Below are 67,308 nucleotides of genomic sequence, written 5' to 3'. Positions count from 1 at the left end.
TAGCTGCTGGACACGCCGCTGACCGCCTCTTTGTTCCTCCAACCACTATCACGCTGAAACGCTTTGTATGGATGGTAGCTGATTTAGCCTGGCTTTTGTTTCAACGCATTCTTTTGTTTTTCTTTCGTCAGTTCTCTCTAAAAAGCCTAAAAAAGGTCTGCATTGTTCCTTAATAGACTAAATTGTGTCTGTTATCTTTAATGCTGCTAATGCTAGAGGCAGTCACTCTGCTACAATGTTTAAAACAATGTGTTTTTTTTTCTATTCATGTTACTATCAGCAATAGCTGACAGCTAGCGCTCATAAACTAATGATATTAACATTTACAATCCTGGATTGCTAAGCTAGCACCACAAGCGCTAGTTTCTTTACATGTGTTTTGAACTGCCATTTTATGAGTCTTGAAACATTTTAAACCACAACTTTTGAAGTTTCCCACGACATTCCATCCTACCTGCAATGGTAGGTCAGGTGTTATTACGTTAACAAGTAGGTATTCAATCAAAACATTATTCATTTCTAATTCAGCATTTTTAAAACGTTCTTGCTAACAGGGATATAAAACGAGAAATGTGCCATCCTCTGGGTCAGGTCAAAGTTGTTCTGTTGACAATTTTTTGTCATCTCCCAAAAAACCAAATCAGAGCTTGGTTTCTGCAAAGATCCTATGGTCATGATTTATTCATAAAAATAATAAAAAGACTAAAACATCCAACGGAGTGAATAATTTTTTTTAGACATGTATTAATTCAACTAGATTTATGTTGAAATTCACAACACCTTGCCTTCAACACAGTCTTTCTGACATCTTTTTCATCTGCATGTCTTGAATAAATAAGAAAATCTAAAAAGAAACTGCTACTTTCATTCATGTAGAAACATACAGCACAGCATTACCGCTGCCCAGTTTTCATTAAAAGCAACCACTACAAATGGGCTTCCAACAGCAGATGAACTGCATTGTGGGAGGTTTTTTTTTTTTTTTTTGTGAATCCAGTAATGAAGTGGGGCGCTCTGATTCATTATGCTGTGTTGGTGCAATAAAGAGCGAGTGTTTCATCTTAAAGTTAGATGGTTAGAATTGAGTTTTTCTGTCTAGATGGCTCCTCCAGCTCAGATTTAATGAGATGTTTGGCTTGGCTTTCCAGGAACAATTGAGAGCCGTATGGGCAGCTGGGAACCGGCTGTCCAATCCCCGTTCCCATACTGTACCATCCTTGCTTTTTTATTTATTCTGATTCAAAGGCATCAAAGTGGAGTAGCCCATCAATGAATTATTGGAAGCGGAGGAGAGAGATGGTGAAGTGGAAAAGAAAGAGCTCTGTTAGATTCCTCAGTGAGGTTGCCAGCTTAGCCGTTATCCTCTCTCTGCCTTAGGAAAATAATCAATTTGGGCTTTTTTCGGCTGGAAAGCAGCTGTACTCGTTCTCTCCTGCAGATTTATTGGCGCTCCTACCCAAACGTGAAGGAACTCTGCCCGGCCTAAATATAATTCCTCCGGTATGGTTCTATTTCCAACCTGCATAAGTCAGTGGAAGGAACTGGAAGCTAACTACAATACACCAAAAAGGCAGAGAAGATAAAACAATTAAAGTTTCCTGTTGACTGCCAGCCATTTCCTGAAGGAACCTGAAGATACTTTGGTTTCCACAGCAGCATCAGCAGGAATCAAACACACCAAGATTTGTCACAGTAAATATAAACTTTTTTTTTAAGCATAAAAAGTAAGCACATTAGTTTTTTGATTTTCCCTTTTTTTTTTTTTTTTTTTTTTGCAACTATGCTTCTTGGCAGTAGGTATGATAATGTTGGAAAGTCTGTTGATTTCCTTTTCAATGGTGCCACATTTGTAAAATTGAGATTGTGGGTTGAGTCTGTGAAAAGCTGCCAATACCAAACAGCTTTTGGTGGAGGAAGTGTGATGGTGTGGGCAGCATCTCACTCAGTTTAAAAACAAAGCCTTTCAAGGCAAAGCTAATAGCTAACAACAATCTCAGGGTGAATTTACAGCAGCTACATTTAGACAGTTTTAATCAAACTCCAGGTTGTTTGCCTAGAAAGTCTGGTTCAATTGTGGAGGTGTGAATACTAATCGAACTCTGATATGAACCAAAATAGTTCACATCAGGTTTGATCTAAGTTTATATTTGGATCCAAATACAAACCTAGATCTCAATTTGGTTGAAGTGAATTCTGGTGCAGTTTGAATGTGTATGGGAACGTCTTGCGGACTGGAGACTGCTCCAAAAGCAGGAAGCAGACACAGGGCATTATGGGTAAATACAACAAGCGTGTGTCGGGAGAAATGGCTTGTTGCCTTTTGCCAAAGACACAAGAGAAATCATATAAACTCTAAAATCTGATGCCGCTCTATTTTTTGTTCACATTTTTTGAAGAAGGAAGTTGTGTTCAGTGTCTTCTTCAGAGGTTTTCATGTTGTTTTCTTCAGTGGTTCTTGGTGTAGCGCCACCACAGGCGAGGAGGGGAACAGGTTGTTCAAAAGGTTTGAATTGTCTGACACAGTGCAGGTCAAATGAGAACCACGGCAGATGATAAAAGGCTAACAACCTGTTAGCCACGATGCTAATTTTGGGCCCCAATTGATGCAAAAGAAAAAAATTCCCTCATGTCCCTCAGTGGTTTCCACCATTATTATTTGAGTGCATTATTAATGAGTAGACACTGATAAGCATAAATGTGATATTTTTCTCAACAGGAATTATATTACATTATATAATATAGAAAAACTAATTATTTATCTTTCTAATTAATACAAAAATTAGGACATTTTCTTTATTTGCAAATGCAGTTAAAACCTGAACAGGAAGTATTTATCTTATATCAAAATATAAAATATTATGCAAAGATTGATCTAATTTATCAAGAGATTTGGTTACAGAAATTTAAATGAATGGTTTTTTATGACTACACTGGTATTAAAATCAAAATAAACAAGTAAATAAATAGATGTGTGCAATCAATTTGTAAAGCAGATTTTGTTTTAAGCCGAGATGGTCACAATACAAGAATGAAAGAGATTAATATAGAAGCAGCATTCACCTTCTATGTAACACAAATCTGGACCAAACTTCAAGAAACCTGTAAATACGCCGAAATACTGAGTTCAGGTTTCGAATGATTGGAAGTGGCACAACATTTTCCCCTTTTACTGTTTTAACTTTTAGCTTCTTTCACCCAATAGCCTCTTGGTTGGGTTTGGGATGTTAATTAATTAATACAGTAATAAAAACTATATAATGAGGCTTGAGGAGAAATGCATGAAACTGATTTCCATCTAATTTACTTGGATACTCTTAACTTTCTTTGCAACTTATTCATGTACAAACAGTGAGATACAAAGTCTTTGTGTCCAGCAACATGAAACATCGCGGTCTCCTGGCAACTGGGCCAATGGAACACAACAATAAACACAAGGAAAGATAAACTACTGTTTTTAAAGCACAAACTACAGAAAATGGCTTTGGAAAATCTCCTGCTTCCTCCCTTCTTGTCTTTTTTTCATTCTCCTTCACCTTTTACTTTACCTCAATCTGCCGGCACTACACACCACGATGACACATTGTCCAAAAAAAAAGAGAAATTTTCTCCATTCTTACTTATATTTTCTCTACTTTTTTCTTCCCATCAACTGTTCTGGTTTCTTCTATGACATTTTAGACAAAAACAGTCAGAATTTATTTTGGGTTCTTTGAAAAGCTCTGAGACAGAAACATTCAGCTGAGTGGATGTGAATATATTGTAGCTTTGCCTGAATTTGAATGAAGAATGAAGGTCAAAACACTTAATTGCTTATTGATTTGACATTTTCAATGCTTTTAAATACTGGTAAACCAATAAATTGTATATCTGATGGTTGTTGGTCATTTTCTGTTGATCTCTTGATTGAGAATGGGGTCAAGGATGGAAACCATCAGGTTAAATGATGAGGTCATCACCCTGTTTGCAGGGTTGAGGCTTTGGGCTTATCTCCAGTTTGAAATGACTAATTGACCTAACAGTCACGTTTCAGGACTGTGGGAGGATATTTTAATAGTGTTAGATTGGTTACTTTGAGAATGAAACTGGTTATAATTAGAAGTCACTCCACCTTTCTTTCTTTCTGTAGAGGCAGACTTCTGGAGTGTTGTCTTGTATTCTCTGCATTCCTTCTTTCCTCTTTTCTCCCTCCTAAACCTTTTTCCCCTCCTGTCCACCTCCATACGTCCTCTACGTTTGAAATACACACAAAACATCATGACAACAATCGTGAAAAGAATTCTAAAATTCCTTTTCAATGACAGAACACATTTTAAAAAGTCCTTAAATCATTGGACTGATTGCTTGTTTGTAAAAGAATATTAAAAATGTGGCTGATCGTTAAAAAGGCATTGAATGATGTTGGGCCTTCATTTGGGATGTGAAGGTCAGCTATTATTTTTATCACTCTTTTCTTTATACAAAACTTAAATATGCTTATTACATTGTGTGTCTCACATGTAGCTTTCATACATTAGTTCCTTTATTTTTCTGGGAAGTACTTTTAATTACTTTCACCCCCAACAAATAACTGTGAGGATCTCAGGTTGTTTGAGTTTGTTTTTTCTATTTTTGTGCCACTTTCAGTCAGTGATCTCATCAAACCAGGACTTTTGTTCACCATTCAACCTCCCCAGTATTTAAGCACCTTGTTCTCAGTCACTCCTCGCCGGTTCCTTTCGTCTCGTTCTGCCCTGTGTTCTCCTCATGTTCTCCTCGTGTTCTCCTCGTGTTCTCCCCGTGTTCTCCTCGTGTTCTCCCCGAGTTCTCCTCGTGTTCTCCCCGTGTTCTCCTCATGTTCTCCCCGTGTTCTCCTCGTGTTCTCCTCGTGTTCTCCTCGTGTTCTCCTCATGTTCTCCCCGTGTTCTCCTCGTGTTCTCCTCGTGTTCTCCCCGTGTTCTCCTCGTGTTCTCCTCGTGTTCTCCCCGTGTTCTCCTCGTGTTCTCCCCGTGTTCTCCTCATGTTTTCCTCGTGTTCCCTTGCTGGTTTCCTTCCTATGGATATTTTTGGTTTTGTGTTTGTGCCACTGCTTACTTTGATTTTTGTCACTTGTTTTTCATTATCTTTCATTAAACCTCCAAATTCATTCGCCACCTCCAAGTCTCCATTTATGTCAGACATCACAACATGGCAGCAGGCCTAGCCTTTATCTTGCAGTTCCAGCTGAATTGTTGATTTCTCTATGAAGGAAGAGTTTGACTTTTAAGTGGAAAATAGAGTACACTATTAGTTTCAAGCTGACACATGGGAGATGATCAAACCTGATATAACATGATTATGATGCGCTTCATTCACCTTCAAGTCAGGGACAATTACTGAGGCTTTACCCTGATGCCTGTCTGCTGAATCCATTTCTCTCAGGAATTCACCCACTCTGTCAACGGGGGGGGGACAACCAAGCTCCTCTGAATCTCATGAAACAAGCCTACCCTTATAAGCAGGAAAAAAGCCTGACTTATTTTCTGTATGGCTATGAAAACCCCTAATATTACTGGCTAAATAAAGTATTCTCACCCTCCGTCTCTCTGGATAATGTTCTTCTGCCTTTTCTCCAGAGCAGCTCTGTCTTTTTCACCTCTAATTCCGATCCGTCCTCCTCCTATAGGCCCGTCTTGTTGCCACGCGCTCTTTCCTGTCTGAGTCTCACACTTATTTTCACCTGTCCTTTTCAAAGTCATTTGAACAAGAGAGTTCAAGCAGGCAGTCCCATAACACGGCACCATGCATTCTGTTGTTTCTGGCACTTTTAGGCCACAACACCAAGTCTACACAGCAGACTTCACGACCGCATTCCACTCGCTAACAAGCAATGATATAGCAGTCCACCTGCCATCTTACCTCGTACTGATGCAGAAATCCAATATGTCTATTGACCCTGGAAAACCCCATTATAGGACTGAGGACAGTCTTGTCCTTCTTTTCTGTGGTTTTATTGTAGCTATTAAATGTTTACTGATTGAAAACGCCAGGCTTCAGTCCAGAGGCAGAGACTCTGTAGCTTAAAGAAACAACTGTGCACTGAAGGAGCAGGCGAGGTTAACTGAAGGTTGAAAGAGAGAAAGAGCAGAAAGCAGAGTAAAATTAAAGAAATGTGTTCATTTAGTTCAGCATGTCAGAAAATGTGCTCTTGGCATTACATTTCAAAGCTTGTTTGTTTTCTATCATATGGTTCCTCATTTGTGGGGAGAATGATTTGGTGGTTGAGCAGAGTTTAGCAGACTCTGTCCCCACGAAAATCTGTCTAAATTTTCTCTTTTGGTGCAAAACAGCTTTTGGTGGAGGAAATGTAACGACATCGCCCTCACTGGAAAAATGAGGCTCGACTTTAGGGATACAACAATATGACCATTTGGGCCGATATCGAGATCCGATATTAATATCGATGTCATGACCAATAACCAATTCTTACATATATATTTTTCTCTACCTTTATGACATATTTGGAGATTAAAGAGACCAGAAAAGGAAGACAACAATGTGGAAATGAATATTAGTTTCACATTTTGGGCCAGTTTTATTTATCGGCCGATTCCGATGTTTGTGCTGATATATCGCACATCCCTACTCAGCATCATTAGTGGTAATATCAATGTAGACATAGGTTCTGCACCCAGTGGACAGTCTTTCACATTCACACAGCAGGCCAATGAGACCCAAATCCATTTGTTTTGTCACTGCGTCATTGGTGCTGATGGCTTTGGAAATTTTCCCTTTGTGAGGCAATTTGCCTCCATGGACCGATGATATCAAAATGCCTATTAATTTATTGATATATTCACAATATGATTTTTAGAACAGCAAACATTTTAGCATATGATCCTGTGTTGAATTGCTTTTATTTAGATGATCATTTAAAAAAGATTTATTAAAATACAACAAATCTTTATTAGCGTACTTTTCTGCTGTCTTAAATTTATCATACAACTACCGTATTATTAATTCTGATGAATTCAGCTTAGAGAATGTGCATCAATGTAAGTATGTATTAGTTTATTATGACAATTATTAATATAGGTTGAGTAATTAGCAATCTTTGGATTAATTTTTTCACGTACAAAAACCAATTTCTTGAAATATTTGTCTAAGTTCTAAACATTTGGCGTCAGCCCTGGACACAGATGGTCTAGTCTGGTCTTAACTTCATCCATCTTCTATCCTCTGGAAGTTTTAGCTCTGTTCTGCCACTGATACACAGCAGACAGATTGTGCAGCAGAGCATTCACTATATATTTTATTAATATGAAATTAAAAAGCTGTGACCTTGACCATTTCTTCAACAAATACCTGAAATGTTCCTATCACTGTTTCCAGGATAATACTGTCCAGATTAAGCAGCCTATGAATTCCTGAGTTCCTTCCAAAATACCGAAATGCAAAATTACTAATTTTTCACAATTACTGTGATTGTGAAAGAAGTTGTAAAGAACTCCCATTACAAAACAAATGTAGGAGAACAATGTATTAAATTATAGTTACTACTTTACAAGTGATTCATGGTTAGAGCAACATGTGTCATAACCATTTTTAGTTACATTTTCTTCTCTTTGCGTTTCTTCAAGTACCAACGTATCAACGTTTAATTTATGTTTTAAGTGTTTCTCATGTAGCTAATAATTTTTCTTTTAAAGCAATGTTCCTCAACCCTGCCCAGCATGTTTTAGCTTTATGTCTGCATTAACCCTGATTACACTTGATGGATCATTAACAGGCTTCTGTAGATTTTGGTGACATGCTGAGAAAGTGATTTATTTATCTGAATAAAATGTGTTCTAGCAGAAGAAAAATATAAAAACCTAAAACATGAAAAACTGTAACTAATGAAATTAGTGGCTGTTGTTTTTTTTTTTATTATTATTTTGTAAGCCTGTGACAAATTGAATTTTGTTAATAATCAGGACACAGAAGTAATCTTGAACTTTTGAAGGTGTCCTTGGACGACGATTGGCTGGAGCGGAGTGGAGCTCCGTTCCGGATTGGCTGCAGCCGGGCGTGGTGATGACATGATGTGGAGGAGCTGGTCAAGTCTCCCAGTTTGAATTTTTGCCAAGGCTCCATCTCCCAGTAAATTATGCAAATATCAATGTGTTTGTTCTCTACTGCTGTGATGACACTGGATATGATACATATGATTCATATCAGTTCCATTTTTTGCTGAAACTACAAATCAGTAGTTATGATTAAAACCCCAAAACAAAGGAATTTATAGATGATTCATGAAACCGTTTATATCTTAACCATAAGAGGGACTTATGGACTTATGTTAAACCATAAACATAACTCTACACAACGTATGTATGTGTTACTGTTAAGCTGTTTATATCATTTACAATTTCATAACTTCAGAGGCTCCAAAGCCCTGACAGCCAAGAAAGTCAGAAATAATCAGATTAAAATGAAATATTATAAAAAAAGAAAAAGTGCAATATGCTGAGTTGTGAGCAAATAGAAAAACAGACAGAACCCATGAAAATGTTCAAAAGCTTTTTTTTCTTATTTGAACATGATAGAGAAATAATGACTATCTGTCGTTCTGTAGACCACATTAGTTTTTGCAATGCTGTTTGATAATTATTTATTTCCACCTTGGAGAATGAAATAAATGAACAGAGGAAATAGACTTTCTGGCCAGAATAAGAAGAAAAGGCATTTACCACACATTGTTAAAGGAAAGGCGAAAGCAGAAAATAAGAGAGAAAACTGTGTAACCAAGAGACAGATGGAGAACGCTGGAACGAGATCAAGAGTTAAATAACAGGAGCAGGAAAAACAGAGGAAAATGGATGGAAGCAAACAGATGGAAAGAGACAATAACCAGAGAGGGAACTAAAGAGAGATCAGAGACCAGAAAGAATCTGGAGTAAATATACATGGAGAGAGAAATAAAAGGTAAATCCTGCCTCTTTATTCCCTTACTGTATTCTGACAGTTAAATGAAATTACAGGCTTGTGTACGCTCAGATCCACTTCAGAGAGTTGACAAACCTCTGGCGGCAACTTCAAATCCTTCTCAGCTACTGAACCCAAAGATCCAATGGCTGGCCACTGAACAGAACCGGGAATAAGTTTAGGACAGCTGCTCTCAGAAAAATAAACTTGCTCCAAAATTAAGTTTTAAACGTCAACTCTTCAATATCATCCAACTGTTCACCAGGAAGGCATCCTGCTGTGTATTTCATTATTTCAGAGGGCAAAGCTTGTAAAATGACCAACCTGACTTTTGACACTTGGGTTCAGCAGTTTGCCTTCAGTTTTATATTTTTACTTTACAGAGTGAAATCAGGAAAACCTAAAATAGAAAAGTAAACCTGATGTAGCGCATTCTATATCATACATCTAACTTCAGTTGATGCAAATAATTCATGATTTTTGAGTTTTTAAAACATAACACTATGTAGAATTGTGGTATTCTTTTTTTTTGAGTGTATAATTACTGTATAAGTGTCCTGTTGGTTAAAATCTGTGATTTTAAACATTTTCCTAGAGCTTCTGACCCAGAGTGGGGATTTAAACATAACGACTATCATCTGCTGAATATGGAATACAACTGGTGGTCTATTGATGTTGTCTGAGCAGCCAAACCCATGACAGGTTGCATCAGTCAGTTTAGTTCAATTGAGTTCATTTGCAGTGACAAAATGTCCAACAGGTCAAATTCAAACCACCTGCTTACAATTGGATCCATTCTAACTGATAACAGTCAGTTTATTCTCAGCTTTGTAAATGATCTAAATGTGGGCTAGATGTAATGTTATAACCTTATTGTGGAATATTTCTATCTGTATTTAACCAAGTGAGTTTTAGACAGTGGAATAAAACTAGTGTGAATACAAAACAAACAAAAAAAAAAACACACAAGCCAGCTCTACAATGGAAGGTTTGTACCTAAAAACTTCTTGCTGTCAGAATCATCGCTAAGCAACCTGCTTCCATTGGGAGAGGTACCGAACAACACTGGCATATGTCAAGGTCTGTACATCCTGTCAACATTGTTTTTGGAGTAGAAATCTCCTAAAAACCTGAGACTGGCACCAAGTCATGAGCAAGAAACAAAGCAGAAGCATTTTGGAAATGGCAGAGCTGGTTTGGATGTTTCTGTCAAAAAAAGAATAGGATTTAAAAAGCAGCCTGGTAACAGGCCAAGCTGTAATGACCACTAACTAGATCTTGAATTGGGCTTGTCACTTTATTGTCATATTATAGTTAAAGTCATGTCAGTGCAATGGACTGGCAAATGTATTTTCCAGATAAAGTGATCCGCTCAATGTAACTGAAAAGAAGTGTGATGACCTTCAACCTCGACACCTTCCAACTGTTTGGTTCTCAGATTTTAGCTCAAAAGTCCAAATTAGATTTTTGATTCCATCAAAGGTCTGAAATAGCTAGTTATTAGCAATTCATGGTCTATACCTCCATTTATCTTTCACGCTAAAGGAACAGTACTACAAAATGGGGCAAAAGGGACTGCTAGAGGTCAGGGGAAAAAGAAGGGAGAGGGGGGAAGAAAGAAAGAGAGGAACATTTGAAGTTTCTACATAAGTACATGTTTCAGCATCATTCATGTCATTGTTGTAATAATACCTGTTTTATGCTCCACAAAGCATTTTTTACACTAATTTCAAGTTCAATATAGCATAACATCCAAATTACTGTTAATTCTGAACTACTGAATCACTATACTATTGATATTATCAGTTTTTAGAGGGCCAACAAAATTATAGAACACACATAAATGATCAGTGACATTTATTCACTCTTACACAACGACATTCACAGAGAACTAACAATATACCTCGACATGTATAAAGCAGCGCCTAAAAGCTCACTAAAACATACAAATAGTAACAGAGAAGAAAAGATATTTTAAATATAGAATATAAAACTATTAGTGAGCCAAGCCAGAGCATCCTTCAGTATTCTTCCATTGCATGCAACCTCACATGCACTGATAAAAATAGCTCCACATTTAGCAAAAATAAAACCAAATGCTTAAATTTCAATCCTCTGAAAACTGGAAACTCGCAAAAAACCACAATTTTTTACAGAAAAAAATATTATAAAAATAGGTAGAAAGACCAAAACATATTTTAGTGTATATATCAACAAAACTTAATGTCATTTTCTGTAACTAAACACAGAATAACACAGATTTAGTTTGACAGCAAATTTCAGAAATATAAATAGAGTTCTTTCACTGAAAGTGAACAAAGAGGAATAAAGACCAATCCAGTTATTGATAAGCCCTCATAACATGGCAGTCGGCCTTTTGAAGTTTACAAACAATTATGGGCTTTAAAACACAAATGATGAGATTATATTTACAGATGAAAACTAAAAAGAAAATCTTTCAATCACTGCTTCCCAAGAGACTCTTTCCATTCCAAAACAGTCTGTCCAGAGGCTGGACAGTAGCATTTTCCCTTAATCTGTGTGTGGCCAGTGCTTTTGTTTTTCGCCTGACCACAAACTGAACACTGATAGTGGTAGTCCTGCTTCCATTGGCGCTTTTTGAGAGGCTCCCCTCTTGCCAGGCGTTCCTGGTCTACTGATTCTGTCTCCACTTCCTGGAGCGATTCATGTTGGCTGGAGCCTGATCTGATGGTGATGATGATGCTGAACCAGCAGCAGCTGCTGGGATGGATGAGTGAAGTGGTGGTGTATAGTACCGATACATTTGAACCAGAGAAGATGGCAGGGGTGGGAACTGTCCTTGTCCAAATGAGGTCAAAACTGGAGCTGGTGGACCGAAGCAGAAACCCAAAGAAGCGGATGGCGCTTGTGGCATCTGGTTCTGCTCACAGTAGGACCAAGCAGATGATGGTGGCTGGTCAGTCTGTGGATACAGGAAGCTGGGAGGAACTGCGGCCTGTGAAAAGAGTCCTGGCTGGTATGAGGGAGGATATCGCTGTGCGGAGCCAGCTTTACCACCAACCCGTTGACGGATCAGTGCCTCGCCTTCTCTATTTTCAGGTTCTTTAAACTCCATGCTTGTATGTCCATGTTCCACAGGAAGGGAGGGGAACTGTCTCGCTTCTGGGAAGGAGGCGTCAGCCACGGACACCTTCGGAGGAAGATTCACACCTTGGAGAAGAGTGTCCCTGTCTGTTCTCTTCTGCCGCTCATGTAGCCTGAAAGATAATAGAACATCAATTGTTTCCTTTCAAAGTCAAGCCATCTTTGAAGTTGAATATCTATTGAAAATAAAGGACATCTTACCAAGCACATGTATGGGCCTGGAGTCCTCAAGTAATTGTTTGATGTGACAGTACGTCTGAACAATAGACTGCAGGACGGGTAGAACCTTCCCCTTGCTGTCTTTTGGCCGGTTTCTTGCTTGCTGGTATTCTTTGAACAACTTGAGGCAAATGCACTCAGACACTCTGTTTGAGTCAGGTCTCTGGGCAGCCTGGCCATGGGTCATGAAGAATCTGTGTGACAAACAGGTCAGTCAATTAGCAGAAAAACACATGCTCATTAACACTGATTTGATTGGAGCAGCAATGAAATGCAGTAGAAAAGTTCTTCTCATTTTGATTAGCTCAGCAAACCCGTATTGATCTCCTAAGCTTAATACTAAGAGAAAAAAATATTGTATTTGCAACACATGACTTGGCTTCCATCAGTGAATATGCAATCAAGTTATTCATTGTGTCAAATATTAGACAGGTTACCTTTCAGCTGCTTGCTGACCAGGTGCAGAGCCACTTCATTTCCGGGAAGTCCTCCAAGGTCCTGGTAATGTGCTCTTCTTGCTTTTTAAGGTGTATTTAGCAGGCTGCTTGTCCATAGCATGCAGGTTAGAATACAGCTGCAAGACATTTTCTACCTCTGTTGTTGACAACGCAGTTATTGTTCTGTTGAGGCTCAAGCGGTACTCTGCCAAGCTGTCAACTGCCTCCCATCCAGGAAAACCTCTGTAGTCACACCGGGTCTCCTTAAAAGAAAAAATAATTGGTACATAGATACAAATATACACACAGTCATTTCTTTATGTTATGTGAAACAATTTCCTGGAACTGATGGTTGATCGGACTGGATAATACGTATTTCTACCAAAGAAAAAGGCCAACATGCCACAGAAGAAAAAGAGAGAAATAACTCAGTCTAAACCAGTGGTTCCAAACAAGTGCTGCAGAAGCCTTTTAATCATTTAAATAAACTGTTTACAAGCAAGACACCAAAAACATGCAAGGGAGGGGTACATGAGGACCAGGTAAGGGAACCACTGGTTTAAATAAAGTAGATTAAAGCATAAAATCAAGTACTGTTTCAGATTTATTAAGAAAAAATGTTTAGATGCTGAGAAAGATGGAAAAGGGCCAGTAAATCAAGCCAAAGCCTAATCTGGAAATATGATTTTATAACAACAATTACATCCCAAAATTGCCTATTGAACATAATCCAGCAACCAAACAAAGTGTTGCATGCTGTAATGAAACAAAATGAACCCACATAGGTCTCACTCTACCTGGGATACTTGGTCCACCTGGGAAGAGCTACTTGGTCCACTAAAGGAGAGGTCACCAGTAAGCTGACCTCTGGGTGAAGCAGCACTCTGGGAGAGGCAGGACTTGAATCGATACTGGTTTCCTGTAAACACACAGAAGCAACAGTAAATGTTCCTTATATCCTTGGATTGCCAAACAAAAACCAACAACCTTTTTCTCTGCATTCATGATGGCAAGATATTTATTTATTTGTTTCAGTGTAAAGCCATTATATATTAACGTGACACAGCACTTTTCACATATATTTTCAATTATGTCCATTACATTGCGCTTTTGTACAAAAAACATACTAAAATGGAATGTAATTGTTAAGAAAATGTCTAAATACGCAAATGGCCTACACATTAATAAACAATGTTACAAACTGACATTTTTGGCTCTTACAGTATTTATAACATAAAAGTTTGAAATGTTTTTTTTTTTTTTTTTGTTCTTGTTCATCTCATTGACATGATCATCACCCAACTATTCAATAACAATCATCTTCAGTGACAGATGATAATCTCATAAATTATAACAATAGATTGGAAATGCCAATGTAGAAGCATGGAACACATGAGGGTAATTTACTCTGTTAATAAGACAAATTACTCACTAAATAAAAGTGTAATGTAATAAAAGCATTACCTCAGATGACATGGGAGAAGACTCTACCTGGAGAAAATCAATGTTAGAGGATGGCATTTCCAACTGGCTTTCACACTGTAGCATGTCGTGGGGGCTCTCTGAGAGCATGTCAGTGACATCACTGATGGTGACATCAGGACTGTCCTCCTCCTGAGTGTTAGTTGGCACCTCTGACAAAATAACTCCCAGTTCGTTGTCCTGCTGTGGACCTAAGAGGTCTCCTCTGTCTGACTGAGCAAGAAGATACTCCACAGCAATCTGCTCACCTTCAATGATCATAAAGGACATTTGACAATTGTATTGAAAGTGACAAATTTGCTGTACAAAAATTAGCATTTTTGTGGAATTTGTTAGGTAAATGTCCAATACCTGTGGGACAGCCTGGGGGAACAAACTCTGGCAGGAGGGCATGACCCAGCACTTTGTTGCTCAGAGTGTTGAGGTTGGACATCAGACGAACATCATACAGTTTACTGTGGGATCTGCGACTCATATCTAAAGCTTCTTGGGTTCTTTTCATGTTCCATCTGGATCCACCCTCAATCATATACATTTGAGTGTGCGTGGCATTGCTTCTCCATCCTTAAAAAAACAGAGTTGCAAAAATTGGCAGCATTTATAAAATTAAAACTTCTTTGCATTTTTTTCAGAAATTATGCTGATAAACATATTTAGATGTACGGTTAAAATTCTGGCAGGTGTTACAAAAATGAATGACATCAAATATACAAATTCACAGTTTACCTGGTATGAAGGAACACTGGTGTCGATGAAAGCTTTCAACTGAAGACGAGCCCCTGCCACATCTGAAGGTTTGAACTTCTTTGTCTCCCTTTTGTGTTGAGCGAAGCTTGGTGTACAGTTCAACACCAGGTGGATCTTGGATGCATGGCAGGTGCTTCTGCTGCATTTGCCACACACGAGTCATGCTCTCAGGGTTGATCAGGCGGAGACCTGAGGTGTCAGTCAGTTCCCACATGGAGTTTAATAATTCCTGAATGAGGTTCCGGGTTTCTTCTACCCCTCTTGTCCTTCTTCTGCAATGTTTAGCAAGCTCACTGGAATTAATGTTGGCCAAAAGTTGGGCGTCAGTGGGAGGATGACCAGCATATTTTTTCTTCAGCTCTGACCTCTTTGCTTCTTTAAGGCAGCTGACATCATCTCAATCCCATTCAAAAATGCAGCAGGACAACTTGGACAACTAGAATCCTTCTCTAAGAGACTCTATTTCATTTCTATGAAGACCAAGTCTCCTTCCACAATCTGATACAGACTGGGTAAAGGGTTTTTAACGAGCTCTATTGATGTTTAATTGAACGAAGCCTACTGATAATCCTGAGATTTTCTGATCCTTTTTCGTATAAGCTTATGGGGAATTAGCTCAAGTGGTAGAGCGCTCGCTTAGCATGTGAGAGGTAACGGGATCGATGCCCGCATTCTCCAGTATGTTCTTCTGTGTCAGACTTCGTCTTTTCAATTAAGACGGAGTTCCTTGTCAAGTGCCACAATCTGATATAGCCAAGGCAAGTGTTTTTAACTAGCTCTATTGATGTTTAATTGAACGAAGCCTACTGATAATCCTGAGATTTTCTGATCCTTTTTTGTTTTCACTTAAGTATGTGGGGAATTAGCTCAAGTGGTAGAGCGCTCGCTTCGCATGTGAGAGGTAGCGGGATCGATGCCCGCATTCTCCAGTGCGTACTTCTCTAAGAGACCTTGTTTTTTTTCTATGAAGACCAAGTCTCGTTCCACAATCTGATACAGACTGGGTCAAGGGTTTATAACGAGCTCTATTGATGTTCAATTGAACGAAGCCTACTGATAATCCTGAGATTTCTGATCCTTTTTCAAGTAAGCATGTGGGGAATTAGCTCAAGTGGTAGAGCGCTTGCTTAGCATGTGAGAGGTAGCGGGATCGATGCCCGCATTCTCCAGTGCGTCCTTCTCTAAGAGACCTTGTTTTTTTTCTATGAAGACCAAGTCTCGTTCCACAATCTGATACAGACTGGGTCAAGGGTTTATAACGAGCTCTATTGATGTTCAATTGAACGAAGCCTACTGATAATCCTTAGATTTTCGGTCTTTTCAATTAAGACCGAGTTCCTTGTCAACTGCCACAATCTGATATAGCCAAGGCAAGTGTTTATAACAAGCTCTATTGATGATTAATTGAACAAAGCCTACTGATAATCCTGAGATTTCTGATCCTTTTTCAAGTAAGCATGTGGGGAATTAGCTCAAGTGGTAGAGCGCTCGCTTAGCATGTGAGAGGTAGTGGGATTGATGCCCGCATTCTCCAGTGTGTCCTTCTGTAAGAGACTTTGTCTTTTTTATGAACACCAAGTCTAGTTCCACAATCTGATACAGACAGGGTCAAGGGTTTTTAACGAGCTCTATTGATGATTAATTGAACGAAGCCTACTGATAATCCTGAGATTTTCTGATCCTTTTTCGTATAAGCTTATGGGGAATTAGCTCAAGTGGTAGAGCGCTCGCTTAGCATGTGAGAGGAAGCGGGATCGATGCCCGCATTCTCCAGTGCGTCCTTCTCTAAGAGACTCTATTTCGTTTCTATGAAGACCAAGTCTCGTTCCACAACCTGATACAGACTGGGTCAAGGGATTTAACGAGCTCTATTGATGTTTAATTGAACGAAGCCTACTGATAATCCTGAGATTTTCTGATCCTTTTTCATATAAGTACGTGGGGAATTAGCTCAAGTGGTAGAGCGCTCGCTTCGCATGTGAGAGGTAGCGGGATCGATGCCCGCATTCTCCAGTGCGTGCTTCTCTAAGAGACCTTGTTTTTTTTCTATGAAGACCATGTCTAGATCCACCATCTGATACAGACTGGGTCAAGGGATTTTAACGAGCTCTATTGATGATTAATTGAACGAAGCCTACTGATAATCCTGAGATTTTCTGATCCTTTTTCGTATAAGCTTATGGGGAATTAGCTCAAGTGGTAGAGCGCTCGCTTAGCATGTGAGAGGTAGCGGGATTGATGCCCGCATTCTCCAGTATCTCCTTCTCTGAGAGACTTTGTTTTTTTCTATGAAGACCAAGTCTCGTTCCACAATCTGATACAGACTGGGTCAAGTGTTTTTAACGACCTCTATTGATGCTGTTGAATGAAGCCTACTGAAAATCCTGAGATTTTCTGATCCTTTTTCATGTAAGCATGTGGGGAATTAGCTCAAGTGGTAGAGCGCTTACTTTGCATGTGAGAGGTAGCGGGATTGATGCCCGCATTCTCCAAGTCGGTCTCTGTACTGCTAAGTCTTTTACATGTCCCATCATAGGAGATTGAGTATCTCGGGATTTACTGGGGTATGACTCAAGAGCCTATACTCATGACTCAGTTGCCAAAATGGATGTAATGGAATTTGGGTGCTTTGCTCTTTTCTCAACATTATAACAGCTCATGGGAGAACGAAAAGAACAGGTGATACAGCCTTGACTAAAATTGTACATCCTGGATAATCTGCCTCAGACTATCCAAAGTACAGGCCCACAGCAGACTTGACAAGTGTTGGATGAGACATTATGTCCCCACTTTAAGTATCCGACGAGGATGGGATTTGAACCCATGCGTGCTTAGCACAATGGATTAGCTGCCACCTTCTCTAAGAGACTCTATTTCTATGAAGTGTAAGATAGTGTGGTCTAGGGTCCTAAAAGTGAGCCACTTTGTCACAGGGCAATGAGTAATTTTTGCACAGAATTCTTTCAAATTTCGTTGGCATTGATCCTTGGATAATATCATGAGATTTTCTGACCCTTTTTAATGTAAACATGTGGGGAATAAGCTCAAGTGGTAGAGCGCTCGCTTAGCATGTGTGAGGAAGCGGGATCGATGCCCGCATTCTCCAGTGCGTCCTTCTCTAAGAGACTCTGTTTCTTTTCTATGAAGACCAAGTCTCGTTCCACAATCTGATACAGACTGGGTCAAGGGTTTTTAACGGGCTCTATTGATGTTTAATTGAACGAAGCCTACTGATGATCCTGAGATTTTCTGATCCTTTTTCAAGTAAGCATGTGGGGAATTAGCTCAAGTGGTAGAGCGCTTGCTTAGCATGTGAGAGGTAGCGGGATCGATGCCCGCATTCTCCAGTATCTTCTTCTCTGAGAGACTTTGTTTTTTTCTATGAAGACCAAGTCTCATTCCACAATCTGATACAGACTGGGTCAAGTGTTTTTAACGAGCTCTATTGATGCTCAGTTGAATGAAGCCTACTGATAATCCTGAGATTTTCTGATCCTTTTCATGTAAGCATGTGGGAATTAGCTCAAGTGGTAGAGCACTCGCTTAGCATGTGAGAGGTAGCGGATCGATGCCCGCATTCTCCAAGAAATCCTTACTCTGCTAAGTCTTTTACATGTCACATCATAGGAGATTGAGTATCTCGGGATTTACTGGGGTATGACTCAAGAGCCTATACTAATGACTCAGTTGCCAAAATGGATGTAATGGTATTTGGGTGCTTTGCTCTTTTCTCAACATTATAACAGCCATGAGAAATTAAAAGAACAGGTGATACAGCCTTGACTAAAATGTACATCCTGGGTGATCTGCCTCAGACTATCCAAAGTACAGGCCCACAGCAGACTTGACAAGTGTTGGATGAGACATTATTTCCCTCTTAAGTATCCGACGAGGATGGGATTTGAACCCATGCGTGCTTAGCACAATGGATTATCCTTGTTTTCAAGATAGTGTGGTCTAGGGTCCTAAAAGTGAGCCACTTTGTCACAGGTGATGAGTAATTTTGCACAGAATTCTTCAAATTTCGTTGGCATTGATCCTTGGATAATATCATGAGATTTTCTGATCCTTTTTATGTAAGCATGTGGGGAATTAGCTCAAGTGGTAGAGCGCCGCTGCATGTGAGAGGTAGCGGGATCGATGCCTGCATTCTCCAGTGCGTGCTTCTCTAAGAGAACTTGTTTTTTTTCTATGAAGACCATGTCTAGATCCACAATCTGATACAAACTGGGTCAAGGGATTTTAACGAGCTCTATTGATGATTAATTGAACGAAGCCTACTGATAATCCTGAGATTTTCTGATCCTTTTTCGTATAAGCTTATGGGGAATTATATCAAGTGGTAGAGCGCTCGCTTAGCATGTGAGAGGTAGCGGGATCGATGCCTGCATTCTCCAGTGCGTCCTTCTCTAAGAGACTCTATTTCGTTTCTATGAAGACCAAGTCTCGTTTCACAACCTGATGCAGACTGGGTCAAGGGTTTTTAACGAGCTCTATTGATGTTTAATTGAACGAATCCTACTGATAATCCTGAGATTTTCTGATCCTTTTTCATATAAGTACGTGGGGAATTAGCTCAAGTGGTAGAGCGCTCGCTTCGCATGTGAGAGGTAGCGGGATCGATGCCTGCATTCTCCAGTGCGTGCTTCTCTAAGAGACCTTGTTTTTTTTCTATGAAGACCATGTCTAGATCCACAATCTGATACAGACTGGGTCAAGGGATTTTAACGAGCTCTATTGATGATTAATTGAAGCCTACTGATAATCCTGAGTTTTTCTGATCCTTTTCAATAAGCTTATGAATTAGCTCAAGTGGTAGAGCGCGCATGTGAGAGGAAGCGGGATCGATGCCCGCATTCTCCAGTGCGTCCTTCTCTAAGAGACTATTTCATTTCTATGAAGACCAAGTCTCGTTCCACAATCTGATACAGACTGGGTCAAGGGTTTTTAACGAGCTCTATTGATGTTTAATTGAACGAAGCCTACTGATAATCCTGAGATATTCTGATCCTTTTTCGTATAAGCATATGGGGAATTAGCTCAAGTGGTAGAGCTTCCAGCTTAGCATGTGAGAGGTAACGGATCGATGCCCGCATTCTCCAGTATGTCCTTCTGTGTCAGACTTCGTCCTTTTCAATTAAGACGGAGTTCCTTGTCAAGTGCCACAATCTCATATAGCCAAGGCAAGTGTTTTAACTAGCTCTATTGATGTTTAATTGAACGAAGCTTACTGAGACACCTGAGATTTTCTGAACCTTTTTTGTTGTCACGTACGTACGTGGGGAATTAGCTCGTGGTAGAACGCTCCCTTCGCATGTGAGAGGTAGCGGGATCGATGCCCGCATTCTCCAGCCCCTCTCTAAGAGACCTTGTTTTTTTTTCTATGAAGACCAAGTCTCGTTCCACAATCTGATACAAACTGGGTCAAGGGTTTATAACGAGCTCTATTGATGATTAATTGAACAAAGCCTACTGATAATCCTGAGATTTCTGATCCTTTTTCAAGTAAGCATGTGGGGAATTAGCTCAAGTGGTAGAGCGCTTGCTTAGCATGTGAGAGGTAGTGGGATTGATGCCTGCATTCTCCAGTGTGTCCTTCTGTAAGAGACTTTGTCTTTTTTATGAACACCAAGTCTAGTTCCACAATCTGATACAGACTGGGTCAAGGGTTTTTAACGAGCTCTATTGATGTTTAATTGAACGCGAAGCCTACTGATAATCCTGAGATTTTCTGATCCTTTTTCTTTTAAGCTTTTGGGGAATTAGCTCAAGTGGTAGAGCGCTCGCTTAGCATGTGAGAGGAAGCGGTATCGATGCCCGCATTCTCCAGTGCGTCCTTCTCTAAGATACTCTATTTCGTTTCTATGAAGACCAAGTCTCGTTCCACAACCTGATACAGACTGGGTCAAGGGTTTTTAACGAGCTCTATTGATGTTTAATTGAACGAAGCCTACTGATAATCCTGAGATTTTCTGATCCTTTTTCATATAAGTACGTGGGGAATTAGCTCAAGTGGTAGAGCGCCGCTGCATGTGAGAGGTAAGCGGATCGATGCCCGCATTCTCCAGTGCGTGCTTCTAAGAGACTATTTTTTTCTATGAAGACCATGTCTAGATCCACCATCTGATACAGACTGGGTCAAGGGATTTTAACGAGCTCTATTGATGATTAATTGAACGAAGCCTACTGATAATCCTGAGATTTTCTGATCCTTTTTCAAGTAAGCATGTGGGGAATTAGCTCAAGTGGTAGAGCGCTCGCTTAGCATGTGAGAGGTAGCGGGATCGATGCCCGCATTCTCCAGTAACTTCTTCTCTGAGAGACTTTGTTTTTTTCTATGAAGACCAAGTCTCATTCCACAATCTGATACAGACTGGGTCAAGTGTTTTTAACGAGCTCTATTGATGCTCAGTTGAATGAAGCCTACTGATAATCCTGAGATTTTCTGATCCTTTTTCATGTAAGCATTTTTGCACAGAATTCTTTCAAATTTCGTTGGCATTGATCCTTGGATAATATCATGAGATTTTCTGATCCTTTTTTATGTAAGCATGTGGGGAATTAGCTCAAGTGGTAGAGCGCTCGCTTTGCATGTGAGAGGTAGCGGGATCGATGCCCGCATTCTCCAGTGCGTGCTTCTCTAAGAGAACTTGTTTTTTTTCTATGAAGACCATGTCTAGATCCACAATCTGATACAAACTGGGTCAAGGGATTTTAACGAGCTCTATTGATGATTAATTGAACGAAGCCTACTGATAATCCTGAGATTTTCTGATCCTTTTTTATGTAAGCATGTGGGGAATTAGCTCAAGTGGTAGAGCGCTCGCTTTGCATGTGAGAGGTAGCGGGATCGATGCCCGCATTCTCCAGTGCGTGCTTCTCTAAGAGACCTTGTTTTTTTTCTATGAAGACCATGTCTAGATCCACAATCTGATACAGACTGGGTCAAGGGATTTTAACGAGCTCTATTGATGATTAATTGAACGAAGCCTACTGATAATCCTGAGTTTTTCTGATCCTTTTTCGTATAAGCTTATGGGGAATTAGCTCAAGTGGTAGAGCGCTCGCTTAGCATGTGAGAGGAAGCGGGATCGATGCCCGCATTCTCCAGTGCGTCCTTCTCTAAGAGACTATTTCATTTCTATGAAGACCAAGTCTCGTTCCACAATCTGATACAGACTGTGTCAAGGGTTTTTAACGAGCTCTATTTATGTTTAATTGAACAAAGCCTACTGATAATCCTGAGATATTCTGATCCTTTTTCGTATAAGCATATGGGGAATTAGCTCAAGTGGTAGAGCGCTCGCTTAGCATGTGAGAGGTAATGGGATCGATGCCCGCATTCTCCAGTATGTCCTTCTGTGTCAGACTTCGTCTTTTCAATTAAGACGGAGTTCCTTGTCAAGTGCCACAATCTCATATAGCCAAGGCAAGTGTTTTTAACTAGCTCTATTGATGTTTAATTGAACGAAGCCTACTGATAATCCTGAGATTTTCTGATCCTTTTTTGTATAAGCTTATGGGGAATTAGCTCAAGTGGTAGAGCGCTCGCTTCACATGCTTGCTTAGCATGTGAGAGGTAGTGGGATTGATGCCTGCATTCTCCAGTGTGTCCTTCTGTAAGAGACTTTGTCTTTTTTATGAACACCAAGTCTAGTTCCACAATCTGATACAGACTGGGTCAAGGGTTTTTAACGAGCTCTATTGATGTTTAATTGAACGAAGCCTACTGATAATCCTGAGATTTTCTGATCCTTTTTCGTATAAGCTTATGGGGAATTAGCTCAAGTGGTAGAGCGCTCGCTTAGCATGTGAGAGGAAGCGGTATCGATGCCCGCATTCTCCAGTGCGTCCTTCTCTAAGATACTCTATTTCGTTTCTATGAAGACCAAGTCTCGTTCCACAACCTGATACAGACTGGGTTAAGGGTTTTTAACGAGCTCTATTGATGTTTAATTGAACGAAGCCTACTGATAATCCTGAGATTTTCTGATCCTTTTTTATGTAAGCATGTGGGGAATTAGCTCAAGTGGTAGAGCGCTCGCTTTGCATGTGAGAGGTAGCGGGATCGATGCCCGCATTCTCCAGTGCGTGCTTCTCTAAGAGACCTTGTTTTTTTTCTATGAAGACCATGTCTAGATCCACAATCTGATACAGACTGGGTCAAGGGATTTTAACGAGCTCTATTGATGATTAATTGAACGAAGCCTACTGATAATCCTGAGTTTTTCTGATCCTTTTCGTATAAGCTTATGGGGAATTAGCTCAAGTGGTAGAGCGCTCGCTTAGCATGTGAGAGGAAGCGGGATCGATGCCCGCATTCTCCAGTGCGTCCTTCTCTAAGAGACTATTTCATTTCTATGAAGACCAAGTCTCGTTCCACAATCTGATACAGACTGTGTCAAGGGTTTTTAACGAGCTCTATTTATGTTTAATTGAACAAAGCCTACTGATAATCCTGAGATATTCTGATCCTTTTTCGTATAAGCATATGGGGAATTAGCTCAAGTGGTAGAGCGCTCGCTTAGCATGTGAGAGGTAATGGGATCGATGCCCGCATTCTCCAGTATGTCCTTCTGTGTCAGACTTCGTCTTTTCAATTAAGACGGAGTTCCTTGTCAAGTGCCACAATCTCATATAGCCAAGGCAAGTGTTTTTAACTAGCTCTATTGATGTTTAATTGAACGAAGCCTACTGATAATCCTGAGATTTTCTGATCCTTTTTTGTATAAGCTTATGGGGAATTAGCTCAAGTGGTAGAGCGCTCGCTTCACATGCTTGCTTAGCATGTGAGAGGTAGTGGGATTGATGCCTGCATTCTCCAGTGTGTCCTTCTGTAAGAGACTTTGTCTTTTTTATGAACACCAAGTCTAGTTCCACAATCTGATACAGACTGGGTCAAGGGTTTTTAACGAGCTCTATTGATGTTTAATTGAACGAAGCCTACTGATAATCCTGAGATTTTCTGATCCTTTTTCGTATAAGCTTATGGGGAATTAGCTCAAGTGGTAGAGCGCTCGCTTAGCATGTGAGAGGAAGCGGTATCGATGCCCGCATTCTCCAGTGCGTCCTTCTCTAAGATACTCTATTTCGTTTCTATGAAGACCAAGTCTCGTTCCACAACCTGATACAGACTGGGTCAAGGGTTTTTAACGAGCTCTATTGATGTTTAATTGAACGAAGCCTACTGATAATCCTGAGATTTTCTGATCCTTTTTCATATAAGTACGTGGGGAATTAGCTCAAGTGGTAGAGCGCTCGCTTCGCATGTGAGAGGTAGCGGGATCGATGCCCGCATTCTCCAGTGCGTGCTTCTCTAAGAGACCTTGTTTTTTTTCTATGAAGACCATGTCTAGATCCACCATCTGATACAGACTGGGTCAAGGGATTTTAACGAGCTCTATTGATGATTAATTGAACGAAGCCTACTGATAATCCTGAGATTTTCTGATCCTTTTTCAAGTAAGCATGTGGGGAATTAGCTCAAGTGGTAGAGCGCTCGCTTAGCATGTGAGAGGTAGCGGGATCGATGCCCGCATTCTCCAGTAACTTCTTCTCTGAGAGACTTTGTTTTTTTCTATGAAGACCAAGTCTCATTCCACAATCTGATACAGACTGGGTCAAGTGTTTTTAACGAGCTCTATTGATGCTCAGTTGAATGAAGCCTACTGATAATCCTGAGATTTTCTGATCCTTTTTCATGTAAGCATGTGGGGAATTAGCTCAAGTGGTAGAGCGCTCGCTTTGCATGTGAGAGGTAGCAGGATCGATGCCCGCATTCTCCAAGTCCTTCACCAATCTTCTAAGTCTTTTATATGTCCCATCATGAAGATTGAGTATCTTGAAGTACTGGGGTATGACTCAAGAGCCTATACTCATGACTCAGTTGCCAAAATGGATGTAATGGAATTTGGGTGCTTTGCTCTTTTCTCAACATTATAACAGCTCATGGGAGAACGAAAAGAACAGGTGATACAGCCTTGACTAAAAATGTACATCCTGGGTGATCTGCCTCAGACTATCCAAAGTACAGGCCCACAGCAGACTTGACAAGTGTTGGATGAGACATTATTTCCCCTCTTCAAGTATCCGACGAGGATGGGATTTGAACCCATGCGTGCTTAGCACAATGGATTAGCAGTCCATCGCCTTAACCACTCGGCCACCTCGTCCTTGTTTTCATCAGTGAGTAAAGGGGCGTGTAAGATAGTGTGGTCTAGGGTCCTAAAAGTGAGCCACTTTGTCACAGGGTGATGAGTAATTTTTGCACAGAATTCTTTCAAATTTCGTTGGCATTGATCCTTGGATAATATCATGAGATTTTCTGATCCATTTTTATGTAAGCATGTGGGGAATTAGCTCAAGTGGTAGAGCGCTCGCTTTGCATGTGAGAGGTAGCGGGATCGATGCCCGCATTCTCCAGTGCGTGCTTCTCTAAGAGAACTTGTTTTTTTTCTATGAAGACCATGTCTAGATCCACAATCTGATACAAACTGGGTCAAGGGATTTTAACGAGCTCTATTGATGATTAATTGAACGAAGCCTACTGATAATCCTGAGTTTTTCTGATCCTTTTTCGTATAAGCTTATGGGGAATTAGCTCAAGTGGTAGAGCGCTCGCTTAGCATGTGAGAGGAAGCGGGATCGATGCCCGCATTCTCCAGTGCGTCCTTCTCTAAGAGACTATTTCATTTCTATGAAGACCAAGTCTCGTTTCACAACCTGATACAGACTGGGTCAAGGGTTTTTAACGAGCTCTATTGATGTTTAATTGAACGAAGCCTACTGATAATCCTGAGATATTCTGATCCTTTTTCGTATAAGCATATGGGGAATTAGCTCAAGTGGTAGAGCGCTCGCTTAGCATGTGAGAGGTAACGGGATCGATGCCCGCATTCTCCAGTATGTCCTTCTGTGTCAGACTTCGTCTTTTCAATTAAGACGGAGTTCCTTGTCAAGTGCCACAATCTCATATAGCCAAGGCAAGTGTTTTTAACTAGCTCTATTGATGTTTAATTGAACGAAGCTTACTGATAATCCTGAGATTTTCTGATCCTTTTTTGTTTTCACGTAAGTACGTGGGGAATAAGCTCGTGGTAGAGCGCTCACTTCGCATGTGAGAGGTAGCGGGATCGATGCCCGCATTCTCCAGTGCGTCCCTCTCTAAGAGACCTTGTTTTTTTTTCTATGAAGACCAAGTCTCGTTCCACAATCTGATACAAACTGGGTCAAGGGTTTATAACGAGCTCTATTGATGATTAATTGAACAAAGCCTACTGATAATCCTGAGATTTCTGATCCTTTTTCAAGTAAGCATGTGGGGAATTAGCTCAAGTGGTAGAGCGCTTGCTTAGCATGTGAGAGGTAGTGGGATTGATGCCTGCATTCTCCAGTGTGTCCTTCTGTAAGAGACTTTGTCTTTTTTATGAACACCAAGTCTAGTTCCACAATCTGATACAGACTGGGTCAAGGGTTTTTAACGAGCTCTATTGATGTTTAATTGAACGAAGCCTACTGATAATCCTGAGATTTTCTGATCCTTTTTCGTATAAGCTTATGGGGAATTAGCTCAAGTGGTAGAGCGCTCGCTTAGCATGTGAGAGGAAGCGGTATCGATGCCCGCATTCTCCAGTGCGTCCTTCTCTAAGATACTCTATTTCGTTTCTATGAAGACCAAGTCTCGTTCCACAACCTGATACAGACTGGGTCAAGGGTTTTTAACGAGCTCTATTGATGTTTAATTGAACGAAGCCTACTGATAATCCTGAGATTTTCTGATCCTTTTTCATATAAGTACGTGGGGAATTAGCTCAAGTGGTAGAGCGCTCGCTTCGCATGTGAGAGGTAGCGGGATCGATGCCCGCATTCTCCAGTGCGTGCTTCTCTAAGAGACCTTGTTTTTTTTCTATGAAGACCATGTCTAGATCCACCATCTGATACAGACTGGGTCAAGGGATTTTAACGAGCTCTATTGATGATTAATTGAGCAAGCCTACTGATAATCCTGAGATTTTCTGATCCTTTTCAAGTAAGCATGTGGGGAATTAGCTCAAGTGGTAGGCTCGCTTTAGCATGTGAGAGGTAGCGGATCGATGCCCGCATTCTCCAGTAACTTCTTCTCTGAGAGACTTTGTTTTTTTCTATGAAGACCAAGTCTCATTCCACAATCTGATACAGACTGGGTCAAGTGTTTTTAACGAGCTCTATTGATGCTCAGTTGAATGAAGCCTACTGATAATCCTGAGATTTTCTGATCCTTTTTCATGTAAGCATGTGGGGAATTAGCTCAAGTGGTAGAGCGCTCGCTTTGCATGTGAGAGGTAGCGGGATCGATGCCCGCATTCTCCAAGTCGTTCTTTGTACTGCTAAGTCTTTTACATGTCCCATCATAGGAGATTGAGTATCTTGGGATTTACTGGGGTATGACTCAAGAGCCTATACTCATGACTCAGTTGCCAAAATGGATGTAATGGAATTTGGGTGCTTTGCTCTTTTCTCAACATTAACTTGAAAGTGTTGGATGAGACATTCTTCAAGTATCCGAGGATGGGATTTATTAGCACAATGGATTAGCAGTCCAACGCCTTCCACCTCATCCTTGTTTTCATCAGTGAGTGTGAGCCACTTTGTCACAGGGTGATGAGTAACACAGAATTCTTTCAAATTTTGGCATTGATCCTTGGATAATATCATGAGATTTTCTGATCCTTTTATGTAAGCATGTGAATTAGCTCATGTGGTAGAGCTGCCAAGCATGTGAGGTATGGGATCGATGCCCGCATTCTCCAGTGCGTGCTTCTCTAAGAGAACTTGTTTTTTTCTATGAAGACCATGTCTAGATCCACAATCTGATACAAACTGGGTCAAGGGATTTTAACGAGCTCATTGATGATTAATTGAACGAAGCCTACTGATAATCCTGAGATTTTCTGATCCTTTTAATATAAGCTTATGGGGAATTAGCTCATGGTAGAGCGCACATTAGCATGTGAGAGGAAGGATCGATCTCTTCGAAGTATGCAACTTAGTCTTTTCACTTAATATAGAGCTTGTCACATACCACAAGACACTCTATGGATTCATTTAATCTCTTCGTGAAGTACTGGTAGGATGAGTACGATTCATTCAACTATTAATTGAATGAAGCCTACTGATAATCCTGAGATTTTCTGATCCTTTTTTAGAAAAGCATATGGGGAATTAGCTCAAGTGGTAGAGCACTCTTAGCATGTGAGAGGTAGCAGGATCGATGCCTGCATTCTCCAGAAATGTCCTTCTGTGTCCAATCTTTCTCAATTATATGTCCCATCAATGAAGATTGAGTATCTCATAGTACTGGGGTATGTTTTAAGAGTCTATTGATGACCCAGTAGCCAAAATGGATGTTATGGAATCCTGAGATTTTCTTGACCTTGTAACAATTCCTGAGATAATTAAAAGAACCATGCAATGTATGCCTTGATTCTAGCGCATTCTCTAGAGACCTTGTTTTTTTTCTATGAAGACCAATGTACATTCCACAATCTGACAGACTGGGTCAAGTTTATACCCATTTCAGGACACTGATCATCTCCCAACAAAGTATCTGATAATCCTGGGATTTGATCCTTTTTCAAGTAAGCACAATGGATTAGCAGTCCATGGTAGGCGCCTTGCTTCCAGTCAGAGGTAGTTGAGATTGATGAAGCATTTGCACAGTGTGTCCTTCTGTAAGAGGGATGGTCTTTTATGAAAATCCAAGTCTAGTTCCACAATCTGGATCATTTCTGTTGTCAAGGGTTGTGGGGAATTAGCTCAAATGGTAGAGCTGTTTAATTGCGAAGCCTACTGATAATCCTGAGATTTTCTGATCCTTTTCCAGAATGTCTGACTATGGGGAATTAGCTCACTTAAGATAGTGTCTTGTCACATACCACAGAGGCACTCTATGGATTTCATTCTCCATCTCTTCGTGAAGTATGCAACTTAGTCTTTTCACTTAATATAGACCTCTTCACATACCACAAGACCTGATTTACAGATCTCAAGTACTGGGTAGGATGAGCTCTATTGATGTTTAATTGAATGAATCCTACTGATAATCCTGAGATTTTCTGATCCTTTCATTAGAAAACTTGTGAGAATTAGCTCAAGTGGTAGAGCACTCGCTTAGCATGAGAGAGGTAGCGCGATCGATGCCAGCATTCTCCAGAAATCCCTTCACCAGACCTTGTTTTTTATATGTCCCATCAATGAAGATTGAGTATCTCGTGAAGTACTGGGGTATGTTTCAAGAGTCTATACTCATGACCCAGTAGCCAAAATGGATGTTATGGAATTTGATAATCCTTGTTTTCTGACCTTGTAACAAGCGAGATAATTAAAAGAACCAGCAATGTAGCCTTGACTAAAAGCATTCATCCAGGACAATATTGCGGACTATCCAATGTACATTTTCTCTGAGAGACTTTGTTTTGATCTATTTCAGGACAAGTCTCATCCACAATCTGATATCCGACTGAGGATGGGATTTGAACTCTATTGATGCATAGCACAATGGATTAGCAGTCCATCGCCTTAACCACTGAGATTTTCTGATCCTTGCTTCCAGCTCAGAGTGAGGTTGAGATGATGAAGATTTGCACGTTTTCGATGTTGTGGGATGGATCCGCATCCTGAGATTTTCGGATCCTTTTGTACTGTAAGTCTTGTGGGGAATGTCCCATCATAATGGTAGAGCGCCTCGATTTACTGGAGATGAAGGGATCGATATACTCATGACTCAGTTGCCAAAATGGATGACTCCATGCAACTTAGTCTTTCTCAACATTAAGATAGTGTCTTGTCACATACCACAAGAACTCTATGGATTTACTCATCCTTCGTGAAGTATGCAACTTAGTCTTTTCAGACTTAATATAGTTGAGTCACATACCACAAGACACTCTATGGATTTGATCTCTTCGTGAAGTACTGGGATTGATTCATTCAACATTGAATGAATTACTGATAATCCTGAAATTTTCTGACCTTTCTTTAGAAAAGGCATGTAAGAGGAATTAGCTCAAAAGTGGTAGAGCACTTTGTCACAGCATGTGAGAGGTAGCACAGATCGATTTTCTCCAGAAATCCTTCACCAATCTCTCACTTTTTATATGTCCCATCAATGAAGATTGAATTAGCTCTTGGTGAAGTACTGGGGTATGTCTCAAGAGTCTATACTCATGACCCAGTAGCCAAAATGGATGTTATGGAATTTTGCTTTTGTTTTTCTTGACCTTGTAACAGTCTGAGATAATTAAAGAACCAGCAATGTAGCCTTTGACTAAAAGCATTCATCCAGGACAATATTGCTTTGACTATCCAATGTACATTTTGACAGACCTTTTGATACCCATGGGGACATGTCATATCCCAACTTAAAGTATCCGAGAGGATGGGATCGATGCCCACATTCTGCATAGCACAATGGATTAAGAGTCCATTTCCCACTGAAGACCAAGTCTCGTTTGCTTCCAGCTACAGAGTGAGGTTGAGATGATGAAGATTTGCACAAAAGTCTATTGATGTTTAATTGGGATGGTCCCAAGTACTGATAATCCTGAGATTTTCTGATCCTTTCTGTTGTAAGTTGTGTGGGGAATTAGCTCAAGTGGTAGAGCGCCGCTTAGCATGCGAGAGGTAGCGGGATCGATGCCCGCATTCTCCAGTGTCTGACTCCATGCAACCTTGTCTTTTTCTTAAGATAGTGTCTTGTCACATATCCACAATCATACTCAATGGATTTTTTAATCTCTATTGATGAAGTATGCAACTTAGTCTTTTCCTAATATAGCCTTTCACATACCACAAGACACTCTATGGATTTAGACGCATCTCTTTCGTGAAGTACTGGGTAGGATGAAGTTATTCATTCTTCAACTATTGAATGATTTCATTTCTATGAAGACCAAGTCTGACCCTTTCTATTAGAAAACTTGTGAGGAATTAGCTCATGGTAGAGCACTCGCTAGCATGTGAGAGGTAGATTAATTCGATACAAAGCCTACTCCAGAAATCCTGAGATTTCTGATCCTTTTATATGTCCCATCAATGAAGATTGAGTATCTTGTGAAGTACTGGGGTATGTCTCAAGAGTCTATACTCATGACCCAGTAGCCAAAATGGATGTTATGGAATTTGGCTTCTTTGTTTTCTTTTGACCTTGTAACACCAGATAATTAAAAAGAACCAGCAATGTAGCTGACTAAAAGCATTCATCGAGGACAATATTGCTTTTGACTATCCAATGTACATTTTTGACAGACCACAGATTTTCTGATCCTTTCATAACATGGGGAATTAGCTCAACTTAAAGTATCCGACGAGGATGGGATTTGAACCCACGCGTGCATAGCACAATGGATTAGCAGTCCATCGAGACTCGGCCACTCATCCTTGCTTCCAGCTCAGAGTGAGGTTGAGATGATGAAGATTTGCACAAAAGTTTTCGATGTTCTATTGATGGTCCCAAGTTAAAATCCTGAGATTTTCTGATCCTTTCTGTTGTAAGTGTGGGAATTAGCTCAATGGTAGAGCGCCGCTCATGTGAGAGGTAGCAGGATCGATGCCCGCATTCTCCAGAATGTCTGACTCCATGCAGACTTAGTCTTTTCACTTAAGACCATGTCTAGACATACCACAACAGACTCTATGGATTTTACTCTATTGTGATTAATTGAATATGATAACTTAGATTTTCTGATCCTTTCACTTAATTAGCTCAAGCTTAGCATGTGAGAGGTCATCATGCCCCATTCAAGACACTTCTATGAGACTTTGTTTTTTCTATGAAGACCAAGTCTTCCACAATCTGATACAGACTGGGTCAAGTGTTTTGACGATTCTATTGATGCTATTGAATGAAGCCTACTGATAATCCTGAGATTTTCTGATCCTTTTCTTTAGAAAAGCATGTGAGAATTAGCTCAAGTGGTAGAGCACTCGCTAGCATGTGAGAGTAAGGATCGATGCCCGCATTCTCCAAAATCCCTTCACCAATCTTTCTACATATGTCCCATCAATGAAGATTGAGTATCTCGATTTACTGGGGTATGACTCAAGAGCCTATACTCATGACCCAGTAGCCAAAATGGATGTAATGGAATTTGGGTGCTTTGCTCTTTTCTTGACAACATTGTAACAGCCTGAGATAATTAAAAGAACCAGCAATGTACAGCCTTGACTAAAAGCATTCATCCAGGACAATATTGCTTGGACTATCCAATGTACATTTTGACAGACCACAGTTTTGATACCCATTTCAGGACATGTCATTCCAACTTAAAGTATCCGACGAGGATGGGATTTGAACCCATGCATTAGCACAATGGATTAGCAGTCCATCGCCTTAACCACTCGGCCACCTCGTCCTTGTTTTCATCAGTGAGTAAAGGGGCGTGTAAGATAGTGTGGTCTAGGGTCCTAAAAGTGAGCCACTTTGTCACAGGGTGATGAGTAATTTTTGCACAGAATTCTTTCAAATTTCGTTGGCATTGATCCTTGGATAATATCATGAGATTTTCTGATCCTTTTTTATGTAAGCATGTGGGGAATTAGCTCAAGTGGTAGAGCGCTCGCTTTGCATGTGAGAGGTAGCGGGATCGATGCCCGCATTCTCCAGTGCGTGCTTCTCTAAGAGAACTTGTTTTTTTTCTATGAAGACCATGTCTAGATCCACAATCTGATACAAACTGGGTCAAGGGATTTTAACGAGCTCTATTGATGATTAATTGAACGAAGCCTACTGATAATCCTGAGATTTTCTGATCCTTTTTCGTATAAGCTTATGGGGAATTAGCTCAAGTGGTAGAGCGCTCGCTTAGCATGTGAGAGGAAGCGGGATCGATGCCCACATTCTCCAGTGCGTCCTTCTCTAAGAGACTCTATTTCGTTTCTATGAAGACCAAGTCTCGTTTCACAACCTGATACAGACTGGGTCAAGGGTTTTTAACGAGCTCTATTGATGTTTAATTGAACGAATCCTACTGATAATCCTGAGATTTTTTGATCCTTTTTCATATAAGTACGTGGGGAATTAGCTCAAGTGGTAGAGCGCTCGCTTCGCAGGTGAGAGGTAGCGGGATCGATGCCTGCATTCTCCAGTGCGTGCTTCTCTAAGAGACCTTGTTTTTTTTCTATGAAGACCATGTCTAGATCCACAATCTGATACAGACTGGGTCAAGGGATTTTAACGAGCTCTATTGATGATTAATTGAACGAAGCCTACTGATAATCCTGAGTTTTTCTGATCCTTTTTCGTATAAGCTTATGGGGAATTAGCTCAAGTGGTAGAGCGCTTGCTTAGCATGTGAGAGGAAGTGGGATTGATGCCCGCATTCTCCAGTATGTCCTTCTGTGTCAGACTTCGTCTTTTCAATTAAGACGGAGTTCCTTGTCAAGTGCCACAATCTCATATAGCCAAGGCAAGTGTTTTTAACTAGCTCTATTGATGTTTAATTGAACGAAGCTTACTGATAATCCTGAGATTTTCTGATCCTTTTTTGTTTTCACGTAAGTACGTGGGGAATTAGCTCGTGGTAGAGCGCTCGCTTCGCATGTGAGAGGTAGCGGGATCGATGCCCGCATTCTCCAGTGCGTCCCTCTCTAAGAGACCTTGTTTTTTTTTCTATGAAGACCAAGTCTCGTTCCACAATCTGATACAAACTGGGTCAAGGGTTTATAACGAGCTCTATTGATGATTAATTGAACAAAGCCTACTGATAATCCTGAGATTTCTGATCCTTTTTCAAGTAAGCATGTGGGGAATTAGCTCAAGTGGTAGAGCGCTTGCTTAGCATGTGAGAGGTAGTGGGATTGATGCCTGCATTCTCCAGTGTGTCCTTCTGTAAGAGACTTTGTCTTTTTTATGAACACCAAGTCTAGTTCCACAATCTGATACAGACTGGGTCAAGGGTTTTTAACGAGCTCTATTGATGTTTAATTGAACGAAGCCTGCTGATAATCCTGAGATTTTCTGATCCTTTTTTGTATAAGCTTATGGGGAATTAGCTCAAGTGGTAGAGCGCTCGCTTCACATGCTTGCTTAGCATGTGAGAGGTAGTGGGATTGATGCCTGCATTCTCCAGTGTGTCCTTCTGTAAGAGACTTTGTCTTTTTTATGAACACCAAGTCTAGTTCCACAATCTGATACAGACTGGGTCAAGGGTTTTTAACGAGCTCTATTGATGTTTAATTGAACGAAGCCTACTGATAATCCTGAGATTTTCTGATCCTTTTTCGTATAAACTTATGGGGAATTAGCTCAAGTGGTAGAGCGCTCGCTTCACATGCTTGCTTAGCATGTGAGAGGTAGTGGGATTGATGCCTGCATTCTCCAGTGTGTCCTTCTGTAAGAGACTTTGTCTTTTTTATGAACACCAAGTCTAGTTCCACAATCTGATACAGACTGGGTCAAGGGTTTTTAACGAGCTCTATTGATGTTTAATTGAACGAAGCCTACTGATAATCCTGAGATTTTCTGATCCTTTTTCAAGTAAGCATGTGGGGAATTAGCTCAAGTGGTAGAGCGCTCGCTTAGCATGTGAGAGGTAGCGGGATCGATGCCCGCATTCTCCAGTATCTTCTTCTCTGAGAGACTTTGTTTTTTTCTATGAAGACCAAGTCTCATTCCACAATCTGATACAGACTGGGTCAAGTGTTTTTAACGAGCTCTATTGATGCTCAGTTGAATGAAGCCTACTGATAATCCTGAGATTTTCTGATCCTTTTTCATGTAAGCATGTGGGGAATTAGCTCAAGTGGTAGAGCGCTCGCTTAGCATGTGAGAGGTAGCGGGATCGATGCCCGCATTCTCCAGTATCTTCTTCTCTGAGAGACTTTGTTTTTTTCTATGAAGACCAAGTCTCATTCCACAATCTGATACAGACTGGGTCAAGTGTTTTTAACGAGCTCTATTGATGCTCAGTTGAATGAAGCCTACTGATAATCCTGAGATTTTCTGATCCTTTTTCATGTAAGCATGTGGGGAATTAGCTCAAGTGGTAGAGCGCTCGCTTTGCATGTGAGAGGTAGCGGGATCGATGCCCGCATTCTCCAAGTCGTTCTTTGTACTGCTAAGTCTTTTACATGTCCCATCATAGGAGATTGAGTATCTCGGGATTTACTGGGGTATGACTCAAGAGCCTATACTCATGACTCAGTTGCCAAAATGGATGTAATGGAATTTGGGTGCTTTGCTCTTTTCTCAACATTATAACAGCTCATGGGAGAACGAAAAGAACAGGTGATACAGCCTTGACTAAAAATGTACATCCTGGGTGATCTGCCTCAGACTATCCAAAGTACAGGCCCACAGCAGACTTGACAAGTGTTGGATGAGACATTATTTCACCTCTTTAAGTATCCGACGAGGATGGGATTTGAACCCATGCGTGCTTAGCACAATGCATTAGCAGTCCATCACCTTAACCACTCGGCCACCTCGTCCTTGTTTTCATCAGTGAGTAAAGGGGCGTGTAAGATAGTGTGGTCTAGGGTCCTAAAAGTGAGCCACTTTGTCACAGGGTGATGAGTAATTTTTGCACAGAATTCTTTCACATTTCGTTGGCATTGATCCTTGGATAATATCATGAGATTTTCTGATCCTTTTTCATGTAAGCATGTGGGGAATTAGCTCAAGTGGTAGAGCGCTCGCTTTGCATGTGAGAGGTAGCGGGATCGATGCCCGCATTCTCCAAGTCGTTCTCTGTACTGCTAAGTCTTTTACATGTCCCATGATAGGAGATTGAGTATCTCAGGATTTACTGGGGTATGACTCAAGAGCCTATACTCATGACTCAGTTGCCAAAATGGATGTAATGGAATCTGGGTGCTTAGCTCTTTTCTCAACATTATAACAGCTCATGGGAGAACGAAAAGAACAGGTGATACAGCCTTGACTAAAATTGTACATCCTGGGTAATCTGCCACAGACTATCCAAAGTACAGGGCCACAGCAGACTTGACAAGTGTTGGATGAGACATTATGTCCCCACTTTAAGTATCCGACGAGGATGGGATTTGAACCCATGCGTGCTTAGCACAATGGATTAGCAGTCCATCGCCTTAACCACTTGGCCACCTCGTCCTTGTTTTCATCAGTGAGTAAAGGGGCGTGTAAGATAGTGTGGTCTAGGGTCCTAAAAGTGAGCCACTTTGTCACAGGGTAATGAGTAATTTTTGCACAGAATTCTTTCAAATTTCGTTGGCATTGATCCTTGGATAATATAATGAGATTTTCTGATCCTTTTTCATGTAAGCATGTGGGGAATTAGCTCAAGTGGTAGAGCGCTCGCTTTGCATGTGAGAGGTAGCGGGATCGATGCCCGCATTCTCCAGTAAGTCCTTCTGTATCAGACTTCGTCTTTTCAATAAAGACCGAGTTCCTTTTCAAGTGCCACAATCTGATATAGCCAAGTCAAGTGTTTATAACTAGCTCTATTGATGTTTAATTGAACGAAGCTTGCTGATAATCCTGAGATTTTCTGATCCTTTTTCATATAAGCATATGGGGAATTAGCTCAAGTGGTAGAGCGCTCGTTTAGCATGTGAGAGGTAGCGGGATTGATGCCCGCATTCTCCAGTGCGTCCTTCTGTAAGAGACTTTGTCTTTTCTATGAAGACCATGTCTAGTTCCACAATCTGATACAGACTGGGTCAAGGGTTTATAACGAGCTCTGTTGATGTTTAATTGAACGAAGCCTACTGATAATCCTGAGATTTTCTGATCCTTTTTCATGTAAGCATGTGGGAAATTAGCTCAAGTGGTAGAGCGCTCGCGTTGCATGTGAGAGGTAGCGGGATCGATGCCTGCATTCTCCAAGTCGTTCTTTGTACTGCTAAGTCTTTTACATGTCCCATCATAGGAGATTGAGTATCTCGGGATTTACTGGGGTATGACTCAAGAGCCTATACTCATGACTCAGTTGCCAAAATGGATGTAATGGAATTTGGGTGCTTTGCTCTTTTCTCAACATTATAACAGCTCATGGGAGAACGAAAAGAACAGGTGATACAGCCTTGACTAAAATTGTACATCCTGGGTAATCTGCCACAGACTATCCAAAGTACAGGGCCACAGCAGACTTGACAAGTGTTGGATGAGACATTATGTCCCCACTTTAAGTATCCAACGAGGATGGGATTTGAACCCATGCGTGCTTAGCACAATGGATTAGCAGTCCATCGCCTTAACCACTCGGCCATCTCGTCCTTGTTTTCATCAGTGAGTAAAGGGGCGTGTAAGATAGTGTGGTCTAGGGTCCTAAAAGTGAGCCACTTTGTCACAGGGTGATGAGTAATTTTTGCACAGAATTCTTTCAAATTTCGTTGGCATTGATCCTTGGATAATATCATGAGATTTTCTGATCCTTTTTCAAGCAAGCATGTGGGGAATTAGCTCAAGTGGTAGAGCGCTCGCTTTGCATGTGAGAGGTAGCGGGATCGATGCCCGCATTCTCCAGTGCGTCCTTCTCTAAGAGACCTTGTTTTTTTTTTTCTATGAAGACCAAGTCTCGTTCCACAATCTGATACAGACTGGGTCAAGGGTTTATAACGAGCTCTGTTGATGTTTAATTGAACGAAGCCTGCTGATAATCCTGAGATTTTCTGATCCTTTTTCATGTAAGCATGTGGGGAATTAGCTCAAGTGGTAGAGAACTCGCGTTGCATGTGAGATGTAGCGGGATCGATGCCTGCATTCTCCAAGTCGTTCTTTGTACTGCTAAGTCTTTTACATGTCCCATCATAGGAGATTGAGTATCTCGGGATTTACTGGGGTATGACTCAAGAGCCTATACTCATGACTCAGTTGCCAAAATGGATGTAATGGAATTTGGGTGCTTTGCTCTTTTCTCAACATTATAACAGCTCATGGGAGAACGAAAAGAACAGGTGATACAGCCTTGACTAAAATTGTACATCCTGGGTAATCTGCCACAGACTATCCAAAGTACAGGGCCACAGCAGACTTGACAAGTGTTGGATGAGACATTATGTCCCCACTTTAAGTATCCGACGAGGATGGGATTTGAACCCATGCGTGCTTAGCACAATGGATTAGCAGTCCATCGCCTTAACCACTCGGCCACCTCGTCCTTGTTTTCATCAGTGAGTAAAGGGGCGTGTAAGATAGTGTGGTCTAGGGTCCTAAAAGTGAGCCACTTTGTCACAGGGTGATGAGTAATTTTTGCACAGAATTCTTTCAAATTTCGTTGGCATTGATCCTTGGATAATATAATGAGATTTTCTGATCCTTTTTCATGTAAGCATGTGGGGAATTAGCTCAAGTGGTAGAGCGCTCGCTTTGCATGTGAGAGGTAGCGGGATCGATGCCAACATTCTCCAGTGCGTGCTTCTCTAAGAGACAATCTTTATTTTCTATGAAGACCAAGTCTCGTTCCACAATCTGATACAGACTGGGTCAAGGGTTTATAACGAGCTCTATTGATGATTAATTGAACGAAGCCTACTGATAATCCTGAGATTTTCTGATCCTTTTTCGTATAAGCTTATGGGGAATTATATCAAGTGGTAGAGCGCTCGCTTAGCATGTGAGAGGAAGCGGGATCGATGCCCACATTCTCCAGTGCGTCCTTCTCTAAGAGACTCTATTTCGTTTCTATGAAGACCAAGTCTCGTTTCACAACCTGATACAGACTGGGTCAAGGGTTTTTAACGAGCTCTATTGATGTTTAATTGAACGAATCCTACTGATAATCCTGAGATTTTCTGATCCTTTTTCATATAAGTACGTGGGGAATTAGCTCAAGTGGTAGAGCGCCGCTTGCATGTGAGAGGTAGCGGGATCGATGCCTGCATTCTCCAGTGCGTGCTTCTCTAAGAGACCTTGTTTTTTTTCTATGAAGACCATGTCTAGATCCACAATCTGATACAGACTGGGTCAAGGGATTTTAACGAGCTCTATTGATGATTAATTGAACGAAGCCTACTGATAATCCTGAGTTTTTCTGATCCTTTTTCGTATAAGCTTATGGGGAATTAGCTCAAGTGGTAGAGCGCTCGCTTAGCATGTGAGAGGAAGCGGGATCGATGCCCGCATTCTCCAGTGCGTCCTTCTCTAAGAGACTATTTCATTTCTATGAAGACCAAGTCTCGTTCCACAATCTGATACAGACTGTGTCAAGGGTTTATAACATTGATGATTAATTGAACAAAGCCTACTGATAATCCTGAGATTTCTGATCCTTTTTCAAGTAAGCATGTGGGGAATTAGCTCAAGTGGTAGAGCGCTCGCTTAGCATGTGAGAGGTAGTGGGATTGATGCCTGCATTCTCCAGTGTGTCCTTCTGTAAGAGACTTTGTCTTTTTATGAAAACCAAGTCTAGTTCCACAATCTGATCCAGACTGGGTCAAGGGTTTTTTACGAGCCTCTATGATGATTAAATTGAACGAAGCTTACTGATAATCCTGAGATTTTCTGATCCTTTTCGTATAAGCTTATGGGGAATTAGCTCAAGTGGTAGAGCCGCTTAGCATGTGAGAGGTAGTGGGATTGATGCCTGCATTCTCCAGTGAGTCCTTCTCTAAGAGACTCTATTTCGTTTCTATGAAGACCAAGTCTCGTTCCACAACCTGATACAGACTGGGTCAAGGGATTTTAACGAGCTCTATTGATGTTTAATTGAACGAAGCCTACTGATCATCGTGAGATGTTCTGATCGTGTTTCAAATAAGGACGTGGGGAATTAGCTCAACTGGTAGGCGCCGCGCATGTGAGAGGTAGCAGGATCGATGCCCGCATTCTCCAGTGCGTGCTTCTCTAAGAGACCTTGTTTTTTTTCTATGAAGACCATGTCTAGATCCACCATCTGATACAGACTGGGTCAAGGGATTTTAACGAGCTCTATTGATGATTAATTGAACGAAGCCTACTGATAATCCTGAGATTTTCTGATCCTTTTTCAAGTAAGCATGTGGGGAATTAGTTCAAGTGGTAGAGCGCTCGCTTAGCATGTGAGAGGTAGCGGGATCGATGCCCGCATTCTCCAGTATCTTCTTCTCTGAGAGACTTTGTTTTTTTCTATGAAGACCAAGGCTCGTTCCACAATCTGATACAGACTGGGTCAAGTGTTTTTAACGAGCTCTATTGATGCTCAGTTGAATGAAGCCTACTGATAATCCTGAGATTTTCTGATCCTTTTTCATGTAAGCATGTGGGGAATTAGCTCAAGTGGTAGAGCGCTCGCTTTGCATGTGAGAGGTAGCGGGATCGATGCCCGCATTCTCCAAGTCGTTCTTTGTACTGCTAAGTCTTTTACATGTCCCATCATAGGAGATTGAGTATCTCGGGATTTACTGGGGTATGACTCAAGAGCCTATACTCATGACTCAGTTGCCAAAATGGATGTAATGGAATTTGGGTGCTTTGCTCTTTTCTCAACATTATAACAGCTCATGGGAGAACGAAAAGAACAGGTGATACAGCCTTGACTAAAATTGTACATCCTGGGTAATCTGCCACAGACTATCCAAAGTACAGGGCCACAGCAGACTTGACAAGTGTTGGATGAGACATTATGTCCCCACTTTAAGTATCCGACGAGGATGGGATTTGAACCCATGCGTGCTTAGCACAATGGATTAGCAGTCCATCGCCTTAACCACTCGGCCACCTCGTCCTTGTTTTCATCAGTGAGTAAAGGGGCGTGTAAGATAGTGTGGTCTAGGGTCCTAAAAGTGAGCCACTTTGTCACAGGGTGATGAGTAATTTTTGCACAGAATTCTTTCAAATTTCGTTGGCATTGATCCTTGGATAATATAATGAGATTTTCTGATCCTTTTTCATGTAAGCATGTGGGGAATTAGCTCAAGTGGTAGAGCGCTCGCTTTGCATGTGAGAGGTAGCGGGATCGATGCCCGCATTCTCCAGTGCGTCCTTCTCTAAGAGACCTTGTTTTTTTTTTTTCTATGAAGACCAAGTCTCGTTCCACAATCTGATACAGACTGGGTCAAGGGTTTATAACGAGCTCTGTTGATGTTTAATTGAACGAAGCCTACTGATAATCCTGAGATTTTCTGATCCTTTTTCGTATAAGCTTATGGGGAATTATATCAAGTGGTAGAGCGCTCGCTTAGCATGTGAGAGGAAGCGGGATCGATGCCCACATTCTCCAGTGCGTCCTTCTCTAAGAGACTCTATTTCGTTTCTATGAAGACCAAGTCTCGTTTCACAACCTGATACAGACTGGGTCAAGGGTTTTTAACGAGCTCTATTGATGTTTAATTGAACGAATCCTACTGATAATCCTGAGATTTTCTGATCCTTTTTCATATAAGTACGTGGGGAATTAGCTCAAGTGGTAGAGCGCTCGCTTCGCATGTGAGAGGTAGCGGGATCGATGCCTGCATTCTCCAGTGCGTGCTTCTCTAAGAGACCTTGTTTTTTTTCTATGAAGACCATGTCTAGATCCACAATCTGATACAGACTGGGTCAAGGGATTTTAACGAGCTCTATTGATGATTAATTGAACGAAGCCTACTGATAATCCTGAGTTTTTCTGATCCTTTTTCGTATAAGCTTATGGGGAATTAGCTCAAGTGGTAGAGCGCTCGCTTAGCATGTGAGAGGAAGCGGGATCGATGCCCGCATTCTCCAGTGCGTCCTTCTCTAAGAGACTATTTCATTTCTATGAAGACCAAGTCTCGTTCCACAATCTGATACAAACTGGGTCAAGGGTTTATAACGAGCTCTATTGATGATTAATTGAACAAAGCCTACTGATAATCCTGAGATTTCTGATCCTTTTTCAAGTAAGCATGTGGGGAATTAGCTCAAGTGGTAGAGCGCTCGCTTAGCATGTGAGAGGTAGTGGGATTGATGCCTGCATTCTCCAGTGTGTCCTTCTGTAAGAGACTTTGTCTTTTTTATGAAAACCAAGTCTAGTTCCACAATCTGATACAGACTGGGTCAAGGGTTTTTAACGAGCTCTATTGATGTTTAATTGAACGAAGCCTACTGATAATCCTGAGATTTTCTGATCCTTTTTCGTATAAGCTTATGGGGAATTAGCTCAAGTGGTAGAGCGCTCGCTTAGCATGTGAGAGGAAGCGGGATCGATGCCCGCATTCTCCAGTGAGTCCTTCTCTAAGAGACTCTATTTCGTTTCTATGAAGACCAAGTCTCGTTCCACAACCTGATACAGACTGGGTCAAGGGTTTTTAACGAGCTCTATTGATGTTTAATTGAACGAAGCCTACTGATAATCCTGAGATTTTCTGATCCTTTTTCATATAAGTACGTGGGGAATTAGCTCAAGTGGTAGAGCGCTCGCTTCGCATGTGAGAGGTAGCAGGATCGATGCCCGCATTCTCCAGTGCGTGCTTCTCTAAGAGACCTTGTTTTTTTTCTATGAAGACCATGTCTAGATCCACCATCTGATACAGACTGGGTCAAGGGATTTTAACGAGCTCTATTGATGATTAATTGAACGAAGCCTACTGATAATCCTGAGATTTTCTGATCCTTTTTCAAGTAAGCATGTGGGGAATTAGTTCAAGTGGTAGAGCGCTCGCTTAGCATGTGAGAGGTAGCGGGATCGATGCCCGCATTCTCCAGTATCTTCTTCTCTGAGAGACTTTGTTTTTTTCTATGAAGACCAAGGCTCGTTCCACAATCTGATACAGACTGGGTCAAGTGTTTTTAACGAGCTCTATTGATGCTCAGTTGAATGAAGCCTACTGATAATCCTGAGATTTTCTGATCCTTTTTCATGTAAGCATGTGGGGAATTAGCTCAAGTGGTAGAGCGCTCGCTTTGCATGTGAGAGGTAGCGGGATCGATGCCCGCATTCTCCAAGTCGTTCTTTGTACTGCTAAGTCTTTTACATGTCCCATCATAGGAGATTGAGTATCTCGGGATTTACTGGGGTATGACTCAAGAGCCTATACTCATGACTCAGTTGCCAAAATGGATGTAATGGAATTTGGGTGCTTTGCTCTTTTCTCAACATTATAACAGCTCATGGGAGAACGAAAAGAACAGGTGATACAGCCCTGACTTAAAATGTACATCCTGGGTGATCTGCCTCAGACTATCCAAAGTACAGGCCCACAGCAGACTTGACAAGTGTTGGATGAGACATTATTTCCCCTCTTCAAGTATCCGACGAGGATGGGATTTGAACCCATGCGTGCTTAGCACAATGGATTAGCAGTCCATCGCCTTAACCACTCGGCCACCTCGTCCTTGTTTTCATCAGTGAGTAAAGGGGCGTGTAAGATAGTGTGGTCTAGGGTCCTAAAAGTGAGCCACTTTGTCACAGGGTGATGAGTAATTTTTGCACAGAATTCTTTCAAATTTCGTTGGCATTGATCCTTGGATAATATCATGAGATTTTCTGATCCTTTTTTATGTAAGCATGTGGGGAATTAGCTCAAGTGGTAGAGCGCTCGCTTTGCATGTGAGAGGTAGCGGGATCGATGCCCGCATTCTCCAGTGCGTGCTTCTCTAAGAGAACTTGTTTTTTTTCTATGAAGACCATGTCTAGATCCACAATCTGATACAAACTGGGTCAAGGGATTTTAACGAGCTCTATTGATGATTAATTGAACGAAGCCTACTGATAATCCTGAGATTTTCTGATCCTTTTTCGTATAAGCTTATGGGGAATTAGCTCAAGTGGTAGAGCGCTCGCTTAGCATGTGAGAGGAAGCGGGATCGATGCCCACATTCTCCAGTGCGTCCTTCTCTAAGAGACTCTATTTCGTTTCTATGAAGACCAAGTCTCGTTTCACAACCTGATACAGACTGGGTCAAGGGTTTTTAACGAGCTCTATTGATGTTTAATTGAACGAATCCTACTGATAATCCTGAGATTTTTTGATCCTTTTTCATATAAGTACGTGGGGAATTAGCTCAAGTGGTAGAGCGCTCGCTTCGCAGGTGAGAGGTAGCGGGATCGATGCCTGCATTCTCCAGTGCGTGCTTCTCTAAGAGACCTTGTTTTTTTTCTATGAAGACCATGTCTAGATCCACAATCTGATACAGACTGGGTCAAGGGATTTTAACGAGCTCTATTGATGATTAATTGAACGAAGCCTACTGATAATCCTGAGTTTTTCTGATCCTTTTTCGTATAAGCTTATGGGGAATTAGCTCAAGTGGTAGAGCGCTTGCTTAGCATGTGAGAGGAAGCGGGATTGATGCCCGCATTCTCCAGTATGTCCTTCTGTGTCAGACTTCGTCTTTTCAATTAAGACGGAGTTCCTTGTCAAGTGCCACAATCTCATATAGCCAAGGCAAGTGTTTTAAACTAGCTCTATTGATGTTTAATTGAACGAAGCTTACTGATAATCCTGAGATTTTCTGATCCTTTTTTGTTTTCACGTAAGTACGTGGGGAATTAGCTCGTGGTAGAGCGCTCGCTTCGCATGTGAGAGGTAGCGGGATCGATGCCCGCATTCTCCAGTGCGTCCCTCTCTAAGAGACCTTGTTTTTTTTTCTATGAAGACCAAGTCTCGTTCCACAATCTGATACAAACTGGGTCAAGGGTTTATAACGAGCTCTATTGATGATTAATTGAACAAAGCCTACTGATAATCCTGAGATTTCTGATCCTTTTTCAAGTAAGCATGTGGGGAATTAGCTCAAGTGGTAGAGCGCTTGCTTAGCATGTGAGAGGTAGTGGGATTGATGCCTGCATTCTCCAGTGTGTCCTTCTGTAAGAGACTTTGTCTTTTTTATGAACACCAAGTCTAGTTCCACAATCTGATACAGACTGGGTCAAGGGTTTTTAACGAGCTCTATTGATGTTTAATTGAACGAAGCCTGCTGATAATCCTGAGATTTTCTGATCCTTTTTTGTATAAGCTTATGGGGAATTAGCTCAAGTGGTAGAGCGCTCGCTTCACATGCTTGCTTAGCATGTGAGAGGTAGTGGGATTGATGCCTGCATTCTCCAGTGTGTCCTTCTGTAAGAGACTTTGTCTTTTTTATGAACACCAAGTCTAGTTCCACAATCTGATACAGACTGGGTCAAGGGTTTTTAACGAGCTCTATTGATGTTTAATTGAACGAAGCCTACTGATAATCCTGAGATTTTCTGATCCTTTTTCGTATAAACTTATGGGGAATTAGCTCAAGTGGTAGAGCGCTCGCTTCACATGCTTGCTTAGCATGTGAGAGGTAGTGGGATTGATGCCTGCATTCTCCAGTGTGTCCTTCTTTAAGAGACTTTGTCTTTTTTATGAACACCAAGTCTAGTTCCACAATCTGATACAGACTGGGTCAAGGGTTTTTAACGAGCTCTATTGATGTTTAATTGAACGAAGCCTACTGATAATCCTGAGATTTTCTGATCCTTTTTCGTATAAGCTTATGGGGAATTAGCTCAAGTGGTAGAGCGCTCGCTTCGCATGTGAGAGGTAGCGGGATCGATGCCCGCATTCTCCAATATGTGCTTCTCTAAGAGACCTTGTTTTTTTTTCTATGAAGACCATGTCTAGATCCACCATCTGATACAGACTGGGTCAAGGGATTTTAACGAGCTCTATTGATGATTAATTGAACGAAGCCTACTGATAATCCTGAGATTTTCTGATCCTTTTTCAAGTAAGCATGTGGGGAATTAGCTCAAGTGGTAGAGCGCTCGCTTAGCATGTGAGAGGTAGCGGGATCGATGCCCGCATTCTCCAGTATCTTCTTCTCTGAGAGACTTTGTTTTTTTCTATGAAGACCAAGTCTCATTCCACAATCTGATACAGACTGGGTCAAGTGTTTTTAACGAGCTCTATTGATGCTCAGTTGAATGAAGCCTACTGATAATCCTGAGATTTTCTGATCCTTTTTCATGTAAGCATGTGGGGAATTAGCTCAAGTGGTAGGCGCGCTTTGCATGTGAGAGGTAGCGGATCGATGCCCGCATTCTCCAAGTCGTTCTTTGTACTGCTAAGTCTTTTACATGTCCCATCATAGGAGATTGAGTATCTCGGGATTTACTGGGGTATGACTCAAGAGCCTATACTCATGACTCAGTTGCCAAAATGGATGTAATGGAATTTGGGTGCTTTGCTCTTTTCTCAACATTATAACAGCTCATGGGAGAACGAAAAGAACAGGTGATACAGCCTTGACTAAAAATGTACATCCTGGGTGATCTGCCTCAGACTATCCAAAGTACAGGCCCACAGCAGACTTGACAAGTGTTGGATGAGACATTATTTCACCTCTTTAAGTATCCGACGAGGATGGGATTTGAACCCATGCGTGCTTAGCACAATGCATTAGCAGTCCATCACCTTAACCACTCGGCCACCTCGTCCTTGTTTTCATCAGTGAGTAAAGGGGCGTGTAAAATAGTGTGGTCTAGGGTCCTAAAAGTGAGCCACTTTGTCACAGGGTGATGAGTAATTTTTGCACAGAATTCTTTCAAATTTCGTTGGCATTGATCCTTGGATAATATCATGAGATTTTCTGATCCTTTTTCATGTAAGCATGTGGGGAATTAGCTCAAGTGGTAGAGCGCTCGCTTAGCATGTGAGAGGTAGCGGGATCGATGCCCGCATTCTCCAGTATCTTCTTCTCTGAGAGACTTTGTTTTTTTCTATGAAGACCAAGTCTCGTTCCACAACCTGATACAGACTGGGTCAAGGGTTTTTAACGAGCTCTATTGATGTTTAATTGAACGAAGCCTACTGATAATCCTGAGATTTTCTGATCCTTTTTCGTATAAGCTTATGGGGAATTAGCTGAAGTGTTAGAGCGCTCGCTTTGCATGTGAGAGGTAGCGGGATCGATGCCCGCATTCTCCAAGTCGTTCTTTGTACTTCTAAGTCTTTTACATGTCCCATCATAGGAGATTGAGTATCTCGGGATTTACTGGGGTATGACTCAAGAGCCTATACTCATGACTCAGTTGCCAAAATGGATGTAATGGAATTTGGGTGCTTTGCTCTTTTCTCAACATTATAACAGCTCATGGGAGAACGAAAAGAACAGGTGATACAGCCTTGACAAAAAATGTACATCCTGGGTGATCTGCCTCAGACTATCCAAAGTACAGGCCCACAGCAGACTTGACAAGTGTTGGATGAGACATTATTTCCCCTCTTTAAGTATCCGACTAGGATGGGATTTGAACCCATGCGTGCTTAGCACAATGGATTAGCAGTCCATCGCCTTAACCACTCGGCCACCTCGTCCTTGTTTTCATCAGTGAGTAAAGGGGCGTGTAAGATAGTGTGGTCTAGGGTCCTAAAAGTGAGCCACTTTGTCACAGGGTGATGAGTAATTTTTGCACAGAATTCTTTCAAATTTCGTTGGCATTGATCCTTGGATAATATCATGAGATTTTCTGATCCTTTTTCATGTAAGCATGTGGGGAATTAGCTCAAGTGGTAGAGCGCTCGCTTTGCATGTGAGAGGTAGCGGGATCGATGCCCGCATTCTCCAAGTCGTTCTCTGTACTGCTAAGTCTTTTACATGTCCCATGATAGGAGATTGAGTATCTCAGGATTTACTGGGGTATGACTCAAGAGCCTATACTCATGACTCAGTTGCCAAAATGGATGTAATGGAATCTGGGTGCTTAGCTCTTTTCTCAACATTATAACAGCTCATGGGAGAACGAAAAGAACAGGTGATACAGCCTTGACTAAAATTGTACATCCTGGGTAATCTGCCACAGACTATCCAAAGTACAGGGCCACAGCAGACTTGACAAGTGTTGGATGAGACATTATGTCCCCACTTTAAGTATCCGACGAGGATGGGATTTGAACCCATGCGTGCTTAGCACAATGGATTAGCAGTCCATCGCCTTAACCACTTGGCCACCTCGTCCTTGTTTTCATCAGTGAGTAAAGGGGCGTGTAAGATAGTGTGGTCTAGGGTCCTAAAAGTGAGCCACTTTGTCACAGAGTGATGAGTAATTTTTGCACAGAATTCTTTCAAATTTCGTTGGCATTGATCCTTGGATAATATAATGAGATTTTCTGATCCTTTTTCATGTAAGCATGTGGGGAATTAGCTCAAGTGGTAGAGCGCTCGCTTTGCATGTGAGAGGTAGCGGGATCGATGCCCGCATTCTCCAGTAAGTCCTTCTGTATCAGACTTCGTCTTTTCAATAAAGACCGAGTTCCTTTTCAAGTGCCACAATCTGATATAGCCAAGTCAAGTGTTTATAACTAGCTCTATTGATGTTTAATTGAACGAAGCTTGCTGATAATCCTGAGATTTTCTGATCCTTTTTCATATAAGCATATGGGGAATTAGCTCAAGTGGTAGAGCGCTCGTTTAGCATGTGAGAGGTAGCGGGATTGATGCCCGCATTCTCCAGTGCGTCCTTCTGTAAGAGACTTTGTCTTTTCTATGAAGACCATGTCTAGTTCCACAATCTGATACAGACTGAGTCAAGGGTTTATAACGAGCTCTGTTGATGTTTAATTGAACGAAGCCTACTGATAATCCTGAGATTTTCTGATCCTTTTTCATGTAAGCATGTGGGAAATTAGCTCAAGTGGTAGAGCGCTCGCGTTGCATGTGAGAGGTAGCGGGATCGATGCCTGCATTCTCCAAGTCGTTCTTTGTACTGCTAAGTCTTTTACATGTCCCATCATAGGAGATTGAGTATCTCGGGATTTACTGGGGTATGACTCAAGAGCCTATACTCATGACTCAGTTGCCAAAATGGATGTAATGGAATTTGGGTGCTTTGCTCTTTTCTCAACATTATAACAGCTCATGGGAGAACGAAAAGAACAGGTGATACAGCCTTGACTAAAATTGTACATCCTGGGTAATCTGCCACAGACTATCCAAAGTACAGGGCCACAGCAGACTTGACAAGTGTTGGATGAGACATTATGTCCCCACTTTAAGTATCCGACGAGGATGGGATTTGAACCCATGCGTGCTTAGCACAATGGATTAGCAGTCCATCGCCTTAACCACTCGGCCACCTCGTCCTTGTTTTCATCAGTGAGTAAAGGGGCGTGTAAGATAGTGTGGTCTAGGGTCCTAAAAGTGAGCCACTTTGTCACAGGGTGATGAGTAATTTTTGCACAGAATTCTTTCAAATTTCGTTGGCATTGATCCTTGGATAATATCATGAGATTTTCTGATCCTTTTTCAAGCAAGCATGTGGGGAATTAGCTCAAGTGGTAGAGCGCTCGCTTTGCATGTGAGAGGTAGCGGGATCGATGCCCGCATTCTCCAGTGCGTCCTTCTCTAAGAGACCTTGTTTTTTTTTTCTATGAAGACCAAGTCTCGTTCCACAATCTGATACAGACTGGGTCAAGGGTTTATAACGAGCTCTGTTGATGTTTAATTGAACGAAGCCTACTGATAATCCTGAGATTTTCTGATCCTTTTTCATGTAAGCATGTGGGGAATTAGCTCAAGTGGTAGAGAACTCGCGTTGCATGTGAGATGTAGCGGGATCGATGCCTGCATTCTCCAAGTCGTTCTTTGTACTGCTAAGTCTTTTACATGTCCCATCATAGGAGATTGAGTATCTCGGGATTTACTGGGGTATGACTCAAGAGCCTATACTCATGACTCAGTTGCCAAAATGGATGTAATGGAATTTGGGTGCTTTGCTCTTTTCTCAACATTATAACAGCTCATGGGAGAACGAAAAGAACAGGTGATACAGCCTTGACTAAAATTGTACATCCTGGGTAATCTGCCACAGACTATCCAAAGTACAGGGCCACAGCAGACTTGACAAGTGTTGGATGAGACATTATGTCCCCACTTTAAGTATCCGACGAGGATGGGATTTGAACCCATGCGTGCTTAGCACAATGGATTAGCAGTCCATCGCCTTAACCACTCGGCCACCTCGTCCTTGTTTTCATCAGTGAGTAAAGGGGCGTGTAAGATAGTGTGGTCTAGGGTCCTAAAAGTGAGCCACTTTGTCACAGGGTGATGAGTAATTTTTGCACAGAATTCTTTCAAATTTCGTTGGCATTGATCCTTGGATAATATAATGAGATTTTCTGATCCTTTTTCATGTAAGCATGTGGGGAATTAGCTCAAGTGGTAGAGCGCTCGCTTTGCATGTGAGAGGTAGCGGGATCGATGCCCGCATTCTCCAGTGCGTCCTTCTCTAAGAGACCTTGTTTTTTTTTTTTTCTATGAAGACCAAGTCTCGTTCCACAATCTGATACAGACTGGGTCAAGGGTTTATAACGAGCTCTGTTGATGTTTAATTGAACGAAGCCTACTGATAATCCTGAGATTTTCTGATCCTTTTTCATGTAAGCATGTGGGAAATTAGCTCAAGTGGTAGAGCGCTCGCTTAGCATGTGAGAGGTAGCGGGATCGATGCCCGCATTCTCCAGTAAGTCCTTCTGTATCAGACTTCGTCTTATCAATAAAGACCAAGTTCCTTGTCAAGTGCCACAATCTGATATAGCCAAGGCAAGGGTTTATAACTAGCTCTATTGATGTTTAATTGAACGAAGCCTACTGATAATCCTGAGATTTTCTGATACTTTTTCATGTAAGCATGTGGGGAATTAGCTCAAGTGGTAGAACGCTCGCGTTGCATGTGAGAGGTAGCGGGATCGATGCCCGCATTCTCCAGAAGGTTCTTCTCTGTACTGTGAAGTCTTTTACATGTCCCATGATAGGAGATTGAGTATCTCAGGATTTACTGGGGTATGACTCAAGAGCCTATACTCATGACTCAGTTGCCAAAATGGATGTAATGGAATCTGGGTGCTTAGCTCTTTTCTCAACATTATAACAGCTCATGGGAGAACGAAAAGAACAGGTGATGCAGCCTTGACTAAAATTGTACAGCCTGGGTAATCTGCCACAGACTATCCAAAGTACAGGCCCACAGCAGACTTTACAAGTGTTGGATGAGACATTATGTCCCCACTTTAAGTATCCGACGAGGATGGGATTTGAACCCATGCGTGCTTAGCACAATGGATTAGCAGTCCATCGCCTTAACCACTCGGCCACCTCGTCGTTGTTTTCATCAGTGAGTAAAGGGGCGTGTAAGATAGTGTGGTCTAGGGTCCTAAAAGTGAGCCACTTTGTCACAGGGTGATGAGTAATTTTTGCACAGAATTCTTTCAAATTTCGTTGGCATTGATCCTTGGATAATATCATGAGATTTTCTGATCCTTTTTCAAGTAAGCATGTGGAGTATTAGCTCAAGTGGTAGAGCGCTCGCTTAGCATGTGAGAGGTAGCGGGATCGATGCCCGCATTCTCCAGTATCTTCTTCTCTAAGAGACTGGGTCAAGGCTTTATAGCGAGCTCTTTTGATGCTCAATGTAATGAAGCCTACTGATAATCCTGAGATTTTCTGATCCTTTTTCGTATGAGCATGTGGGGAATTAGCTCAAGTGGTAGAGCGCTCGCTTAGCATGTGAGAGGTAGCGGGATCGATGCCCGCATTCTCCAGTAAGTCCTTCTGTATCAGACTTCGTCTTTTCAATAAAGACCGAGTTCCTTTTCAAGTGCCACAATCTGATATAGCCAAGTCAAGTGTTTATAACTAGCTCTATTGATGTTTAATTGAACGAAGCTTGCTGATAATCCTGAGATTTTCTGATCCTTTTTCATATAAGCATATGGGGAATTAGCTCAAGTGGTAGAGCGCTCGTTTAGCATGTGAGAGGTAGCGGGATTGATGCCCGCATTCTCCAGTGCGTCCTTCTGTAAGAGACTTTGTCTTTTCTATGAAGACCATGTCTAGTTCCACAATCTGATACTGACTGGGTCAAGGCTTTATAGCGAGCTCTTTTGATGCTCAATGTAATGAAGTCTACTGATAATCCTGAGATTTTCTGATCCTTTTTCATATAAGCATGTGGGGAATTAGCTCAAGTGGTAGAGCGCTCGCTTTGCATGTGAGAGGTAGTGGGATCAATGCCCGCATTCTCCATTGCATCCTTCTGTAGGAGACGTTCTTTTTTTTTTTCTATGAAGACCAAGTCTCGTTCAACAATCTGATACAGACTGGGTCAAGGCTTTATAGCGAGCTCTTTTGATGCTCAATGTAATGAAGCCTACTGATAATCCTGAGATTTTCTGATCCTTTTTCGTATAAGCATGTGGGGAATTAGCTCAAGTGGTAGAGCGCTCGCTTAGCATGTGAGAGGTAGCGGGATCAATGCCCGCATTCTCCAGTAAGTCCTTCTGTATCAGACTTCGTCTTTTCAATAAAGACCAAGTTCCTTGTCAAGTGCCACAATCTGATATAGCCAAGGCAAGTGTTTATAACTAGCTCTATTGATGTTTAATTGAACGAAGCTACTGATAATCCTGAGATTTTCTGATACTTTTTCATGTAAGCATGTGGGGAATTAGCTCAAGTGGTAGAGCGCTCGCGTTGCATGTGAGAGGTAGCGGGATCGATGCCCGCATTCTCCAGAAGGTTCTTCTCTGTACTGTGAAGTCTTTTACATGTCCCATGATAGGAGATTGAGTATCTCAGGATTTACTGGGGTATGACTCAAGAGCCTATACTCATGACTCAGTTGCCAAAATGGATGTAATGGAATCTGGGTGCTTAGCTTTTTCTCAACATTATAACAGCTCATGGGAGAATGAAATGAACAGGTGATACAGCCTTGACTAAAAATGTACATCCTGAGAGACTCTGAGTGAAGGGGGGTGATCAATTTATGCACAGAATTCTTTCAAATTTCATTGGCATTGATCCTTGGATAATATCCTGAGATTTTCTGACCCTTTTTTATATAACATGTGTGGAATTAGCTCAAGTGGTAGAGCACTCCCTTAACCTCTAGAACCCTACGGACCCACCGGTGAGTCCAGCTGCCACGTGACCTCTGCTCGCTCTGTAAACAAAGGCTCCACATGTCTTTAATTTTTTTTTAATATTATCTGCTAAAAGAGGCTTTAATCTTTCAAAAACTATTCCGCATAAATGTTTTGCCCAAAATGTTAAGATTTTAGAGCTATTTATAAACAGCTGATGAGATAGAAATGTCCTTGTGCGATGACGCAACTGCCCGGAAAACTCCCGATCAGCTGATCATCACGGCCATTTTGTGTCTTCACGAGACAGTGGAAAGACTCTCAGAGCATGGCACAAGATGTCGGCTATGCAAAATCATGACGTATTTTCCGGAACCCGATCTAAATGTCTGCGCTCTCCGTGCGCTCTCCGTGCGCTCTCCGTGCGCTCTCCGTGCGCTCTCCGTGCGCTCTCCGTGCGCTCTCCGTGCGCTCTCCGTGCGCTCTCCGTGCGCTCTCCGTGCGCTCTCCGTGCGCTCTCCGTGCGCTCTCCGTGCGCTCTCCGTGCGCGAGCTACCCTATTCAAATTCGCTCAGTGAATGGTTCTTTTTGGGATAGGTTTTGATGGGCGTAGTTTGAAGCATTCAAATAAGCTGTGTGTAGTGAGAATTCTCTTTTCACTTGTGCCTTCTGCGAATGAACAACGGTTTTTCGATTTGCTACGAGCGGAGCTAACTCTTGCAAAAATTAGCTCAACTGCAATGGCACGGAGGAAGATGTCCGATGTGGAGGCGCTGGAAGAAATATTTCGGAGCGATGTTGAGCTGGAAGACTCTTCTGATAGCTGGTGGGATTCGGACGAGGAGGAAGAGGAAGAGCCGGACACAGCTGACAGACTTGATCTCGGTGATGTGTAAGTTTTCCCCCGCAATTTCACACAAAATATTGTTCGGGAAGAAGGCCTCAGCACCACATCAGTAATGGACCTCATGGAGTTTGGACTTTTAGGAAAGGGCTACCATTTATATCTGGACAATTTCTACACTAGTCCTTACCTATTTCAAAAACTGGCTTCAAACAGCACTGCTGCATGTGGCACCATCCGGCAAAATCGTATGGGATTCCCCAAAACAACACTGAACAACCTTCCAAGATCTGCACAGAGGGGAGAGATGCGGTGGATCAGAAAAGACGGACTCCTATTTATCAAGTGGAAGGACACCAAGGAGGTGACGGTCTGCAGCACCTTCCACAAAGCTTTCAGTGGAGAAACTGTCAAGAGGAGAGTCAAAGAGGCAGGGCACTGGGTAGTGAAAGATGTTCCCGTTCCTGACTCTGTGAAAGACTACAATAAATTCATGGGAGGAGTTGATCTGTCTGATGCCCTGATCCAATACTACTCAGTCAGAAACAAGACAATGAAGTGGTATAAGACTTTTTTACCATTTTATTGACATTTCTGTTGTAAATAGTTTCATTATTTTCAAAATGCTTGCAGAAAAAAGAGAGGAAAATGCCATTTCCCAACGGCAATTCAGAGAGAAACTCATGGAGGAGCTCATACTGGAGTCTAAAGGAGAAACAGCTTGTCCTCAACCAAGCGCATCCTTTTCGGCTCAACCCGGTGCATTCAAACGCCCTGGGTCAGTTCCCAGATACTTTGGGGGAACAGCAGAGGAAAAGCGAAGGATTTGTGTGTGGTGCAAGCAGAATGGCAGTAAGAGAAAAACACCACTGTACTGTCCCAAATGTAACGTTGCCCTCTGTCTTCAGCCAGACAGAAATTGCTTTGAGGACTACCACAAAAACTTGTAGTTTGTGGTCTTTTTTTGATTTTTGAACATTTTTTTTTTTTTTTTTTTTTTGGGTGGTGGTGGTGGATTTTCAAAATTGTTTATTTGCTCTTGGAAATTACTTCAAAAAGTATTTTTGACTGTTTTACCTTTTTTCAATAAAAGTTTTCTATTTGGAGTCAAAGAAAGAGCTTTCAGTTCATCATTATTATACATATTATACTGTGCACAATGGTACATTTTGCATATAAATGGGGTAAATGTCATGAGAAATGGTTATATTATATGTAGAAAGTGTCATTAGATGGTAATAAGCTATTTAATTTTAACAAACCCCCAGTATTGATGTAAAAAACACATTTGGCACAGTTTGGTGACATTTTTGGATAAATGTGCCAAAATGGCCTCTCCGCCTAAGACATTTCTCACTAATACCATTCTAAAATAAATATGATTCATCTGATTGAGTCCAAATTTAGTATACTTTTACACAACATTTAGATTTAAAAGTCTGTACTACTTTTTTGTGCTATAAATAATACTTTGGTAGTGTTTTGCAATGTTTATTTCAAAGAAAATTTTGGCGAGGTTAAAAAAAATGCAAAATATTTTGTATTTTGTCCCTAATATTTCAGGCAGGGTCAAAGCTACAATGGTGCTGACACCAGAAAACCATTCTATGACATCTTACCTTTACAGAGGTCCCAAAGGTTTCTTCTTAAATCTAATTTCTGTGAGGCTATAAGTAATTTACTTTTGTGTGTTTTTGTCAGGCAGAAATTTGTTTATACCCCCCTTAGGGTGTAAGAGGTTAGCATGTGAGAGGTAACGGGATCGATGCCCGCATTCTCCAGTATCTCATAAAGCAGGCTTATAAAAACGCTACAGGGAACCATCCACACATAAGTTACGATGTTCACATCACATTTTCTCATTACATTATTTACCCAGAAATTCCTAACGTGACATTTAATTTCTCTTTTTCCAGACACTTTCTTTATACAGTGTATGAGAAGGCAAGCTTGTTATCGGAAAGCTGTCTGTGGTTATTGACTGCTGCAAAATAAAAAGGTTTCTAAGATGACAATCACAGCAGCAGACAACAAACAGCAGCACTATGGCGTGAACACGGGCTTTAACGAACAGCTTGATCCCCCAAACCTGAAACACACCAATCAAACAAATATCTGTTTCATATCCAGATTAGGCCCATCTGTGAAGATGTGTGCGGATCTCCAAGAGGATAAAATAAATAAAAATCAATCTCCACCAATTAACTTGTTCAAACATAACCAGCGGCAGAGAGCGGCCGGCTGAATGACTGGTGTTGTCCAGACAACACAGCTTCAGCTCAGCTCATGAAGAGACTCAGAGAAACCTCTGCTGCCAAACGCTTTCAATGTTTATTCATTTGTGCTGAATGCTGGAAGCAGTGATATTTTCCATTTGAGGCAGATTTCATTGTTGTATTTTTTTTTTTTTACAACTGATCTCATGATTATTTCATAGGTGAAGGCCTTGGTTGTTGGATTTCACATGTTCTCCTTGGGCAAGTATAGATTTAAGTGTAGAAATAAATAGATGGTGTTTTTTTTTTTTTTTTTTTTTTTTTCAAAAATAACTTTTGGTATAAAATGACTTAAGCCATTAATTTAGGAAGGGGACTTTCTGGCATTTAGTGTGGGTGTGAGTGGTATGGGTGCATTCGCGTGTATGAGTGTGTGTAGTCTTGTATTTGTACTTATACATGCTACATATAGAGGACAACTTTCACACAGGGAGGTCATTTGAGGACATTTTATCACTTCATTTTTTTCCATTCCACTGCTCTCCACTAGTTACATTTCACAATAAGATGTGAATTAGCTTAAGGTTAGGAATAACCTGGTTTATACCAGGACTAGTTTATAGCCTTTGCTTCGTTCGGAGGATCTGGGCTCTCATCTACTAAGAAACAGTTAGCTGTGGAGGCGTGAACTCTGCTGAGGTTTTAAATTTTACCCAGTATCTAACATTTGTCCCTGGCGTATGTAATGCACCAGTTCAATGCTATTTATTGGAAATTATCTGCACTGACAACCGTCCTCTACTGAGAAGATAGAAGTACTGATCCAAACGAGGCGGATGTTAATCTTATGTAACCACTGTTCTAGTTTTCCCCTATGAACAGCACCCAGATTCTCTGACCTACACTCTATCAAATACTTCACAATAAGAAAATAGTGTCTTAAAAGGCAACAGTGTATGTTGTAAATAGAGTGCGTAACTGAGCACAAGAGCAAGGCTAAGATAACTACAACTAAGATTTAAATGTAGTGCAACTTTGACCTTATACTAAAATAAGGAAGGAAAATGATAAAGTAGAAGATGTACCAGTATAATAAACCGTACTGGTCAGTAATAAACCAAGGGCAATGCACATTAACAGAGCACAGTTAACTTTAAGCACAGTAGAACAATAGCACAGAATGTATCCCACCCATTAATTAGGTATTAATCACAGGAAGTGCTACAACTCAATATTACAACCCCAATACAAATACCTGGGAGTTGTAATCGGCAACAAACTGGACTGGGCATCTAACACTGACACTGTGTGCAAGAAGGGGATGAGCAGACTCTATTTTCTAAGAAAGCTGAGATTCTTCAATGTGTGCAGCAAGATGTTGGAGACCTTCTACCACAGTGTTGTTGCCGGTGCCATCTTCTTTGCTGCTGTGTGTTGGGGAAGCAGCGTCAGAGCCAGCGACTCTATTAGACTGGACAGAATCGTCAGGAAAGCTGGCTCTGTACTGGGACTAAGGCTGGAGTCCCTGGAAACTGTGGTGGAGAGGAGGACACTGAAGAAGGTTCTGTCTATCATGGACAATAAACAGCACCCTCTCCACCACATAGTGGACAGACAGCGGAGCACCTTCTCACATAGACTGCTCCAGCTCCGCTGTCGTAGGGACAGATACAGGAAATCCTTCCTGCCACATGCCATCTCACTGTACAATAAAAGATAAATCATTGTTCTGCACTAATCAGCCCAATTTTGCAGAACTGCACTGTGGTACACTTGCTGTACATATATTTACATATACATATCTGCATTTTTTTGAATCTCTGCAAGGACTGCTCTTAAGTTGCATTTTATATTTTACAGCACTTTATAATTTTACAATTTATAGCATTTTATATTTTATATTTTATTTTATTGTATCTACAACTAGTTGTTACTGTGTCTTGTCTTTATGCTGCAACTGCGAAATAATTTCCCTGCTGGGATGAATAAAGTACTTCTATTCTATGGATTAGTAATACGATTTTAAGCGCACTTAGTGCAACCCTTCAGTCTCAGAACTGTTCAAAACAACCATTTAACAAGTCGTATACATAAAAAAAAAAAAAAAAAAAAAAAAAAACAGGGCAAACTGGCGATATCAACCACACTATTCGGTTTCTTGAATGAGTAAAACAGTACGTTAGGTTTTCAAACGTTGCAGGCCTGAGGGGACTCGGTTAGCATTCATCCTCGGAACAGCAGTTCCAATGATGGCGGCTCACAGAACAACCACGAGGCATGGGTTACTCACCCCACCATGGATTACAAGTTTTAAACGAATGGCAATAAAACTGCTCCAACTCCGGTCCAAGAGTCCATTCCGGCTCACGAGCGTGGTTCGGATCTGGATCTCCAAAAACCCGGCAAAATGTAGAGCGTGGTCCAGTTCTGCGGCTCCAAAACCCAGGCAAAACTTTCAGGAAAAGTTCGTAGCTCCAACTGATTCGCAAAAAAGATATAATAATAGTCCACAGTGGCATAGGTCCAACCTTGCCCATGAACGGCCGTCCGGCCGACTGCCAGAACACAGCAGCGGGCACACTTCCAGTACAGTTCTCATCCCAGTCCATCACAACCAATCAAATTGCTGAAACTTGATTTTGCCCTTGACTGACCGTCAAGTAAAATTGATGCATTTACTGGCAGTAGTAAATAACAGTTATTAACAAACGCTACATTTACTGCGTGTTTTAAGCCAACCTAAAATACATATATGTACTATATTGTTATGGACTTTTACAGTGTGTAAAATCTCCAATATGTGAGTGTAAAACCTTAACCAAGTTAAGTAAAAGGTGACTATTTTTGTTTAAGGCAGGGGTGTCAAACTCCAGGCCTCGAGGGCCGCGGTCCTGCAGTTTTTAGATGTGCCACAGCTACAAAACACTGGAATGAAATGGCTTAATTACCTCCTCCTTGTGTAGATCAGTTCTCCAGAGCCTTAATGACCTAATTATTATATTCAGGTGTGGTGCAGCAGAGGCACATCTAAAAGCTGCAGGGCAGCGGCCCTTGAGGACTGGAGTTTGACACCCCTGCCTTAAACTTTAAGGTGAAAAGGTCTACAATGCATTGTATTTAAGAAAATGTTTAAGGACTGCAGGAGTCCTTAAACATATATATATATATATATATATATCTATATATATATATATATATATATATATATATATATACATATATATAACCTGAGGGGTTACACTTAATTCAATATTTGGAATTTGGGAACATGACCAACATGGCCTGTTTGGCGTCGTTCACCTCCTCAGCTGCCATTGCTGCAGAGGAGGCAACTGTAGTCTTGTCATTGGAAGACTGCAGTTCTGAAGCAGCACAGAAAATCATCCCTCACAACTTCTTCTGTTCACTGATTAGCTTGGTGGAGGATCTACCAGATGAATCTAACTGAAAGGAAGAAAGCCCAGACTGAGCTGTAAGTGCAGGAAGGCAATGGCCAGGTTAGGATAAGAAACAGATTAGTAATGGTTGCGGTTATGGAAAAATGTCTAATGTCTGAAGTACACCAGACTGGAGTGTGTGTGTGCGTCTACTTGTATCTATCCTATTAGGAGTATTTCAGGCATATTTCGTAACGTTCTGAAGACCAGTGGGCTTAATGTGACCAAATCCTGCTCCTCATACGGTTGACCATGTTGTTTAGGGCAGAGCATGAATTCAGCTGGGATGTGAATGTACCTTTATGAATAGAAAACATTTACATTCTGTAAATGTGCAACTTACATGTGAAATAAATGTGTTGTCATGTTGCCCTGGTGCAACACATCGGGACGTTTCAGGGTCCCAGTCTTGTCAGCCATATCACATGACCTAACAGTGAAACTCCTCCTCTTCCTTCTGGAAGCTGAAGGTGCATTCGGGGATTTGTAGTCTGTATTTTCCCTGTATGTACGGTAGTTCAGTCCTTCATGTCTGAAACATTTCTTGCCTCTTTGTCTGATGAAATGTTTGTCTCTCATTAGAAGACATTTTCAGATATCAAACAGGTGGTTTGGCTTTTTATTTCCTTTAGCTAAAGAACAACAGCAGCCATTACTAAGAGTCAATCAGGCTCATCACATTGAGTCTACCTGTTTAACTGTGGAGCTGGTGTATAGTCTGTGTGTGTACATGTGTGTGCTGCCTAGAGCTGGTTATCTAACAGGTGGCTCCTGCTGCTAGCCTGAATCACTGCTACTCATCGGTGTGTTTAGTTGTCTGACTGCAGGTCGCTCCAAGCTCAACATGCCTGACTGCTACTTTATGAAACAATACAATTATTTAGTCAAATCAAAGGCAAACTGGTTGAGTCTTGCAAAATTATTAATAATCAAACAAACTTCAGACTTTACTTAGTGGGAATTTTAACTAAATCTGTACATACTTGTGGAAGGAAAGTGATGCATGATTTAATGGTTTTATAGCTAAAACTCTGAAAGGTGTGGCTTGCACATGTTATTTAATGGCACACCGGAAAACACTATTGCTGTGTTCAAGTTGTGCTAAAAGGAGTTAGCCTATCAGTGAAGAAATTCAAGTCTAATTTAGCATCTGAATGCTAAACATGTAGCCGCAGTACAACACGTCCCTGAACACTGGAAAGCTGATAACATATATTAGAACAGCATCAATAACAAATTCAAAACAATAAATATCTCTGTTATTGAGTTCGGGCCTCTGTTTATTCAATAATTCAGCAATAATAATTGTGTATTGAAAACATTGCTTATTTTGTTGATAAACAAAAAAAATGAAGAGCCTACTGCAGTGAACCCCACAGAAAACCTCCTGGTTATTCCACCAAATATTAATTTCTGAACATTAGTATCCTTGTTTCTAAATGAAAATCAACTCTTTTTTTCTTTGTATTATTTGAGTTCTGAAAGCACTCAAAGCATGCTTCTGGTATTTTGACCATTTCTCATTTTCTGGGAATTAATACAAAATTTTGGAGCTCCTGAAACATGTTGTCAGTAATTCATGGAATAAAAGAACAATGTTTATTTTACTCAAACATAAACTTGTAAAGTTTCAGAGAAATTGATTTTTCCAGATCTGCATGGTTTACAATTAAAATGTGATTCATTCATTGCAGCTACCTCGATTAAACCTTTTAGTCGAGTCCAACCTCTAATTCAAATATCACTTTGTTTTGTGACAAAGTGTAGAAATGTCTAAGCAGTCTGAACAGTTTGACTGTACATGCATTAAGAATTGACTGGAATCTGCAAATGAATCAGAGGTGTGGTGGCGTTTCGGTCTCTGTTAGGCTCCAACATATCTACAGGACGCTACTCTGGCCACGTTCAGTGGCAGCACATTCGCTATCTTTATTTCACAAAGGTGCACACTGGCTAACAGCAGGATATATTAATCTCACAATGTATTATGGCATCAGAAAGCCTAAGTGTTCCCATCTTCCCTCCGGCGCTATCGATGCGTTCAAACCTCCATCTGGATCCTCTCCACCTGCGGCACAATGGAACTGCAGCTTTACATTCAACCTTCAAGCTTGCAGCACTCAATACTATTTTGTATTGAAAATAAATAAATAAACAAATAAATAAACACACCTAAAGCTGATGACAGCAGGGGGTCCAAGAGTATTTGTTTGTTCAACAGAACCCGTGCAACCATCTGGAAATCTCTCTGCAGCGATTTTTTTCTCTCTTTTTCTCCTATGGATTCAACAGACATATTTAGTCACAGCAAACAGCCTAATCACTATGCTCTATATCACCCTGTCAATTATTGCCACAGAAAGAGATTTTCACAACCTAGTGAGCGCAGCAGGCGGCAGGTTGAACAAGAATCATTCACCGTGCGCATGCAGCCGGCCTTCATCGGGACAACTTGCGGCGGCGAGAGGCGCCCACTCTGGTCGGGACTGAAGTCTGAAAGAAAAGAGAAGAGAAGAACGAATTGATGTTATTGTAGTTCAGAGTTCACACCAGATAAAACACAGATCCTTGTTTCAGTCTCTTTGCTTTTAAGTAGATTAATCGCCCCGCTTCCTTTTGTTTGACTGCTTGAACCGGATGAAAGCCTTAAGCCTCTGCCTCCGCCGCGCTGTCTGAATCTGAATGCTGGGAGAGCAGAATACACACGCAGCCTGTACTGTACTCCATGTTTTCACCTTCTCTCCATGGATTCATATACATTAATAATGAGACATATGTGCTAGAGCAGCACAAACTCCTGCTGAAGCTTCTTAATGGCCTCTAGTTCGTGTTTCCTGCCCATTCCGATCTTGTTAATGACTGCCCCGCTCACCATCACTCCCAGTAAATCATCTGGGTTCTTTAATGGGAAGAACATTTACACATCCACAGACATCATCTGATGAGGGAAGGTGATGGTACTTATAATTCCAGGCTGGTTTGTAGACACCGGCAGCAGGATGATTCATCCCAAACAGATAAATACTGGAACAGCTGTTGCGTTTCGTCGCTGCCAGCTTTAGAACTTGATAGTTTATGGTGCAGATTCAACAAAGTCTGAGATTTTGGGCCATGTTGGCGTGGTAGCATCATGGGGTCTAGTGAGTGTGAAGGTCACTTGATGACAGAACGTATTGCAGTCTGAGATGATTTGGGTTTCTTCCCTGCTGGAAGAAACCATCAGAATGGTACACTGTAAACTTAAACTTAAAATAAATCTGTTTGAACCTTAAGAGATGCTATTCCAGACTGACACACTTTAGCTGGTTAGCCAGCTGATGCTAATTTCAACCCTCAGCAAATCGTTTAGAAGCCTGAATGAATGGGACTGCTGCCCAAATGGTGTCTTGCCATTGCTAGCAGGGTGAAGGCTGCAGTGTTAGCTTTAGCGTTAGCAGGGGGATCATTGCAGGATTTTATGCGAAACCTTTTGTGAAACCTGGAAGGAAGAGCTGGACAAAGATCCTTTGACGGCTGTTTGCATTTGAGTAAATTATACACCTGTTTTCTCCTGTCCTACATAAGAAACTAGTTGTCATAGCAACCTCTGTGCATTTCATACTATCTCAGCAACACATTACTGAGAAAGTAAGCTCAGGGTTTTCTGTTTGTTGTTTTTTGGGTTTTTTTATTGCTCTTTGACAATATCTCAACTTTGAGGAATAAAACTGCCCCTGTGCAACGCCCGGCAACATGTGTTGCTCATGTAGGCAGGAACATGTTGCCAGCAAAAGCACTGAGACTCTGGGGTTGCTGACTGACAGCTGAACGAAAAGAGAGCCAGGTTGGAAGGAAACAACTTCTACTCTTTGTAAATTTTAAGCAGTCTGTCAGTGAAAAGTCAGTCAGGTGGAAAGTAATAACTAAACCTCTGGGAAGCAGCGTCTTGTAAAGGTCTCAGTGTCGTTAAGCTGTTTTTGTCACATTACAGCCACAAACCACAAAGAGTTTTACTGGGATTTTCTATACAACAAAAACATCATGTATGGCATATGTGCTTTTCTATTCTTTTTGGTTCATGTACCGTACTGTGCTCCCCTCTGTCTCTACACTGTAAAATGTAAAAGTAAAGTGTACTCAAAAAGAAAAGTGACCTGAACTCATTCCAGCTTACTCTGTTGACTATACTAACTTAAACTTAGCAAAGACAACTTTCTACTGAGGCAAGTAATCAAACTCATCAGCAGCAAGTAACCCGAACTTGGAGTTATGAGTGAGCAAAACGCATCTGCATAACCAGCAAAAAACTCGGCATCATTCGGCAGCTCTCGTTGAACGCACATGCGCATTGGACACTGACGAGTGACGACGTGTTTGAAAGAAACGCCAAACTGTCAACAATACGGCGGTTGCTGCAGCTAAGTTTTGTCACGGTAAGTCCCACTGTTTTTTAGCAAACTTATATTCGTTATCTCGGCCGTATAATTCATCCGTAAGTCCAGGTTTTGAGGTTAACTTTATGTGTAATGATTTAGCGATGCCTGGGACTAACGTTAGTCGAAAATATCATGTTTATTTAGTGGCAACAAGATGGAGCGGCAGAGCAAAAAAGCTGTCCGGGGCGCAAAACAAAAAAAAGGATAAGGATAAAGATGTTGACGGGTTAAAAAAGCCGCTGTACTGTTATAGAAGGCTTATGATGAGTAGACTGCCATAGGTGGGACAGCTGTAAACTGTAGGAGAAGCAGCCGTGATGAAGAAGTGTAGGGTCACCAGATTTGGGTTTCTGAAAAGGAGGACACTTCTTTTTTTGTTGGCGGGGGGGTAGAATCGGCGGACACACATGCGCCAACGAGGGGGGGGCGGGAGAGACGGGGGTGGGGGTGCAGAACCAGCGAACACACATGTGCTACCGATTTCTATGCCATACAAAGAAACTTGGAATGGAGTAGTGGAACGGAGTGGCAATGTAATCACAATGCACTGTAAGCTATGTAATGTGTTTTGAGGCAGTCGACCAAAATCCCGGACGATTTTTAAATTCCCCCCGGACATTTTTTTAGGTCTGAAAAGTAGGACATGTCCGGGAAAAAGAGGATGTCTGGTCACCCTAAAGAAGTGTTATGTTGATATGTAATTGTGGTGTTGCTTCTATTGTTGTTAGGACTGAGAGGTGTCTCACACCCCCATTGGGATCCTGACCATCATTCCTGATGACAGGCAGGCCTCCACTGACTCACTGCACCTCCAGTCTTCAAGTACTGCCATCATTTTGGAAGGAAGTCTTGTCATGAATGATCTTGGAAATCTTCCACATGCCATGTGCTTGCTCTTTGGACTTATTTATTCTCTGAATTTGGAGTACCCTCAACAACTGAAGTACACCTTTGACTTCATCCAAAGGGTGCTTCTCTCACTTGGACATAAATCCCTAAAACCAAAAATACAATCACTCAAAAATCTTCTGATGCAATGAGTGAATGTGATGTGACATTATGGATCAACGTTGATACCTTTACCGTTATTGGAAAAGTGATTTTTATTTCTTGTTTGATTCTTTTTTTGTTGGAGAGAGCATCATTGCACTTGCAGACTACTAAATGGTTTTATGTTAATGAGGAGAAACATTACTTCACTTCACTACTTCACTATTTACTTTATCAATGTTATGATAAATGTTGGGCTCTAGTATTGAGAATTGAGTTTTTGTTTCACACCAGTCAACAAAGACATTTAAGCAGGGATTCTCAAAGTTTTAAAGACTGAGGGCCATTTGAAGGATTCAATATTAGATTGAAGGCTACCCTAGAAAAAAAGTCGTGTCATTTTTTTTCCCTAAAAAAAGTCTATGGAAAACTTTGTTTCCAGGTTAGTGTGTATGTAACCACACTTGAGAACCTTGTATTTAAGGTAAACTTGTTTAATTATTAAACATTTTTTTTCCATTCAAACTGTTGTCTGTTGGCTCTTCTTTCCAATAACTTAACACTTTTGGTTCATCTTACTTGAACATATCAAGGCAATCGGTTTCCTGATATTTTGCAAGTAATGTGAACTCTTAAACGTGTAAGTATAACTTATTTTTATGAGTACTGCTTAATTGACATAACTCACAATTTGAAGTAGTCATAATTGACATTTTATAGTCAACTTTACTAATGATTTTGAGTTAACGGCACTCAAGTTTACTGCCATTGCATGAGTTGTCTGAATGAATATTTTACAGTTAACCCAATTAATGATTTTGAGTTAACGGTACTCAGGTTTACTGCCTTTATCTGAGTGGTCTAAACATAGTTATTTTTAGCTACTTTACTTGAAGATTTTGAGGCAATCGGTTTCCTAACTTTTTTTAAGTAAAGTGAACTTATTACTTTTTACAGTGTACCTTTTGCATGTCACTTCTTGTTAATTCATGGTTCAAACTACATTTAAATGGTGTCATAATTTTAAGCAAAATTTTTAGCAATTTTACAAGAGCAATGATGAAATATCAATAATGGACAATGTTATCATTCATTATGTGTGTGTGTGTGTGTGTGTGGGCGTGTGGGTGTGTGTGCGTGTGTGTGTGTGTGTGTGTGGGCATGGGGGGAGTGCGAAAGAGTATGTTTCTTGAAACTAGCTAGCTAACCAAGCTAGCTTACATTAATGTCTATATTCTATTATGCTATGCTTATCATGCATGTAAGTGCATTTATGTATCCATCCCTCCATCTTCTTCCTCTTATCCGGAGTTGGGTCACTGGGATAGCAGCCTAAAAAGGAAGGCCCAGACTTCCCTCTCCCCAGCCACCTGTTCCAGCTCCTCCGGGGGAATCCCAAGGTGTTCCCAGGCCAGCCGAGAAACATAGTCCCAGCGTGTCTGGAACATGCCTGGAACATCTCACCAGGGAGGCGTCCAGGAGGCATCCTGACCAGATGCCCGAGCCACCTCAACTGGCTCCTCTCGATGTGAAGGATGACTGAGCTTCTCACCCTATCTCTAAGGGAGAGCCCAGACACCCTACGAAGAAAACCCATTTCGGTCACTTGTTTCCGTGATCTCATTCTTTCGGTCATGACCCAAAGCTCATGACCATAGATGTGGGTGGGAATGTAGATCGACCGGTAAATCGAGGTCTTTGCTTTTTGACTCATTTCTCTCTTCATTTTGATGGACTGGTACAGCGCCCACTTGATGGATGACGCTGCGCCAATCCGCCTGTTGATCTTCCGCTCCCTTCTTCCCTCATTCGTGAACAAGATCTCGAGATACTTGAACTCCTCCACTTGGAGCAGGACATCCCCCCTGATCTGGAGAAGGCACTCTACCCTTTTCCGGCTCAAGACCATGGCCTCAGATTTGGAGGCACTGATCCTCATCCCAGCCGCTTCACACTCAGCTGCGAACCGCTCCAGCAAGAGCTGCAAATCATGACCTGATGAAGCTAAAAGGACTACATCATCCGCAAAAAGCAGATGTGATCCTAAGGCCACCAAAACGGATGCCCTCAACACCTTGGCTGCGCCTAGAAATTCTGTCCATAAAAGTAATGAACAGAATCGGTGACAAAGGGCAGCCCTGGCGGAGTCCAATCCTCACCGGAAATGAGCCTGACTTACTGCCGGCAATGCGGACCAGACTCTGACACCAGTCATACAGGGACCTGACAGCCCGTATCAAGGAGCCCGGTACCCCATACTCCCGGAGAACCCCCCACAGGGCTCCCCGAGGGACACGGTCGAACGCCTTCTCCAAGTCCACAAAACACATGTAGACTGGTTGGGCGAACTCCCATGCACCCTCCAGGACCCTGCTGAGGGTGTAGAGCTGGTCCAGTGTTCCACGACCAGGACGAAAACCACACTGCTCTTTCTGAATCAGAGGTTCAACTATCCGACGGACCCTCCTCTCCAGAACCCCCGAATAGACCTTGCCAGGGAGGCTTAAGAGTGTGATCCCCCTGTAATTGGAGCACATCCTCCGGTCCCCCTTTTTGAACAGGGGGACCACCACCCAAGTCTGCCAATCCAGGGGAACTGCCCCCAATGTCCATGCGATATTGCAGAGTCGCATTAGCCAACACAACCCTACAACATCCAGAGCCTTAAGGAACTCCGGGCGGATCTCATCCACCCCAGGGGCCCTGCCACAGAGGAGCTTTTTGACCACCTCGGCAATCTCGACCCCAGAG

At 41.5% G+C, this 67,308-nt stretch overlaps 1 long non-coding RNA gene and 51 other non-coding genes across 52 annotated transcripts; 37 read left to right on the top strand and 15 right to left on the bottom strand.

Annotated features, from left to right (window-relative positions):
- Window positions 1-11,016: 11,016 nt before the first annotated feature.
- LOC122837350 lies at window positions 11,017-13,586 on the bottom strand. Its single transcript, XR_006371760.1, has 4 exons — window positions 13,502-13,586; window positions 12,705-12,967; window positions 12,250-12,461; window positions 11,017-12,161 (listed from the first exon to the last, which is right to left on the bottom strand). It is a non-coding gene; the product is annotated as an uncharacterized LOC122837350 (long non-coding RNA).
- Window positions 13,587-15,789: 2,203 nt separating this feature from the next.
- Window positions 15,790-15,862, top strand: trnaa-cgc. Its single transcript has one exon. It is a non-coding gene; the product is annotated as a tRNA-Ala (tRNA).
- A 771-nt stretch (window positions 15,863-16,633) lies between these two features.
- trnaa-agc lies at window positions 16,634-16,706 on the top strand. The gene has a single exon. It is a non-coding gene; the product is annotated as a tRNA-Ala (tRNA).
- A 167-nt stretch (window positions 16,707-16,873) lies between these two features.
- Window positions 16,874-16,946, top strand: trnaa-cgc. Its single transcript has one exon. It is a non-coding gene; the product is annotated as a tRNA-Ala (tRNA).
- A 4,217-nt stretch (window positions 16,947-21,163) lies between these two features.
- trnaa-agc lies at window positions 21,164-21,236 on the top strand. The gene has a single exon. It is a non-coding gene; the product is annotated as a tRNA-Ala (tRNA).
- Window positions 21,237-21,488: 252 nt separating this feature from the next.
- Window positions 21,489-21,561, top strand: trnaa-ugc. Its single transcript has one exon. It is a non-coding gene; the product is annotated as a tRNA-Ala (tRNA).
- A 168-nt stretch (window positions 21,562-21,729) lies between these two features.
- trnaa-ugc lies at window positions 21,730-21,802 on the top strand. Its single transcript has one exon. It is a non-coding gene; the product is annotated as a tRNA-Ala (tRNA).
- A 168-nt stretch (window positions 21,803-21,970) lies between these two features.
- On the top strand, window positions 21,971-22,043 carry trnaa-agc. Its single transcript has one exon. It is a non-coding gene; the product is annotated as a tRNA-Ala (tRNA).
- Window positions 22,044-22,947: 904 nt separating this feature from the next.
- trnaa-ugc lies at window positions 22,948-23,020 on the top strand. Its single transcript has one exon. It is a non-coding gene; the product is annotated as a tRNA-Ala (tRNA).
- Window positions 23,021-23,187: 167 nt separating this feature from the next.
- On the top strand, window positions 23,188-23,260 carry trnaa-agc. Its single transcript has one exon. It is a non-coding gene; the product is annotated as a tRNA-Ala (tRNA).
- Window positions 23,261-24,164: 904 nt separating this feature from the next.
- Window positions 24,165-24,237, top strand: trnaa-cgc. The gene has a single exon. It is a non-coding gene; the product is annotated as a tRNA-Ala (tRNA).
- A 168-nt stretch (window positions 24,238-24,405) lies between these two features.
- On the top strand, window positions 24,406-24,478 carry trnaa-agc. The gene has a single exon. It is a non-coding gene; the product is annotated as a tRNA-Ala (tRNA).
- Window positions 24,479-25,023: 545 nt separating this feature from the next.
- trnas-gcu lies at window positions 25,024-25,105 on the bottom strand. The gene has a single exon. It is a non-coding gene; the product is annotated as a tRNA-Ser (tRNA).
- Window positions 25,106-25,282: 177 nt separating this feature from the next.
- Window positions 25,283-25,355, top strand: trnaa-ugc. The gene has a single exon. It is a non-coding gene; the product is annotated as a tRNA-Ala (tRNA).
- A 168-nt stretch (window positions 25,356-25,523) lies between these two features.
- Window positions 25,524-25,596, top strand: trnaa-agc. Its single transcript has one exon. It is a non-coding gene; the product is annotated as a tRNA-Ala (tRNA).
- A 1,136-nt stretch (window positions 25,597-26,732) lies between these two features.
- trnaa-cgc lies at window positions 26,733-26,805 on the top strand. Its single transcript has one exon. It is a non-coding gene; the product is annotated as a tRNA-Ala (tRNA).
- A 403-nt stretch (window positions 26,806-27,208) lies between these two features.
- On the top strand, window positions 27,209-27,281 carry trnaa-ugc. The gene has a single exon. It is a non-coding gene; the product is annotated as a tRNA-Ala (tRNA).
- A 4,963-nt stretch (window positions 27,282-32,244) lies between these two features.
- Window positions 32,245-32,323, bottom strand: trnas-gcu. The gene has a single exon. It is a non-coding gene; the product is annotated as a tRNA-Ser (tRNA).
- Window positions 32,324-32,500: 177 nt separating this feature from the next.
- Window positions 32,501-32,573, top strand: trnaa-ugc. The gene has a single exon. It is a non-coding gene; the product is annotated as a tRNA-Ala (tRNA).
- Window positions 32,574-34,456: 1,883 nt separating this feature from the next.
- On the top strand, window positions 34,457-34,529 carry trnaa-agc. The gene has a single exon. It is a non-coding gene; the product is annotated as a tRNA-Ala (tRNA).
- A 167-nt stretch (window positions 34,530-34,696) lies between these two features.
- On the top strand, window positions 34,697-34,769 carry trnaa-agc. Its single transcript has one exon. It is a non-coding gene; the product is annotated as a tRNA-Ala (tRNA).
- A 167-nt stretch (window positions 34,770-34,936) lies between these two features.
- Window positions 34,937-35,009, top strand: trnaa-ugc. Its single transcript has one exon. It is a non-coding gene; the product is annotated as a tRNA-Ala (tRNA).
- Window positions 35,010-35,317: 308 nt separating this feature from the next.
- Window positions 35,318-35,399, bottom strand: trnas-gcu. The gene has a single exon. It is a non-coding gene; the product is annotated as a tRNA-Ser (tRNA).
- A 177-nt stretch (window positions 35,400-35,576) lies between these two features.
- On the top strand, window positions 35,577-35,649 carry trnaa-ugc. The gene has a single exon. It is a non-coding gene; the product is annotated as a tRNA-Ala (tRNA).
- Window positions 35,650-35,957: 308 nt separating this feature from the next.
- Window positions 35,958-36,039, bottom strand: trnas-gcu. The gene has a single exon. It is a non-coding gene; the product is annotated as a tRNA-Ser (tRNA).
- A 177-nt stretch (window positions 36,040-36,216) lies between these two features.
- Window positions 36,217-36,289, top strand: trnaa-ugc. The gene has a single exon. It is a non-coding gene; the product is annotated as a tRNA-Ala (tRNA).
- Window positions 36,290-37,081: 792 nt separating this feature from the next.
- Window positions 37,082-37,163, bottom strand: trnas-gcu. The gene has a single exon. It is a non-coding gene; the product is annotated as a tRNA-Ser (tRNA).
- A 177-nt stretch (window positions 37,164-37,340) lies between these two features.
- On the top strand, window positions 37,341-37,413 carry trnaa-ugc. Its single transcript has one exon. It is a non-coding gene; the product is annotated as a tRNA-Ala (tRNA).
- Window positions 37,414-37,965: 552 nt separating this feature from the next.
- Window positions 37,966-38,047, bottom strand: trnas-gcu. Its single transcript has one exon. It is a non-coding gene; the product is annotated as a tRNA-Ser (tRNA).
- An 898-nt stretch (window positions 38,048-38,945) lies between these two features.
- On the top strand, window positions 38,946-39,018 carry trnaa-agc. The gene has a single exon. It is a non-coding gene; the product is annotated as a tRNA-Ala (tRNA).
- Window positions 39,019-40,128: 1,110 nt separating this feature from the next.
- On the top strand, window positions 40,129-40,201 carry trnaa-ugc. The gene has a single exon. It is a non-coding gene; the product is annotated as a tRNA-Ala (tRNA).
- Window positions 40,202-40,509: 308 nt separating this feature from the next.
- Window positions 40,510-40,591, bottom strand: trnas-gcu. Its single transcript has one exon. It is a non-coding gene; the product is annotated as a tRNA-Ser (tRNA).
- Window positions 40,592-40,768: 177 nt separating this feature from the next.
- trnaa-ugc lies at window positions 40,769-40,841 on the top strand. Its single transcript has one exon. It is a non-coding gene; the product is annotated as a tRNA-Ala (tRNA).
- A 654-nt stretch (window positions 40,842-41,495) lies between these two features.
- Window positions 41,496-41,568, top strand: trnaa-agc. Its single transcript has one exon. It is a non-coding gene; the product is annotated as a tRNA-Ala (tRNA).
- Window positions 41,569-41,972: 404 nt separating this feature from the next.
- On the top strand, window positions 41,973-42,045 carry trnaa-agc. The gene has a single exon. It is a non-coding gene; the product is annotated as a tRNA-Ala (tRNA).
- A 649-nt stretch (window positions 42,046-42,694) lies between these two features.
- Window positions 42,695-42,767, top strand: trnaa-ugc. Its single transcript has one exon. It is a non-coding gene; the product is annotated as a tRNA-Ala (tRNA).
- A 308-nt stretch (window positions 42,768-43,075) lies between these two features.
- Window positions 43,076-43,157, bottom strand: trnas-gcu. The gene has a single exon. It is a non-coding gene; the product is annotated as a tRNA-Ser (tRNA).
- Window positions 43,158-43,334: 177 nt separating this feature from the next.
- trnaa-ugc lies at window positions 43,335-43,407 on the top strand. The gene has a single exon. It is a non-coding gene; the product is annotated as a tRNA-Ala (tRNA).
- A 1,883-nt stretch (window positions 43,408-45,290) lies between these two features.
- On the top strand, window positions 45,291-45,363 carry trnaa-cgc. The gene has a single exon. It is a non-coding gene; the product is annotated as a tRNA-Ala (tRNA).
- A 169-nt stretch (window positions 45,364-45,532) lies between these two features.
- trnaa-agc lies at window positions 45,533-45,605 on the top strand. Its single transcript has one exon. It is a non-coding gene; the product is annotated as a tRNA-Ala (tRNA).
- Window positions 45,606-46,149: 544 nt separating this feature from the next.
- trnas-gcu lies at window positions 46,150-46,231 on the bottom strand. Its single transcript has one exon. It is a non-coding gene; the product is annotated as a tRNA-Ser (tRNA).
- Window positions 46,232-46,408: 177 nt separating this feature from the next.
- Window positions 46,409-46,481, top strand: trnaa-agc. The gene has a single exon. It is a non-coding gene; the product is annotated as a tRNA-Ala (tRNA).
- A 548-nt stretch (window positions 46,482-47,029) lies between these two features.
- Window positions 47,030-47,111, bottom strand: trnas-gcu. The gene has a single exon. It is a non-coding gene; the product is annotated as a tRNA-Ser (tRNA).
- Window positions 47,112-47,288: 177 nt separating this feature from the next.
- On the top strand, window positions 47,289-47,361 carry trnaa-ugc. Its single transcript has one exon. It is a non-coding gene; the product is annotated as a tRNA-Ala (tRNA).
- Window positions 47,362-47,669: 308 nt separating this feature from the next.
- Window positions 47,670-47,751, bottom strand: trnas-gcu. The gene has a single exon. It is a non-coding gene; the product is annotated as a tRNA-Ser (tRNA).
- A 177-nt stretch (window positions 47,752-47,928) lies between these two features.
- Window positions 47,929-48,001, top strand: trnaa-ugc. Its single transcript has one exon. It is a non-coding gene; the product is annotated as a tRNA-Ala (tRNA).
- A 792-nt stretch (window positions 48,002-48,793) lies between these two features.
- Window positions 48,794-48,875, bottom strand: trnas-gcu. The gene has a single exon. It is a non-coding gene; the product is annotated as a tRNA-Ser (tRNA).
- Window positions 48,876-49,052: 177 nt separating this feature from the next.
- Window positions 49,053-49,125, top strand: trnaa-ugc. The gene has a single exon. It is a non-coding gene; the product is annotated as a tRNA-Ala (tRNA).
- A 551-nt stretch (window positions 49,126-49,676) lies between these two features.
- Window positions 49,677-49,758, bottom strand: trnas-gcu. The gene has a single exon. It is a non-coding gene; the product is annotated as a tRNA-Ser (tRNA).
- Window positions 49,759-49,935: 177 nt separating this feature from the next.
- On the top strand, window positions 49,936-50,008 carry trnaa-ugc. The gene has a single exon. It is a non-coding gene; the product is annotated as a tRNA-Ala (tRNA).
- Window positions 50,009-50,810: 802 nt separating this feature from the next.
- Window positions 50,811-50,892, bottom strand: trnas-gcu. Its single transcript has one exon. It is a non-coding gene; the product is annotated as a tRNA-Ser (tRNA).
- Window positions 50,893-51,259: 367 nt separating this feature from the next.
- trnaa-agc lies at window positions 51,260-51,332 on the top strand. The gene has a single exon. It is a non-coding gene; the product is annotated as a tRNA-Ala (tRNA).
- Window positions 51,333-67,308: the final 15,976 nt, after the last annotated feature.

This window comes from Gambusia affinis, linkage group LG09, assembly GCF_019740435.1.
Source record: "Gambusia affinis linkage group LG09, SWU_Gaff_1.0, whole genome shotgun sequence".
Classification (NCBI taxonomy): domain Eukaryota; kingdom Metazoa; phylum Chordata; class Actinopteri; order Cyprinodontiformes; family Poeciliidae; genus Gambusia; species Gambusia affinis.
This window is presented reverse-complemented; position numbering and strand designations above follow the sequence as displayed.